A 71,625-nucleotide genomic window follows, 5' to 3' on the forward strand; every position below is an offset into this window, starting at 1 on the left:
AAGTGCATACCCTTCTGTGAAAGTTAAGCCCCACAAATGCAGTCTTCCAAATAAGGCACTTTCAACTATTCAACTCTTATGAAGTTAAGGAAGGGGGAAAACCCCATCAATAATGCACGTCTCTGGCACTAAATTCAGAAATATTGAGGACTGCTTCCATGCTTCCAAAGTAATAAAAATGCTAGTTAAAGGGAGAATTACCCAGTAATGGGTCTGAGTAATGGTTCTAAGTAATAGCTATGACATAAAAAGCCCCCCAAAATTAGGGAAAGGTGAGAAGAACAAAGGTCAACATTGTTTTATTGATAAATATCTTTTTTAATATTTTCACCCAAACATTCTAGCATTACAATGGTAAACAAAGTGCAAATTTTCAGAAAGTCAACAGATCCTAAACTTGTTAAACAAACTTTTTTCACAGAACACTTATTTTTCAGTTTTATCACCTTCATATGTTCAATGCCATGTAGTAGGTATATTTCTCTTCAAAGCCTGTTACTTATTTTATTGCTAAAGAATCTGAGCTGCTACATTTCAGAAGTGGCAACTAATCATCCTTTGAAAATTCCACAAGACTTTGAGACACAAAATCATGAATCCATATGTCAGTATCTGGAAGAGATGTGTCCACAAGGAAAGTCACTATTTTTCGATCCCAAGGGTTAGTGCTTTCATTAACTGCCTCTATCTGTGCCACCAAGGGTTTCTTCTCTACAAGATTCCGAAACACTATTGATGCCTCTTCTGACCACTGCTGGCTCTTCACTCCTAGGACAAATGTAAAGCAAAACAGAAGGTCATTTATAGACTAGACCAATCTGAATCATTACATTTATAAAGAACTGTGGGGAGTTTAAATACTTGAGAAAACAGATGTTCAAGTGCTACTGAATGCATCTTAACTCTAGGAAAGAAGCTCAAGCTCACTCATCTCCCACACAAACAAGCTTAATTATCACAGAGACTAGGACATTTACTTTTTACTGAAGTCTAAATATACAGATAAGTTTGCAGAAGTGAAAGGCAAATGCATGGACTGAGTAATTCAAAGTATATCAGCTGCCATGCATGATCAAGGCATGTTAGGAAACATGTCAAAAAGGAAACTAAAGACCTTTCAAATCAAACTATTTCTTTGTCTTCTGCCTGAGGTTGCTGAAATTATTTGTTCTGTTGGCCTTGCTTTAGATTAAGTTTTCTTCATTTCAAGCAGCATCAGCTACTAAAACATCTGCCAGATCTTCAAGTCCCAAACCAGATCTGCAGAGAGCAGAAGCAAAGAGAAATGCTGCCTGAATGCCTCACAACTGCTGCTACTTTTCTGAGAGCAGCATCCCACAAAGTCAAGTGTGCTCAGGGATGTGATGCTAGAACCCAAACAGGTTTTGAATACGGCTGTGTAATCCACCAAGAAAGAAGTGGCTCCTGCAGACTTGGAATTCAGTCTTCCCAGACCACCGCTGGTGTCCAGCATCTAGACTCAAGGGGCTCAAATATCGTGCATGAATACCCAAACAACTACTCATGGATAAAAGAAGCAAAACAGCAAAGTGACAACACTTTGCTTTTACTGTTAGCAGCAGCTTGCTACTGATAGGACAGGACAGCACAGGAACACAGTTCCTTGCAGGTTACAGAAGGAATGAGAAGTCAACAGTTCATCAACAGTTAAGAAAGGGTAATTAACGCTAGGAAAGGCTGGTGGGGAAGCAAATGGGATTTTACACAGAAATAGACCAGAGACTGAGAGGTAGCAGACATGAAAAAAAGAGAAAAAAGTGGAAAATAGCAAGACAATAGTTACCGGTCTTCCGGGCTCAGCTGGCCTGCTTTGACAACATGAAGCAGCTCAGAGGCCAACTTAACTAGCTACTTGGGATTCTGTGAAGCAGGAAAATTGGACGACTTGCAGACTTGCTCAGCTGGATCCTGTACTACCCCAGTAGACAGGCACAGCTAGAAATCAGCTTCATTTCAGCACTGCACTCCTAGGACCCCAGCCTGTCGGTAACAGATCCATCATCACTAGTTTAAAGCAACCCCCAAGGTCACACTGAGGCTATGCAGGAAAGCAGATCCACAGAAGGCAACCTAGGATCAGAGCACCAACTCCGCGGCCTGCCACTTCAGACAAGCGTATTCTGTAACTGAAGTCTAGACTAGTGCTGACCAGACAGTGGCAGAAAACAGCAACGGAGTAAGAGGAGATGCATACATCTGAAAGCAACGCAGAAATGAAAGAAAAATTTGGAAAAGGAAAGAAAAGACATCAAGGAGAGACCAAGTTTCATTTTTAAAATTCTATCAGATGTATGCAGGTTCTATGCCCCATAATCTCAAGGAAGTTAATCTTATTTAAATCTGTTGAAAGCCCCCACCCTCCTTGTGGAATGTTTTTGCTTGTTTGAGAACGCCAATATGTTTCAGGCAACTTTGGATTCTAAATATGCACTGGAAAATAGCAAATTCAGTAGGGGCAAGATATATATAAAAAAATTATCCAGAAACTCAGTATCCAGTTCCTAACTTTACGTAGATTAGCATACTCAGAACATAAGATCTTATCAACAGATACATCAAAACTTCCATACTTCGTAATGGGTTATGCTTAAGGATCCAAAAACCATTTAGTTGTGATTTTCCTGTGTCCTTTGCATATTAAACACCACATACATGAAATGATGAATATTTATGACAATGAAAAGCAGCTGCTGGGAAAGTTCAAGCAATCTTCGGTTTTATACATGGTAACTATAAGTGCTGCATTAAATTAAAAAAATACCAAAGAATAGAACAGAATCATCATCACCTATGTCAAGAAGAAAAGCAGAGCTACTTTGATGACATAAACGTGCATGCATTAAGCATGTTTTTTGCAAGCAGGTACATGCTTACTCTAGCAAAAAACCAGTTACATCACTAACCTTTGGCTTTGTCCACTTTGCAATTCTGTTCACTTGGTATCCCCACTGATGTAAGACTTTAACAAAAAAAAATTGTATTGCTTACTACCTACCTGCAAGCTGAGCTGTTACAGCTTGGAAAGGTAGTTTTCTAAATGCATCCATGAGCGGCTGTACTTTCTCTACGCTGACAAACTCATGTTTACCATAGTCCAGCTCATACACTGACAAAAACCCACTTCTAAGAATTCCTTTTATTATGACCCTGTACCACCTAAAAAGGGGGAGAACAAGAATAGATTATTTCAATTTGTATTCACACGCTGTGAAGGCACCAGAAAAATAAGATACGACTAAAAGGTCTTAACCAACATGTCTCAGGCTTCCCACATCTGGTGTTATCTGAATAGAAGTAAACTTTTCCAACTACAATCTGGAAACATGAAGAGACTGCAATGTCATTTAGTCCCTCAATCTCTCAGATATCATCGGACATCTGCCGCCTTGTTAACAATGCGGGCAAAGCAGAGCTAGGCTAGCCTTCAAAGATCTTTTTAAGTATCTACTTACTGATTTTCAATTTTAGCTGCATACAGCTTGTTTTTGTCAATGTTCACAGGTTTCTCTTCTGCCCTGCTGTAGTACAAAAGCATTTCTTCCATTAGGGCTTCCAGATTATGTAGCTCTTTCCAAGGCTGGACAATAAAGTGACCTGGATGGCAGGCCAATGAGACATAGACATCCATGAGCTCACCAGTCTTTGACAAGGGTAGAGGTGGAGGCATATCAGTGGTAGACACTGCACTGCTAGGTTCTCTGGCTGAATCAGAGAAATTCTTCTCTAGCCTTCCACCAGTTAACCGTAGAGCTGAAACAGCATCACTTGTCACTTTTGTGGAGCTTGTCCCACTGGGTGCAACACTCAAGAAAACATCTTTCTGATGCTTCCACAAGTCTGCATTTTTGATCTGTCGATTGACACTATGATCCATGTCTGGGAAAATCTCTGGAGCAAACAAGTAAACGTGCGCAATTCCCTTTGAACCATCCTGTTTAACCACCTTGGAAAACAAAATACAGTTTAACTTCCAGTTAATAACTATTAAATGCACATCTGATTTTGTACAGAAGACTAAAGCCTTTAACAGAAAAGCAGTAGCAGTGCATTCTATATGCACAGAAGTATCTTCCAGGTTCTCTCCAATATAATGAAGTTGCTGGATAGTAAGCAACTCACAGCAGCTAAAAGAACATTTGCAGCTATTTCACTGATGTAAAGCAAATACAAAGCTTCAACTGAGCTTTGTTCCACCCAACAGGTTCAACCTCAGTACTGTGTGTGCAATTCTAGTTTTCAGAAGAACAGTAGCCAGTGTCCATACAGACCTAAACAACTAAGTAATGCTATTAAATATTAACACTTAATCCTTCGGAATGCTCTTCCTGTCATTATGGGAGATGAAGCCTAGTAAATTAAGGATGGGAAAAAGATAAAGATGAAAAAAGCTTCCAGGTTTGTATCATGCATAATTTTCAAACACCAACAGATAAATATTTCCTATTTAATATCAGATATGCTAGGATTATTGATAGTGAAGCACTTAGATTTTTCACTTGACAAAGTATGTAACATTTCTTTACAGATTCTTCTGTTGATTTGCTTAGCCAGGAATAAAAACTTTCCACACTTAAAACCATACATCTGCCCTCTATTATTTAATCAAGCAAAAATTAGTACCAAACTCAAACTCTCTTAGAAGATACTTAGAAAAGCCAGATGCAACAGTCCCAAGTCCTAGACAAGAGGAGCTATGTTTTAACTATACTGTCTCCAGTGTTAAAGCAAGTAAAAAGGTAAAGGAAAACTACAAAACACTTTTCCAAGTGCTGTGACAGTATCCAGGATCAGACTTTTAAGAGGAAATTAGCTTTGTTTAGTCTGCAGCTAGTAATAGTAATAGATTTCCTTTAGAAGGGTGTTTTCAGTTAATTAAACTAGATAGGATACACTGCAAGCAGAAATAATTTTATCTCAAAGATAACAGAAGTTGTAAGTCTGCAATAGCGTATACTAAATCACACTGGATTAGAAAAAGTAAACAAAAAATAAGTCTGCTTTTCAAGATCAGGAGAAAAAGCTATGCTCACAAAAGGCATAAAAATAATTTAAGATTAGCTCAACATTTTTATCTTTTTATGTGGTGGAACATTAACAGCTCTGTTTCTTTCTTATCAGTTGGTAAAATAACTAGCTGCATATTTGGACTAGGACAGCAAAATGTGAAAGGCTAATGTGAAAGTTCTTAAATTCTTGTGGGGAAAACTTTCTAACAGGCTTAAGCAAATAAGTTTTATGCCAAATGTCCTCAGAAAAGGGCTCTGCATAGAATTTACGTCCAAGAGCTGGCTATAATCTTTTAAACTTCTATAACAAAAATCAGTTTGATGATTGGTTAAGCTCCTAGAGTTGTTCCTTCAATGCTCTTTCCACAGGCCTATGGATTTCAAGTAACAGACATTTTGACTATTTACCTTCATGCTAAATTCAGGACAATTCATTACAGTGTCTCTCAGCCACAGTACAGCATCTGGAGTCCACATGCCAGTGTTAGGAGGCAGATCTGCTAGGCAGCATTTTATAGCCTAAGAACAGAATTAAGAATACAAGGTATAATTTAGTAATATGTAAACCAGTCCACAAGTTGCTTTTCATGGAAACTTCATTAATGCTGACAGATTTAACAATGTATGACATACAAAGAGACAGAAGAACATGCAAAAGTACCATTACACATACACCACATCTTGTTGATACATAGGACTATGTTATGATTTATTTCAGGTGAAGATGCACAATGGAATATGCTCCAATGTCAAATGCTATTAAACAAAACAAAATTTCATTACATAAACCTTGAAGTAGCAGCACTGCAAACCTACCAAGAGATCTAGCATAAGTTAACCTTAACATGTCTTTGTACCTGAGGAGGTATTGCAATTACTTCTCTCAGGAATTGTGGTGGGATTTCTCTAAGCTCTGATACTTTTACAGTTGCAACTGTTCCAGTATCCATGAACTGCACATCAAGTGCCCTTCTAGTGTGAATAATTCTTATCTGAAAGAAGAAAGCAAGAACACCATTTTGAGGTTAAATACACAACAGCGACACATACACTGTAACAAATTTCTCAAAAACTAAGGCTTCAGACTTAGCTGAACAAAGAGACATTTCTATGTGGGAAAACTGCAGCTCTTCTTTGTATACTTCTTACCTCTACGCGTGCCCATTTTCCTTTGGAAGGAAACAAGCAGATTTTGCCACAGAAAGGTAGTGATACATTAAGCTCAGATGTCTGCTGCAAATATAAAGACAGAAGTTAAAATGCATGGAACTGTTACTATCTGGCACTCAACTAACCACTTCAAAAGGCATACGTGGAATAAATAGTTCTGAGAAGCAAAAACTCTGTTACAAATATATGCTCTCTCAAGCCTCAGAAGCATTTCTTATTGCATTGTTTTAAGCTTCCCCAATCAGTAAAGCTTTAATTCTAATATGGGTATCTTACAGGGAAACTGAGAGAAGAATACAAAGCACCAGGGAGAAAAAAGCCACATCTGGATGATAATTCACATAGAATATGAAATCACAAACCATTACTTCAGTGTTCTGAAAAGCAAGAGCATTTTAGAGCTATGACAGACAACTGAAGCTCCTACCTTATATTCTAGAGCACACCATTTGTTGAGATATTTTACAACCCAAATTTACTTCTGACTCAAATGAAAGCCTCATGGGCATGACATTCACCATGATGATCCTAAATAACATAACAAGGCAATGGCTTGTGCTGGTTTTGGCTGCAGAAGGGTTAATTCTCTTCGCTGTAGTGCCTGCAGTAGTCGGGGACCTTTCCAGCTTCCCATGATCTGGAACGTGGGCAGGAGGCCGGGAGGGGCGGGGCCACAGCCAAGGCAGCTGACCCCGACTGGCCAATGGGATGTTCCTCCCATGCCATGTGATGCCATGACCAGCGCATTAACTGGGGCAGTTGGTGCGTGGGGGCGGTTGCGGCTTGGGGGCTGGCGGTGTTGGGTTGGTGGGTGGTGAGAGGCTGTGTCATGTGTGGTTTGTTTTGGGTGTTCATTTCCCCTTCCCCTGCTGCCCTGGGTTTCTCCTCTCTCGATATTCTCCGTTTCATTGCATTACTATTATTGTTGTTATTATTGTTTTAAACTGTTCTTATCCCAACCCACGAGCATTACCCTTCTGATTCTCTCCCCCATCCTGCCGGCAGGGGAGTGAGCCAGCAGCTGTGTGGGGCTGAGTTGCCAGGTAAACCACAGCAGGCTACACTATAAAAAGCATGAAGAAACTCCATTTGAAGACCCATCAACACCTTAGTTTGTTTAAATTCTCAGGGAAAATACCCCCCCTCAAGACAAACAGCAAATATAAGAATGCTTCTTTTACCCCATATGCAGATCGATATTAAAAGATTCAGAAAGTCAATGTCTCTCTTTCGTAGCAACAAGAATGTAACATACGCTTTCTGCCCAGAAAACCCAAACTTTTGAAATACCTGTCTGGCTGCCTGCCTTTGTGTTGCTAAACATTTCAGTGTTCTATACACCTTCCTTCAGTGATTAGCTTGCTTGAAACTGAACCATGATAATTGAGACATGTTCAATATAAAGTATTTCCAGATGGTGTTCTATAACCGGTCTAAAGCTCAACTTCTACACCTAAAACCACTTTGAGAGAGTAGTTTCACAAGCAGCAGTTCTAACAGGACCTCCAAGGATCTGCACTTCATGGTTTGATTCTCTAAGGCTCAGATCAATGTTAAACAAATTAGATTCTCTTAAGATTTCTTCTTTTTTGTGTATGTTCTCTGCAGTTCTCTAAAGTCTAGTAAGGGTTGTTGCATGTGTCTGTAAATGGTTGGTGGAATGTCTGACTTCTCTGCTGCATGCCTATTTTAAAGCAATTTAAGACTTTTGAAAATACCTCCTATACATCAGTTCTAGTTGAAATTAGCCACAACATTCAAAAGCTAAGGGGTACAAGGACAAGAAATGCAGCAGATCAGATCAAAGCCACTGCATCTCCATGGAAGCCAGGCTAAGAACAACAGACCTTGGTTATACTGCTTTGCAGGGGGTGCTGTGGGCCAGGCTGTTTACACACCTCAACTCCATGACGTAAGTAAAACTTCCAGAAAAAAAAATATGGCAGTATCTCCACAGGCTTTATACCAATCTGATGCAGTTTCCATTGGAAGCTTCCCATAATGAGCCATACTGTTACTGTTCTAACTAATCAAGGAAAGTCATACATAGTTACAGAAGCCTTAGACAGCTTCTGAACAGAAAGCACCAAAAACACTTTTCATGCCCCAAAAATCTAGGAAGAGAATTTGTAGGCTTTTGAATAGGCCATGGCTACCTCAGAAACTTGAACTTATGTGCAAAGTAATTGGTGCATTCTGAAGAAAGGCTACATGACTTCACCACCTCTCTCACCGTAGAACCTACCTTGTAATGGAAGTAGTCTTCTAGTTTCTGCAAGACTTCAGAAAGTCTAGATAAGCCTTTAGATGGCACTTGGCAATACAGGCTTCCGTCAGAGAAGACACTGGTTACTCTGACATTTGTATATAGTGCATCTACCTGCAACAGTAAGATTTTGACAAGAAAGGCAGGAAAACCCCACATACACAAACTTAGCAAATTTCTGAGTACTGTTTTTGTCCATCCAAGACCTTAGCAGTCAAGGATTTTTAATGAATTAAGGAAACAGGAAAATGGTACCTGTAGGTGCAGTTCAAGGGACTTGTCATACAACGCCTTCAGACAAGTAGCATTGATGTTGATATCGTCTTCTCCAGAAGTGTCATAGAGAACAAGAAGAGGAATATCACTCTTTTCCAGTATTTCCACAGCAAATATCTTGGAGCATGTCTGTGATTCCACACTCTTTACAAGGACAGGATCATCACAGAAGAATTCAAGTCCTGTAAGATACGCCATACTGTTTATGTACCACTCTATTCAGAGGGAAAAATAATAACCAGGTCTGTGTTTGCAACAGGAATCTTTCCAAGACTCAGGATGTGGCAGGAAAGGTGTACTGCAACTCTACTTCCATTCTGCTTAATTTCCACCTTTTTAATATAGAAAGACAACTCTGGGGAATGTGAGAAAGGTCCTCTTCAGAAATAGTTGAGGCAAAAGCAGAGAAAAAAGGAATGCACCCAAGTATTAATAAAAATAAAAACAAAAAACCAACAAAACCAAACAAACTAAAAGCTCACTCATGCCAATTTTATATATTAAAAACTAAAAATATTTTTTAAAAGTTAGAAATGCCTACCAGTTTTAGGAAGCTAAATAATTTCCAGCAGACTCTATAAGGTCTGCAAGTATGCAAGTACTGAAAAGGAAAGGATCACTTTAAAATAACTAAATAGGAACATATTTAGGAATATTGCCCAACCTGGCCACAACAGATACACCTCATTTGTGGAAAAAGGACTTGTGCTACTACATTGCTTCACACAACAGAAAACATTTACTTATGTTTCTTTAGGCTTACATATATTAAAGGGACAAGGGCATCCAAGTTAAGTGCAGAAGTAGCTGAGCTTCATTAAAGAGATACTGGATATCAAGGTCTTCTAATATCAAGGTTTCTTTATAAAACTCTCCTTCACAACCTTCCTTCCATTTCCTTCTTTCCATGCCTACCTGTGTCTGCTCAGATTAGCTGTCTTGGACAAAATCTAACATACATAGAGTTATCCCAAACAAGGATCAAAACTCCCAGACTGAGATGCTTTGAGCCATAAATCGTGCAACAGCAAGCTGTATAGTCAACATTGGCTTTCTCTTACCTGCCAGTTTACATTTTGCAGCTTGAAATGGAAGTGAATTGAACTGTTTCTGTAGTTTGTACACACTGTTGCTTTCAACAAACTCACTGAAGCCATGATCCACATAGCTTACCTGATAATGGATAAGGGAATAAATGCATAAGATCATTGATATGATTGTAAGTAAGTTTTCCTGAGTCTAGGGAAAGTGTACTCAGTTACCACATTCTCTGTGCAGCCACAGACAGATCACTTTTCACTAATTTAGTACTACATAATGCCATTAATCGCATGTTTATTTCACTGCTTGAATGTTCAGTTTTCAGGGAAAGATTTCTTCTTAAGATCTCTGTAAAACCATCCTCTCCAACTATTCCACAGAATCCCAGCTCTTAATAGGAACAGTGCTGGAAGGACTTGGCACATATTACCTCAAACCACATGAAGAAAGGTAATAAAAGTGGCATTTTTTATTTGTCAAGTTTTGAAAGTGTTGAGAAGTCAAATACCACTTAAGTGCCATTCTATGTTTTGCCTTTTGTTTTTACAGCATTAAAAGAATAATTTTGATATATGCTTATAGTAACTTTGGTACAAATACCAGTCAAGGTAGGAAACCAGTGGGGAAACTGCTGATTGGCAGCAAATGATTGGCACTAAAGTGAGAGAAAGAAGGCTCTGACAGGGCTTTTTACAAGTTTTTTCTAAACTCTATCACGCAAAATGTCTGCATACCAAACATTGACAAGGGAGTCTGAACACTGTGTCAGAGGATAATCAGCGTATGCTGCAATAAAGCAGGTGGCTTTCCTTTGGCTGACTGCTCTAACTAGAGAGAAATTAGAGGCAAGCTTGCTACCAACGTCCTTGTAACTTCCCTAAACCCAGTAATCTTTCACAAAACAGAGTTCTGACACCCTGCTCCAAGTTCCAGCTGAAGGGTATCACACTAACTTTCAGAAAAACCTCAATTCTAATACATATGCCATTTAAGTAATTACGAAATGGATCAACTTTAGAAGTGTGTTAAGTACACCTGGGTAAAAAGTCAGTTAACTCGGGGGAACAAAGAATAAAAAGTTATCATTAGTGTTTGACTAGGCAAGAAATAATTGAGAAGTCTGAAACTTTTATTACATTTCTATCATATATTCTAGTTTCATTGCAGATGGCAAGAAGAGTCTGCTTGGCCCAGGAAAAGTTTAAGAAAGGAGTTAAATAATCTCAAAGGGGTTTAATTGAAATGCACACTGCGTATCTACACCTACTACATCTGGAACCCAGAGTACCAGATCTGCCTGGAAGGGAATACAAGCGTATCTTTCTCATTGCCTTGCTGTTTAGCGCATGTAATTTATACTACAATACAGGACTTCAAACAAGATCTACCAGCAATTCAATTTTGTTCCCTTCCTCTGTCCCATTCCAAATAGTGCTACTACACCCATTCCTCCCAAGACTATCAAAGGCACATTTTCAGTACAAAAGTGCTATAGGGCCCAGCCCCATATAAAACCCAAACCAAAACCCCAAAACTCAAAACTGGAAATGGATAAAGCCTGAAAGGCCATTTAATATGGCAATCACATAAATTCATAAAAGTCTTAATTTCTCATATAACTGAAAATAGAAGTACTTCAGGGCAAGAAAGGACAGAATGCTAGTTCAGCATATTTAGGTATTGACTATGTATGTAAAAAAACCCAAGATTGTTTGAAGTTTTTATTGAAGTGCCAAAAGAAGTAATTGCTTGCCTTTATTCTGTTGTCTTCTAGAGAAACTATCCGAGCACGCAACCAGGCATCTTCTTCAGCGTGTACTGCAACAAGCTGCCCAACTCTCAGAGACTGAGCTCGTGCCACTGTACTGTTCTGACTATAGTATGCTTTCATGTCGTCTTCCATTTGTTCCTGGGCAGAAGAATAATCTTTGCCTACATACCTACAGTATTTTACAAAAAAAACCCAAAACAAACAAAAAAAAAAAACCACAAACACAACACCATAAGAGTTAGGATGCAACTTCAAAAAGCTGAATAAAAACCTAAGAACATTTATATGCATATAAGAGTATAAGTAAATCATGGACATATACATTTTCTAAGTACGTCAGTATCCAAACTCTTTTCCCATTAACAGGGCTACAGAAAAGTAACTGACATAATATTTAGCACTTCTGTTGGCAGTAAATGTGGTCCAGCAGGGTATAATCTAACATGATCAACTAGATTTTTAGTCAGAGCAACTTGACCACAAGAGGAGAGTAGTATCCAAGACCAAGTATAAAAGAAAACTAACACATCATCTCTGAAGTTACTCTGTCATTAACAAACACCAGCTGAATCAGGTTCCACTGAGGTAGATCAAAACCAAAGTATCTAAAATAACTTCACAAATCAGCTGTCAAACCATGTGCTGTTTACTCTTGGCCTTCAGAACAATCCTGATATTAGGCCACTGACCTAACAGTTCATACTGAAGCAGTTTGTGCTGCATAGATCTTCTTTATTAAACTACATAAACTTACTGAAAACACCAAATGGGAAATCACTATTGTCTGGTAATAGGTAAGCATCATACTGAAGAAGTTTTTGGCTGCTCAAAGCCAATTGAAAAATTATTTTTCAGATTCTTTAGAAAAGAATCTTGGAGAGCTACCTCAGAAAAGTGTGTTAGAGATTTATCTACGTGCAGGTGGCCAGACACTGCAAATGTGCATTCGGTACCATTCTTAAATCTCAAGTGCAACCAATTCACGTCACATAAAGCTTGCTGCTTCTCTGTGAAAGGAACAGAGGCATATGCTTCCATCGTGAAACAAGCTTTAAAATTTTGTCTATTCAAAAACATAAAAGGAGAAAAAAAGTGTCTGAGCTGTAGCACAGAGACTCAAGGTAGTTGAAGTAAAAGGTGACAGTTAATTATTTCTTTTAAGAATTCAAATGTAGCACCTAGCGTATCATCTCTGCCTTCAATCATACTATTGCAGAGATATAGCAAATATCTAGGAGTGTTTCTGCCACCTCACTTTCATTCTGACTACATCAGAATTCCTACAGAATTGTACATAATTGTCTCAAACTTGAAATAGCACCAAACCTTCCATCTTTGTCTTAATTAGTACTGCATTTAAAAGGTTTCAGCCAAACACTTAGCTACATACCAGGAAAGTAAAGAGATACTGCGCCATTCCCCATACAGAAAGAGGAATCTTGATTTTATCAATCGTGCAAAAATCAACATCAACCAATAGCCACTACACAGTTCTTGTGTAGATCAGGAGAAAGTACATGCATGGGAAAGGTGAGTCCATGCATTGTTTCCTTCCTATACATCTACATGAACATTTTCTTGTCATGGCAAAAAACTATTCCCTTCAGGGCTAGTTTAATCTTGAAGACAAATGACCTTGCCCATGAAGTACATAGATAACCCTAAGTAGTCATTTCAGTATTTACGGCCAAGAAACCACTAACCACCACCACATACCTACACAGAGCTGACAAATTCAGAAACTTTAATATTGTCTAAGAACCATGGTCCAAAATTTGGGAACTGCTGCTTTAGAGAAATTTTAACATGGTCACTCTCAGCTCATCAGTGCCATGTGGTAGTTTAATCCATGGAACTCAAAGCATTCCCCCAAATAATTAGTAGAAACGTCCTTAAAATAACTTATAATTTCTTAGATTAGAAAGCTAAGATTTATTACTCCACATATACAGCAAGTTATCAATGCTGCCAGAATTAAAAGGTGTACCGTGAGAAGGAAAGTTTTGCAGAGTGAAGTCCCACCTGCATGGTAAGCTGGAAGTTAGAACCAGATAATTTGTTCCTGCTCTTCCCAATACAAAACATGGAATATCCATCATGTCTAACTGTTTCAGTGTCTCTATGTACAGATGATTACATGTCTTAAATTGGCTGTCTCTCCTGGCACTATTAATCTTCATAATCTTTCATGTCTTAGACTAAATTAAAACAGAGCTCTCACAGGAACAAGTTAAACCATAAAGCCTCTCCTTTCTTTGCTTCTTCCTCCTGTGATTTCTGTTTTTTATTATTAGGTTTACTCAAATTCCAGCTGTGTCTTCTTCGCTAAAATTATTGACTTGTCCAGCTGGAGACAACACAAATAGTAATGCTGAAGAACCTTAAATTATGCTTTGTGGTAATATCAGTATACAAAATAAATGCCTAAGCAATGTACAAAAAAAGCTTATCTGAGAAAAAGCACGATATAGGAATGGTGCTAGCAGCTAAAACAAAGATGGCAACATTCTCAAATGAGAATTTCTCTCATAACACCAAAGTATCAGCATTTTCACTACAGATTGTCAGCCATTAAGATTCCATAACTTCAGGAAGCTAAAATGGTGGACTGACACATTAAGGAAGTTCAAGGCTGAGTATTCCAGTACATCACTGATAGCTAGAGAGAAAAAGGATATCTAACTTTCAGCCTTAAGGCTAGTGTGTTGAATATTGCCAACCAGCAATGAGGAGCAGGTTATTTCGTTGTGAAAGGGTCTGTAGGTAAACTGCACACGTACTTATTTCAATCCTAATCAGGATATCTGAGAATGACTAAAACTGCCTAATGAAAGCTGAAACTGCCAAAACTAGTGGGAAAAACCAAAGTTGACAATATAGCACATGACCATGCAGTTGCTTGATTCATCCTTTGAAGTGACATATAAAACTCTTTAAGATTAGGCTTGATTTGAAATAATTTTCATAATGAAATATACTCTATAAAAAGTGTTTGGTTGTTTTTTTGGTTGGTTGGTTGGTTGTTAAGTTTTAAAGAACTGCTACGGTTTATGTATTTTAACTCAACAATGAAACATACAAAGCTTATAATGGTATTTCCTGAAACAGTACAATAACACAGAAGTAAGATAGCCATTACAATCCACTTCTTACACTGTCCTCTAAGGCTGGGCAGATTAGCAATCAAACAAAGAAGGACTAGTAGTTTATTGTTGGATGGAAGCTCATCTCTCCCCAAAAGTGAAAACTGCAGTGCAACCTGAACACACTCAAGTCACACCTAGTCAGTAGTAAGGCAGTTTTAGAAGTAAAACAAATTTTAATAAGTACTGCAGCAATATCTGAATACTACCATGCGTTACAGTAGGGTTATCTTAAAAAGTCTTCCAACAGCAAGTCAAATCTGCTTTGATTCTCAGACAAGCTAAAGATAAAACTGATGAGCTCAGCACAGAAAAAGTTTCAGAAAATTTCCATTTAAGCACACAAAAGGATCCTTAAGATTCATTACCAAAATAAGTAAATAAAGTCCTGCAACCTCCTGTTCATCTCTTCTCTTAATACAGATCTGCACAATACGAGTATGTGGATTTATAAATAAAGCAAAAAAGATAGATTCTGAAGTACAAACTTGCCTAATTAGGACCTCATTAGTGTTCTTCAGTTCTAACACCATGACAGACACAGATCCTTCAGATGGAATGATTAGAGGAGGAACAGTTATGTTCTCTGGATACTGGTCCTTGGATTCTTCATACTGTTGTTCAGCTGTGGCCTTCACACCATCATGCCTCTGGACTTTCTCAGTGACATTCAGATTTTCATCAATGAGTCTCTGCGGTTTAGCATAGAGGATGGCCTTTCTGGGAACTTCAGACACATAGTCCACTATACATACATCTGAGAGCAACTCTAGATTATTTAGAATGTCTTCTGGGAATTTTACTTGGTAAGTGTCTTGGTACAATTTGGGAAGTGCATTAGCCCAAAGACCACTGGAATACTTCAGCAAGATGTTAACAACTTTCTGCTTGAAGTCACTACTAAGTGGTGCAGGGGTAGTCTCCACATTTGGTTTTAACAAAGGGTCGGCTTTTGAAGAGGGAACATTCTGAGATGCCTTTTCTTGTTCCGTAACATTTTTTGCTGTTGGTGCTGTTTTCTTAGCAGGATAAAGAAGCCCATCCATCTGATCACCCCTGTGTACTTTCTCCACCTTGGAAAACAAGAAGTAGAGTCAAAAATCAGTTGCATCTCTAAGTATAAACCATTTTGCCAATTACATTTTTATAACATGCATTTTACACGGACTTTGAACTGGACCTCCACAGGGAACTAAGCTTAAGGCAGTTACTACAGGGTAGTATTTCTTGTATGCTTCCTCCTCCATTTTGAAGGATACCAAACACATATGACTACATCAGTACAGGGCAAATATCTAATCTATGCAATACAACTTGGACTTGCTTCCAAAGAATTACAGTCTCTCTTTTCTCCTAGAAGGACCAGAAGATGATGACACGCTCCACAATCTTAGGTCTTTTGCACATTAACTCCCCCCAGTCTTCTAACACAGATAAGCATGTCATAAACAAAAGTTTCTGTCTCAGTTTACTGAGGGAAAGGGGACTTGATTGTATACTTCAGAAACAAGAGGACACCTGTCCAACAGCATTGTAAAGGCTATCTGCTGTCACGCTCAAGGAATTATTTTTTCTTTAAAAAAGTTCTGAAATTAAGGAATAAATTTCTGGATCATAATACATTTCATAATAACTTTGATTAGGCCATTTTAAACCATGCCCACAGCCTCCCTTCAGATGCAGATGTTTTGCCGTCCGTACGTCTCTACCTTTTGCTAAGTTCAGTAATATGCATCTCTCATGGTATGAATTTACAATCTTGAAAGCATCATCCTAAGAACTGAAGAAATAAGCTTACAATAAAACTCCACTTCCTGAAGCTATGCAGTTTCAACCTAGATCAATCTAACCATAGCTTAGCAAGAATATCTATGCAGAATTGAGATAATGAAAGCTGTCAGTGTTTTCACACAGGTCCCAAAGCAAGAATAACTCCTGCAATAAAGTTATGAAAGTTTACATAGCTCCACCTTGGTGTTTTCTCTTTAGAGGAAACAACTTTCATCAGTTTCCTTGGTCCACATCCCACCGAAGTCCTTTTCAGAGCCAGATCAATGAACAAAACATTGCGTAGTTGAATCACTTGCTATCTCCCACAACCACTAGCACATGTGCTATCTAAAACCAACACAAAAGAAACAGTTTTCGTAGATATAAGGAAATATTAACCATGTTAGAGAATACTCATGCATTCATGGTGCCATGTCTGAATCCTTTATTAGTGAAAACCAGGGTGGTAACACTTTCTGCAAGAATAAGACAGAAGAAGGCAAACAAACCTATCTAACAACCTTCAGCTCCCCAAATTCATGCGAATGAGTCCATAGGCTTTAAGACTTGAGTCTTTCCAAGTAGGGTCACTAAACCAAGGAGACATTCCCTCTTAATGGGGGGAGGAGGGGGTAGTGTCCATTTACTAAAGAATATGTATCTACTATAGGATAAAATATAAACAAATAATATAAAGGCCTTTAATATACCAGTGGTACATTCACCAAGTTCTTAAGCATCTCTGCTAGTCAGCTTGGTATAAGAGGTGACAAAACATGTCTGGCCATGCAATCTAGAAGCACTAAAAATGTTCTCAGCGATTCGTGACAGGAAGAACCTACATTTGTACTCTCTGGTATCAGGAATCTTATTGTGCCTCTTGAACCATAGGTGAAGAAAGGAACTTGGTTAAAAAAAAAACCAAACCAAAAACTTACCAAAGCCTTGCAAGAGCTTTGATAGACAGTTAAGAGAACAAAGTATATCAAGTGGCCCAGAGAAAAAGAATCAGGGCACACCATCTTGGCAGGTAATGACATCCTAGAGACAGAGGAACTGATAAGTATGGCCCAAGTGGCCATGCACAAGATTGAGAAATTTGTTTAAATGACTAGCCGGGGAAACTTCTAGCTCCAGAAAATACTTGCCATTATCATGACAACAATCGGTTTGAGAAGGCTGTGTTGGAATGTATGGCAGTTCATCCTGAAAGAAGCTGGATGCAGAGGTCTACCTTTATTCACCCTTTCTCTTAACTAGCTCTTTTTAACTAGTGCTGCAACAGAGATGAATAAATTTTAGCTGACAGGACTATTAAATCTTACACAATAAAGAGTGGCATCAGACTAAAGAGAAGATCCTTAGAGACCTTTAAGCCTCTTAGCTCCAATAATATCTCTGAGGTTTTCTAGGCATTGAAGCTCTGTTTTGAAGAGATTGTAGATGCTGACTGAGCAAACCATTTAGAGACAGAAAAAAAATGCTATTTCTTTAAGTTGTTTCAGCTTACTTTAGTATAAATAAGCCCAGGTGGACATTATTAGGCGACTATTTCTTGCACAGAAGAAACACAACACTTCTTGCAAGAAGACACAGAACACTACAGAATCTTTTAATTGTAAGCAAACAGCTTCACTTGTGAGCACCACTTCGAAACAGCCACCCTACCTTTAGCACAAATATCTCAACTTTGCTCCCAGTTGAGTTTATAGATTTGCCTGCAAGGTAATTCCCATTAGTATGGCTGGCAGGCTTGCTTTGCAAGCACAACATGCCTGCCATCATCTCTGTTAAAGAGCACAAAGCAGAATCAACCATCGTCAGAATGTATTATCAGGCAACAGAGACTGAAGTCATCCTACACAGAAGAAAAACATGTTTGTCCTAAGCCTGAGCTCTTAAAAATTAAAATCTGGAGCCCAAAATAATAAAGCTTCAAATAAAAAAAAATCTCCCAATACTGTCACTGCAACTAAGTAAGTCAAGTAGAACACAAAAGAGCAAGTCCACTCCTTTTGACATACACCTATAGAGGGGATGAAGGCAGACATGCTCCTGTATGTGTTGCTAGGACAAAAGCTTTACATATGTGTGTTTGACAACGTGCAAGTAAACCACTACACTAAGATATATAAACAAAAGGAAGGATCCACTTTGCAATGCCAGAATGACCAAGATAACACCCACTCTTGTTCCACTGTGTGTACAGTGATAATCAAACAGCAGATACACCAGTAAACTGCTAGGGCATTAACACCTTCCAGGAAGAAAGTGAAGAAGACATCTCCTTGAAATGAGACTTTCTAGTCAGAGGAAGTGTCCTTCACTTTCAGGGTTGCATTCACAACTAGCATATGCAGCTACTTTCTGCCATTCTTCTGCAAGGTAGGGAAAGGAAACACACAGTGGAAGGTAGCATTTAATGTCAGTGACAGTCTCATCACATGGGGCAAACAGGAAAGGTCTGGCTGCATGACTCTAAACAGGTCCTCAAAAACTGCTCTAAAACATACTGATCAGAACTATAAGTTTGATTCAGTGAGAATAATTTATCAGAAGTGTGATATATGAATTCTTTCAGATCTGGTTTAAATACGCAACACAGAAGCTAGCTACCATGGCATATGTACCATAGACTGCATACAGACATATTTTGCTGACAGGCGCCTTACACAAATGCTTCAGTGTGAAGGCAGCTCTCATCTACCCGACTTTCCTCAATAGTACATGAAGTCCAATTCCCAGCAAGCTGGAGCTCAAAGCAGTGAGGAAGCTATTCCTGACCTTGACTAGCACTACCTTGCATCCATACGTTTGGCTGACAGTGTCTTTTCTCTGTCAGAGGTAGCCACTACAACTCCAGGTCCCACTGGTTTTGCCCAAGCATTCTACGGTACAGTTCTCCCCAGGCCATGGTGAGTTGCTGTTTCAACATGAATGCTCCACTCCTCCCTGCTCTTCTAAGTAGCTGTCTCTGAAAGCAACAGAATTTAAGCTACCAAGCCATGGAATGTGCATGCAAAGTAGCCAGTTCTGGGGAAAAAAAAAGAAGATTTGTGCAATGTTCTTGAAAGGCTGAAGATCCCCACTGCACAAGGTGGCATCAGACACAGTAAGCTTTTCCTTACAAAGCTGTGGAAGCCCCTTACATCACCTGGTTATAGTTTACCCTTGGGATCCACTCCAGCTTCTACAGCTTCTAGTCCAATATGTAATCAGTTGTCCTGGATACAGCCTGGGAAAACTGCTCATGGTGACCCTGCTTGAGCAAGGGGGTTGCATTAGATAATCTCAAGAGGTCACTTCCAACCTCTGTGATTCTGTGAAATGTTTATGCAATGTTAGAAGAACTGGCTCAGTTCTTCTGAATTTCAACTGAATTTCAGTTACCAGGATGTAAGAACTACCTTCAAAAATCACTGGCCTCTTACAATACTAAGGAAGGCAAAATAATTTAGAAAGGTTTTTGATTTAATAGCCTTTCAGTCACTAACCCTGACAGGTATGTGAGTTTCATAAAGAGGGCGCAGGAAAAATCAGTTATGATATTCAGACTGGCAATGACAACAATAAATTTTTGTTGGATTTTTCATCACAAATACAGAAGATACTTTCAGCCCTTCAACTGAAGCAAAAATTTTCAGATGCTGCAATGACTCTGAAACCTTTCTATTTCTGGTAGTCATTACTTCTGTGCTTAAACCTAAATGTTAAAATACAAGTCATACTGGACATATTTTTGTAGTTTCTTTTGTGGTTTAGACTAAAGGGTCCCTATTGCCAAGATATCCCTTGTTCAGGTTCAGCTAGTGGTCAGGTCTGGGGTGGTAAGCTCTGCAAAGTTCAGATGTGTCTTTAGGTTGCCCCCTTCTGTCCATCCTCCTTGCACTCCCACTTCATTACGCTGCACATCACAGTGAAGACAATCATTGTCCACAGTTCCTCACGCTTTTGAGACTCTGACTTCTGAAAACATAGTTACAAGTGAAACTCTGATGCAATAAGCCAGCTGAGCCAATCTAACAACTCCAGACTGTTGAGGGCTGCCCTTATTCCTCAGAACCTTATGCCAGCACTGAGGATCAGCAGACACCTTTGTCAGAAGTTCATTTGGCTGCACTAATTTTCAGCTCATAATGTAGTGAAGTCTTCCTAAGGGGTCAGAGAAGTGCAAGATTTAGCACACGAGGAGTTGCAAGGGTATGCGAGGCAGAAACAAAGCAAGATGCTGTCAAATGGAGTCTGACTTCATTTGGTTGCTCATCATGTTGCCTAACCACTCATCAGTAAGACTGAGCTTTAGGAACATTGAGCTACAGCCTGTTCTAGCACTGTTTTTGGACAGCAAAGTTATTCTGGATCTTTTGTCCTCAACTGGCTCATTTCCACGCATACTATAACACCATCTTCTCAGTGAGGCCGATACCAACTGTATTTTGCCCTGTGCTGTACTATATACAACATATCTAGTTAAATTTTAGGCAGAACGTGTCTTCTGTTCACTGAACTCCATTCTAAATGGCTAGTGGCTCTGAGTCTGGTACTGAGATACCCACTATAGAGAACTGTCAGACCAAACAGGATTTCTTCAACAAGCATGGCAAAAGAAAGCTATCACAATGCTACAGCTCATCTGCAAGAGACAGTTTGCAGGGCTTGTGTTAAACTGTGTAAGCTTTCATTCATACTACCAGCCATGATAACGCACTCCATCATCTCCTCCATGTGCAAAGTAAATTCCAGCTCATAATAACATACTATCTATTACTTTATAATTAGAGCTGAATTTTTTATTGTCTCAAGTTCATTTCTCATTTTGGAATTATGGCTTTTGCTTCACACAGCTTAATCATGGTACAGAAATTCCTTCCTTGAGAGTAAAAACCTGACAGAACTACTTGCTCAAGGAATACAACTGGTTACTGGAGCAATCCTCCTCTTCCCTGAGCAGACCTGTTTAATTCACTCTGAACGCTACAGTAAAAACTCAGCTGCTAGATGTAGCAGAATGCAGTACCCCATTTGTTAAGAGAGGGGATACCACCCAGGAAGTTAGATCCCTCCCTGGGGCCCAAATTAGAGGTGTCACCAGATGACTGAATAGCTTAGTACAGCTTTCGGACTATTATCCGCTCCTGCTCTTTCATGTGGGTATTACATGATGTTGCAACAAAAAGTCTAAGGTCAAACAAAAGAGATTTCAGGGCCCTGGGAAGAATGCTAAGAACTTCAGGAGCACAGGTAGTATTTTCCTTAATCCTCTAAATATTGGGAAGAGACTTTGGAAGAAACTGATGACCCCAAGATACAAATGCCTGGCTCTAGGACTGGTGCCTCCACCAAAACCTTGGGGTTTACAATTGCGGAAGAACCTCTGAGGTGCAAGGTATGTTGGGGCCTGATGGGATCAATCTGTCCCCACGTGGAAAAGGCATATTTGGTCATAACCTGGCAGGACTAACTGAGAGGGTTTTAAACTAGAATCACTGGGAGAAGGGGATACTAACAGAAGAGCTCAAGGTAAGCCAAGGGGTGGCATGGCATCACCGGAGGGTGGCAATGCTAGCAGCAACATTTATGCTGCTTCTGGGAGCACAGAGGGCTCAGGAGCATATCTGAAATGCTTGTACACCAATGCATGCAGTATGAAAATGAAACTGGATCATCTGGAAGCATTGGTCACTTCCCAGAGCTATGATATCACTGGCATTATAGTGAGACTTGGTGGAATGAGTCCCATGACTGGAGTGCTGGCATGGAGAGTTACAGGAAGGATCGGGGGGCAGGTGAGGTGAAGGAGTTGCACTGTATGTAAGGGAGAGGTTTGATTGTACAGCTCTTACAGTTAGCAATGATGTGGCTGAGAGCCTCTGGCTGAAGATTGGGGGATGGAAAACAAAGGAGATGTCGCACTGGGTGTCTACTACTGACCGCCCAGCCACGATGACAGCACTGATGAGTTATTCTACAGGCAATTAGGAAAAATCTCTGGATTGGTAGCCCTTGCCCTTACAGGAGATATCAACTTCCCAGACATCAACTGAGAATACTATATTGCTGTGACAAGCATTCTGGGAAATTCTTACAAGTTTGTGGAAGGTAACTTCTTGTCACAAGTACTAAGTGAGCCAACTAGGAAAGATGACCTCCTAGATTTGTTATTTGTGAATAAAGAGGGACTGTGCCAGGGGAGGTTTAGACTGGACATTAGGAAGCATTTCTTTACCAAGAGGGTGGTCAAACACTGGAACAGGCTTCCTAGAAAGGTGGTCAATGCCCCCTGCCTGTCAGTGTTTAGAAGGCATTTGGACAATGCCCTTAATAACATGCTTTAACTTTTGGTCAGCCCTACAGTGGTCAGGCAGTTGGACTGGGTGATTGCTGATAGGTCCCTTCCAACTGAAAAATTGTTTTCTATTCTATTCCTTTTCAAGCACTTCTCATCACTTGCATTTTTTCCTACTGAGCCAACATTTTCATGAAGTTATTATAAATGCCAAGATCTCTTGTCCCAAGCTTAACAGTCCACACAGAAAAAACTTTTTTTTTAAAACGTAATGACATTCCTTCCTGTCTATTGCTGTAGTTAAGTCTTAGTTGCAGTTTTACGGCCAGCAACCTGGTATTAGGAAGTTCCGTACTTCTTCAGAGAACCCTGGCCTTTATAACCCTGAACAACCCTGTATTATTAGCCAGCTCAACTTGCATTTGCACCCTTTACCAACTCACTTATTACAATCCTGACCAGCATGTGTCTAAGTGTCCCTGCTGTGGAATCCCACGATGACTTCCTGCCTTTCTGAAGATCAACCATTTCAGGCTCGCTACATTTCCAATCTTTTAACCAATTATACATCCAAGCAAGGACCTTCCCTAATGTCCTACTGCTGCCTAATTGACTAAAAGCTTTTGGAAGGTAACTCTGGAAATTCAAGTAAACATTCTGAGAAAATATGTAGGAATTTAGTCTTCTCCTGAATTGCCATATCTGAATTGCCGTCGCCTGAATCACAGAGTGCAAGTAATTGAGGAGCGCTGAGCATGTGCAAGGAAAAAGTCTTTTAAACATACATACCACTTAGTAAGGGGGTTTATAATTAGACTGCAAAGGGAATCACTAGACACATTGCCAGTACCAAAAATAAATTTGTTATTACCTTTGGGTTATTTGTGACTTCAAAAACAAAAAACAAACAAACAAAAACCCAACCCAAAACCAAACCCCACTTGTTTGTTTACAAGTCTGCATCCCTCTCACACTTCATACCTCCACTGTAATGTTCTCTCCCCCCTCAGGGGTTCAGTTGCCTGGAGTGCAACGATTCAAAGCTGAGCTCAAACACAGCAGAGCTACATAACTTTGGCTCAGAATTATTAAAAAAAAATTGCTAAGTTGTAAGAAAGACTTGTGAGAAAAATCTGCAGAAAGGTAAGAAATAAGACAGGTACAGTGGCTAAAACGGGGATCACTAACTGCCCAAAGATGCATGACAAAGTAATTGAGCTAACAGAAAGGCATAAGATGATGACAGAAAAAAATGAAGGTGAAAGGGTCACCACCAGTCATCGCTTTTCTCAGAGCACTAGTCTTGCTGGAGGCAAAAGCACACAATTCAGCAACATTGCAGACCTGGCCAAGAGAACTGCTGAAGCAGACAACTCTTCTCCTGACTGAAGCCTGCCTGGATAGCAAGACTTTTGGGGTATTATATAAGGGCAGTGAGCATATTTATTCTCAGTCCAATTGCTCATTAAGGCTTGGCTATAATATGTGAGTGCTAGACACTACGTAATCACTTCATATTTTGCATTTAGCTGTGCAAAATACATTGCTATAAACAAGAGGCTTAAGCAGGCTAACCTAAAGGAAGGGAGGTAACAGACTGATGGAGAACACGGTCAGCCTCATTCTTTAAAGTAGGTCCTCTTGCCTGAAAGGTGAAGACTGAAAACAAGATCATCAGCCTACAGCTTATAGTGATTTTTGGAGACTTCAACTCACTAGACAGGAAAAGTTTCCATTACTGGTGGGTGTAATCTAAACACAGAAACAATCATTTCCCAGAAGTCAAAAATTAAATTACTTCCTTTCAAAGAAGAGTTTAGGGATGTGAGCTATTCAGAAGTGACACTGTCCACAGCATAGTCCTCAGATGAGGAACTTGGAGATGCTGAAAGCGTATTACAATGTTTATTGCCTGCTGGTTTGCAACTAAGCTACTACTAATCAGTATGCATTAAATAAGAGGTCATGCTGTCTCTTTAAGAAGGTACTGAGGGAAACATCGGGCTTTTTTTTTGTTGTTGTTCTTCCAAGGTTTCCAGACAATCCCAGTGTAACTACCCAACAAGGCAGAAATAATTCAGAAATCAATCATGGAAGCATCTTTACTGATATTGAAGAGTACAATCTGACTTCTGGCATTTAAAGGATCTACAGAGCTGTACACCTGCAGACAACTTTTTTGAATCAGGAATAAACATTGCTTATATCTAAGAGATGTATGGTAGCCTTCATAAGAGAAGGCCTGGGTCCCAGTTCAAACTTCTCCATGCCAGAGCCATGATGATGGTCTACATACATCACTAAATTGAGACAGGCTTTACAGGCTCATTAACAGTTCTCTGAAATAAGACCGACTGTGCCAAGACAACCTGATAGTTCTGATTGCTCTTGTACTGTGCCTGCTGTATCACAATGTTCCACAGATTTAATGACTGTTTACTTACACCAAAATGACTTTATTTGCTTGCTAGGAAGAAGAGGTAGACCCAAAAGTTAACAAACAAATGGACAATGAACACAGAACAAAGATCCTAAATGAACAGTAACATTCGTCTGGAACATTAGCTAAGAAAAAGACTAAAATTTGCTGCATGAATTAAGTAACTCAAAATGTAACAGCGTGCTCTACGGATAACACAGGAACCAATCATCAGCCAAATTGTTGGCAGCTGCATACGTTACTGATGTCCGCAGCAAGATGTCACAAATGCATCTTATATATGTGTTAGAATACGATACACACATGCAAATGATGTATTCCTCTGGTACCACAGTTTGACAGATGCTGATGAAGTTGAAAGTGGTCATTGATATGACTGGCTTGTTAAAATAAAGCTAAACAAAGCCTAGATGCAAAGTTGCGTTATACCCTAAATGAACCACGAGTGCAGAAGAAGAGATAAAAGCACCGCAGCTTAAGCCCCTTAACCCACTGGTGATGGCAACTCATGTAACAGGCCTCTAACACGAAAAAGATGGCCCTGGTGATCAGAAGGTAACAGATGTCGGGGAGGGCAGGGTGGAGGGGGCAGGCTGGGAACTGCTTGAGCTGTAATGTCTCTAGCCAATATTATCACACTTCATTTTCATCTAGTATTGTATCATAAGCCTAACTTACACAGCAAAATTCTGTAACCTTGACTTAAGATGTGGGAAAGACCTGTGGAAAACGCTACAGAAAGAGAATAACTACAGACAGACATAAGACTGTTCACACAGGACTTGCTGGTAGCTTACACATTTAAGAGGAGATAAACCCACCAACAAGCAAAAGCATAAAATGCAACGGGGGGGAAAAAAACCCAAAACCAAACCATGGCATGGACAGCAAGTGTCATCAACTGGGTTGTCAGTGTTGGGGTCAGTTAGAGGTGGCAACTCAGCAACCCAGAGCACTTGCTCCAGGAGGTCACAGAGGCTGACCTTTCTTCTCAAAAAGAGTGCTAGTCCATCCAATGGTGATTTTTTGGGTGTTGTTTTGAAGGCATTGTTACAATTTGGGGAGGAGATGTTCTTTTTTCTTTTTTGTTCCTTCACTGCTACATATGGTGAAAGGAAATGCAGGACTTCATAAAATAACATTTGGCAAATGAACACTCAGAAATATGTAGGATACTGGCATCTTCCACAAAAAATACATTGAATACTTACTGTGCACACATGAGGCCAGTTCTCAAGCTGACGAAGCACCGCTGTGCTAAGCTCCTCCCAGTACATTTCCCGGTAGATCTGTGGCATCTTTGACACCCAGACACCACTGCTGCACTGGCTCAGAATCTCCTTAATGCGACTTTGAACTTCATTGACAGGCGCGGTGGAAGGGCCAGAGGCACCAGTATGTGTCTCTGCAATGGATGTATTCAAGTTATCTGTTAAACAAAAATACAACCTTGAATCAAACATGGCCTTATCAGCAGGAGGCAAGACAGATGATTACCTACCTACTTAAAAATTAAGCATGGTAGCTGCCAGCCTAACACCAACTCTAAAATGTGGCTCTCCTGCCCAACTTGGTTGTTTCAGTCACCTTCTATTGGAAAGAGCCGTGGAAATCTCAGACATTTAGTAACTGACCTGAAGCTGAATTTTCAATCACTGTAGTTATTTTCATAAGACGTTTCTGAAGAGATCCTGGAAGAGGTTACAGAACCCTCAGCCATGCTGTTGCTGAGAGGCTGCACTGAGGCGGTGTCCCAAGAGGGACACAAGATAATTTCATTACAAGTACAAACAGAACATCAAAGATACAGCAAAACACTCAAGGATGTTCTTCTAAATTCAGACAGATGTACAAAACAGACCAGTGATTTGCCTTCCATTCTAAGGTATGTCCTGTGGAAAAGTCTGAACCAGCACTCAGCCTTTCTGTGATACTGCACCTAGGGAAGCCCTCCAGCAGAGCAGGTAAAGAGACAGCAACTGTCCAGCTGCTTTGGGCAGTTTCATACATCGTGTGTAGGAGCAAGGCAGTCATTATCCCAGCTGGAGGTTCACATCACTAGCTTGCCTGCTCCCTCACCTCTGGTCCTCTACTCCTTTGGAGGGGTGTATTTGCTACCACACCTGAAGCTTCACAAATCCGCTTCACTGGTCTCAAAGAAAGCAACAATCATTTGACAAGCCCATCAACTGCACAACTGCTGGGGGCAAGCACACAGGAGGGTATTTTCTGGACAGCTAGGTTAGTGTGCTGCTTACTCCTGAAAGCCAGGATTTCACTCTCTTATACCAGATCCCTGACCAGGCAGTGAAGTTAAGCATACTCCTGTTTCCAAGCTACTCACACTAGTTTTGTGATTTACTTTGCTGCACAATCCTGGAAGACAGAGAGGCAGACAAGTAAACATGCACATTGCCCTAGCACCATGAAATCAGAGTGAGAAGGTTCCCTCAAAGAACTTGGTTTCTCACCCAAACCTATCTTCATTCAAAACAAGTACTAAGACGGATTTTTCTTAAGATAATATCCAATCTAATGAGAACAGTCAACAAAAATTTCATTAATGGGCAAACATACCATTTGAATCAACGGAAGAGCTTCTGGACAGATGAACTTGCAACTCCTTTTGAAACCGTGGTGGGACAGTTAGTCTCTTCTCAGACCTAAAATTCAAAGGAAAATTGCTTGAAATAATTCTCCTGGCTGTGAATAGCATTCCGTTTGCTTACAAGACCTATACATAAAATGTAATATATTTCACATGCTCCTAGCAGCCCCCTGCACAAGATCAGTATTCACAATGTCCTGACTTGGAAGAGAGCCTGATGAGCAGTAAGAAGACAATCAACAGGTGGTTTCTAGGTTTTCTTATTATCCCAACTATTGTCAGAAGCAAAACATCATGGTTCAGCCCCAGTTGGCAACTACCTCTAGGGTTGAGGTAGGTGGTAGGTTTTCCATCCCACTTCCTCATGTTTTCTCCATGGTCACGCAGGTAGAACCATAGGGTGCCCCATGGTGTGTATCGTCTCTCTTGAGCAAAGGGACCCTTACTCCTAATGGCTGAGATACTGGTCCATACTGGTGGGGAGTAGAACATATCCTCTTCGAGCTGCTGAACCCACTTCTGGGACAGTTTCTCCAGAGACAAGACAAGAGAGGAAGAGATATTTGCTTCATAATCCCACCGTCTATCAATCACCTCCACCACTGTTGGTGCCTCGTCATCTTTTCAGGACATTATCGCCAATATGTTCACATGCATCAATGGTGCGCTCCCTACAAACTTTCCCGACGTGGGTTGTGTGCACTGGGCTTCATCTGGGTCTCTGGATGACTGTTGATCATCTAAGTCATTATATATCACCTCAAGCACAGCTAATTCCCTTAGATACTGGATACCTTTCTCCACAGTCATCCATTTTCCTAGGTCATATACAATATCTTCCTTGAAGGGTACCTTTCTCTCACACCGGACAGGAGTCACCTCCAGAGGCTGAGGGCTTGTTTCCCTTTTCCAAATGCTTTGTCAATGCCCCCTTCCCTAGAAAGGGATCCCAGTTGTTTGGCTTCCTTCCCCTCTTATTTCAGGCTGCTGGCCCCGTTACCCCAGCATTGGAGCAGCCAGGTGACAATGTGCTCACATGAATGACGGCCGAAATCTTTTCACACATCTCACAGCTCATTCAAGGATAGGGGTTGGGTAGTTTCCATTTCTTGTACGAGTTCGTCGTCTTCCTTCTCCTCTCCTCGTGATGGCCCTGCTATTTCATCCTCTCTTTCTAAAGGAGTTGACTTCCTCTTCCAGGATTTCTTCTTGTGTATGGGGGCAACTGATACTGGCATTGGTGGATCCTCTGATTCAGCTGCAACGCTTGACACCGGGGTTGGGGCAGCTGCAGCGTCTATCCAGGGGGTTTGACTGGCCACAGTGCTTGTCACCGGGGTTGGAGTAGCCGCAGCATCTGTCGTGGGGGTTTGAGTGGCTGCAGTGCTTGTCGCTTTCCTTGTCTTTGTCTCTTTAGATCCAGAGGCCTTCTCTTTCCCTTGGGGGTTCTGAATTGTGTTAAACAGGGCTCGATAGCCATGGGCCAGGCCCCAGCACATTGCAGTGATTTGTATCTCTCTGGGATTGCCAGCCTGACAACATACTTCCTCCAAATATTCTACTAATCCTTCAGGATTCTGCACTTGTTCAAGAGTGAAGTCCCACAACACTGGTCGTGCCCACCGTCTTAGGCACTTGCCCATACTACCCCACATACCCTGGCACCCGTAGCCATTGAGCCTTGGGGCAGATCTCTGGATGATATTCTTAAATTGCTTATTAACCTTAGATAGAGCTGGAACAGTCTGCCAAAGCAATATCAACTGATACATCTTAACTACCCAAGGATGTTCAAGATACTGAAAAGTTGTTGTAATGAAGGAGCAGGCATTATAGAAGATCGTAGCTAAGGTGCCATTCTGTATTTCCTCCATAAAAAAAACAACTCTCAGAGGAGGAGGCATAATTGCTAATTGTATCCATGAGGTGGTATCCGACACAGAGTAACAGCTTCAATATAAATTCAAATACCAAATAAAACTCAAGGCCAATGTTTTTAAAAACAACTCTCCCAAGCAAAACATCACTAATGACAGCAGAGCACAGCAGACCACAAAAACCAACACCAATCTTTAACAGACACACCAAATACAAGAGCATGGTGCCAATCGGATAAACTAATAAACTAATATTGAGAACAGAGTCTATGCTGTGACTGGCAACTGTTATTATCTCAAGCCTTTGGGCCCCAGGTTGGGCGCCAAAAAGGATTGTTGTGGTTCAGCCCCAGTCGAACAACTGAACTCCCCCCACCTCTGTGGGATGGGGGAGAGAACCAGAAGAGCAAAAGCAAAAAACTTGTGGGTTGAGATAAGAACAATTTAATAATTAAGATAAAATAATAATAATAATAATGATAAAAAGAGAAAAAGGGAAGAAAGCCAAAACAGAAATGATACAACCGCTCACCACCCGCCGACCGATGCTGCCAGTCCCCAGGCCGCGATTGCTGCTTCCCTCTCCTGGCCAGCTCTTCCCAGTTAACGTACCGGGCATGACAGTACATGATATGGAATATCCCCTTTGGCCAGTCTGAATCTGCTCTCTTGGCTGTGTCCCCTCCCCTCCCGCCTTCTTGCGCGCCCGGCAAAGCATGGGAAGCTGGAAGAGTCCTTGACTAGTACAGCACTGCCCAGCAACAACTAAAACATGTGTGCGTTATCAACGTTAGTTTTCATACTAAGTCCAAAGCACAGCACCGTGCCAGTGAAGAAAATTAACTCTACCCCAGCTAAAACCATGACAGCATTAAAATGACATTGGCAAAAGGAAAGCATCTGGGCTTAATAACACAGTTGATCGTCTTCTATTTGATACGTTCAGCCTCACTATTTGGTCTTTTATCTGGATGGTGTCTCAGTCTTGCTGTTGAAGATGATTATGCTCACCTTCTTGGTGGCCACGTCAAAGTCTACTGAAAATATTTGGCTTCTGAAGCCAGGGGAACACATAAAACTACACAGGAACTCAAGGTCTTTTTTGTGGACACTGTTGCTACACTGTTAAAGACATTCCTCTCTGAGGTGCTGTCCCACAGAAAGGACACAAATGTCATGATTTCAGGTGTTCTTCTGAGGTCCCTCAGAGAGCAGCAGCTTATACTTGGAGCACATGCAGCACAATGAGCTCCTGACAATGAAGAGGTCATGGCAGTGTGTAGCTCACTAGGACAGTTTTGGAAACAATCAGCTGTGGAATAATTACATACACTGTAAGCAAAAGGGGACAAGGGTTGGAGAAAAAGAGTTCAAAGACCAGGACCAAGCACCTCCCAAAGACACATACCCAAGGAAGAACTGCAGTGGAGAAGTCAGTGTGGCAAATGCACCAAAACAGCTCTCCATAGAACTATGGCAGCTTGCTGTGAACACCAGGCACCTCCAGACCACAGCAGCCACTACGCATGCACCAAGAAGGCTCCGCAGGTGGTCTCTGCCTAAGGGGCCAGTAGGGAGACCAGCCGTCTCTGGAGTTTGGGGACATCTCTGGAGGAAACCACAAACTTTACCAGTTGCAGAAACATCAGGGGTGATCTTCGCAGCTTCACCTGGGCTCTCAGAAGGTAGGAGAGGGGTCAAGTATGATGCTGAGGCTAGTAGCAACAGGACATCAAGACTAGCAGAGTATTAAGGTAGCCCTATGTGCCTTCGCATGGATCTTTAATCAGAGCAGATCCACAAATCAAAGAGGCCTCCCACAACCCTGACAGGGTTGTCAGGCCCCTGTGCTGGGAGATGGAGATAGTATGCAGAATGAAGTCCCAGTTGTTGAAGAGGTGGCAGTCACCAACCTGCTCCTTCACCTGGATGTTCACAAGTCCATGGGGCCGGATCGGATCCACCCAAGGATACTGAGGGAGCTGGCAGAGGAGCTCACCAAGCCACTCTCCATCATTTATCAGCAGTCCTGGTCAACCAGGGAGGTCCCAGATGACTGGAAACTAGCAAATGTGATGCCCCTCTACAAGAAGGGTCGGAAGGCCTGTCAGCCTGACCTCAGTGCCGGGAAAGGTCATGGAGCAGATCATCCTGAATGCCATTACGCAGCACATGCGGGACACCCAGGGGATCGGGCTCAGCCAGCATGGGTTGATGAAAGGGAGGTCCTGCCTCACTAACCTGGTCTCCTTCTATGATAAGGTGACCTGCTTAGTGGATGAGGGGAAGGCTGTGGACATTGTCTACTTGGACTTCAGTAAGGCCTTTGACACTGTCTCCCACAGCATTCTCCTGGAGAAGCTGGCTGCTCATGGCTTGGACACGTGCACTCTGCGCTGGGTTAAAAACTGGCTGGGTGGCTGAGCCCAGAGAGTGGTGGTGAACGGAGTCAAATCCAGCTGGTGGCCGGTCACGAGTGGTGTTCCCCAGGGCTCAGTGTTGGGGCCGGTCCTGTTCAATATCTTCATTGATGATCCGGATGAGGGGATTGAGTGCACCCTCAGTAAGTTTGCAGATGACACCATGTTGGGTGGAAGTGTTGATCTGCTGGAGGGCAGGAAGGCTCTGCAGAGGGACCTGGACAGGATGGATTGTTGGGCCGGAGCCAACAGTATGAGATTCAACAAGGCCAAGTGCCGGGTCCTGCACTTGGGTCACAACAACCCCAGGCAACGCTACAGGCTTGGGGAAGAGTGGCTGGAGAGCTGCCCAGCAGAGAAGGACCTGGGGCTGTTGGTTGACAGGCAGCTGAACGCAAGCCAGCAGTGTGCTCAGGCGGCCAAGAAGGCCAATGGCATCCTGGCTTGTATCAGGAATAGTGTGGCCAGCAGGAGCAGGGAGGTGATCGTGCCCCTGTAATTGGCACTAGTAAGGCCACACCTTGGATGCTGTGTTCAGTTTTGGGCCCCTCACTACAAGAAGGACATCGAGGTGCTGGAGCGTGTCCAGAGAAGGGCAATGAAGCTGGTGAAGGGTCTAGAGAGCCAATCTTAGGAGGAGCGGCTGAGGTAATTGGGGTTTTTTTAGCCTGGAGAAGAGGAGGCTGAGGGGAGACCTTATCACTTTCTACAACTACCTGAAAGGAGGTTGTAGTGAGGTGGGGGTCAGTCTCTTCTCCCTAGTAACAAGTGATAGGACGAGAGGAAACGGCCTCAAGCAGTGCCAGGGGAAGTTTAGGTTGGATATTAGGAAAAACTTCTTCACTGAAAGGGTTGTCAAGCACTGGAACAGGCTGCCCAGGGAGGTGGCGGAGTCTCCATCCCTGGAGGTATTTAAAAGAAGGGCGCTTGAGGATATGGTTTAGTGGTGGACTTGGCAGTGATACTTTAGCGGTTGGACTTGATGATCTTAAGGGTCTTTTCCAACCTTAACGATTCTATGATTCTATGACTCACATCTCTTCTAAGCAGCGTCTTACAAGATTTAACATGAACTTGTCTCCCTCTCTGTTTTACTGACCCCGTAAGATGAAACTTCTGCTCCTCCATCAGCTATGGGGTATCATTACACCAAAAATAATATTTCTGTTCTGGGTCACGTCCCACAGCATTAGCAATGAGAACAGCAACTGCCCAGCACAGCAGTTTCCAAAGCAGGAGAGGCGTGCCCAGAAGTGCTGAGCAGCAGATCAACTACAAGCACATTTCTGAAACACAAGTGGGACAACACTGAAAAAGTACAAAGGCAGTGTCACCCACACGAAACCCCAACACACATTCACACCTTGCACTTGTTGGGTATCTGAAAAAGATTCTTCTAGCACTCCATCTGCATCACAGCTCTACCTTCTGGGCACAGCTCAGATACCCGCACAAAGCAGCAGCACAGTCTCTTCTTACAAGGTGTGCTGTGACTGGTCATGCAGATCCTACAAGAAACCCAGGATCCACCTCTCTATACATATATTTATCAGCATGGACAACTCCAAGCTGGACAGATACCCAAGGAAAAAAGTCCCCTTAAGGGAAGAAGACTCAGAAGAGACTACTGTCATTGCTAGGCAGCAAGCAAAACAATCCCCTGAGCTAGCCACACGGGTAATGGAGGCTGTTCTGCTACTGCTACCTCCCAGTAGGAATCTGTAGCTGTATTCTAGTCCTCACAGTGCCACATACCACTTCTATCACCTTAATCACACAGAAGGTGACATGGCTGACAGGAGTGCATGGTAAACCAGCAGAAACTGCAGCAAGCTTTCAGCAAGTAAGAAGGCAGATGTTCCTCTCTCAAGCCATGCCATCTGGAACACCTTGAAAAGGAACCTTAAGCAGAGAACTGATGATTCCCTTATGTTGCATGTGAAAGCAAATGGGATTTGGGATTTCTCAGTATTAAGAGACTTCATGTGGTATCTTCCTGGGCTTTCTGCTGTGGTTCAACAGCTTCCCAGGGAACAAAGTGGTGCTAACATCAACTGTGAGCCCTGTTATCATCAGTTGCAAGCCCTGCAATCAGACAAGGATCCTGTGATGCGCTGCTTGCTCACACAGACCACGGTGGTCTTATATCACCAAAGACAGGATGGAACGCCGCCAGACAGCGGCAAGGCCCATACACTTCTCCCCAGCATGTAGGTATGAACAACTCAGATGCCTACAAGGCCTCATGCTCCACAGCTGCTAGAAACAGCTCCCTGCAAGAGGCCTCTAGCCACACCGGCAGTAAGAGGACACATCAGCTGTCCAGCTCTTCATAAATGCCTGACCAGTCATGCAGACATGCCAAGCCCTCATGCGTAGCTCTAACCAAGCAGCCAGTCACGTTTCATTCCCACAGACAACTGTCTCAGAGTGAACGGAAGGCATGCCCTTCCCTGCCTATTGCAAGGTAAGGCCCATGCCATCCAGCTCTGCTGTTTGGCCCTTGGACAGTGCTATCTCAGCAGCAGGGCCAGGTGGCAGCCAGCAGCAAATGCTGCCAGCTGGTCCAAGCAAGGGATCACGAAGCGTCTCAGCCAGTTCTCACCCGTGCCACTGCCTTCCAGACAGCCTCGGGACTCTGCAGTTAGTCTTACAAGCAAGTCTCTCCCACCTTCTGTGGTTGTGCAGGTCCACAGCAACATGCTCATGACATGAACTTACCGAGTGATTGCTGCGACAAAGACAGCCTGTCAGACCCTGCAGCAGTGTCTGCAAGAAGGCCTGGGAGAGCAGCAGAAAACAGCCTGGCACAACTGCAGCTACCTTCAGCATCTCCCCCTTGTCATCTGGGTGTGACAGAAGGGGGAGGAGAAACAGCCTGTTCTCTTTCCACCCAGCACTACACAGTGGCAAGCCCCAGAAGCTGTGGACACGGAAATCTCTCAGCAAAACACCATGGGGAACTAGAGAGGCAGGACACAGACTCTGGCAGCCACAGGGGAACTGCCATGTGCAACCTCACTGTGGGGCTTCACTACACGATGCTGGGTGCAGCACCAAGACCAGCCAGCACCCAGACAAAGCCTGGGAGCACATCCCGCCCGGGCAAGTAGCACAGGTCTGCCATAGCAGGACAGATGCTCAACAGAGAAGGAGAAACTGAAGACACGTAAGTGTAACTGTGAGAGAACAGATGTGCTTTGCTATGACTTTGGGAAATGGAGAGGCAGGGCAGGTGTCAGAAAACAAACCCAGAGAAACTGCACAAAGACAGCACCTCAACCCAGACTGGGAAATGGGGCAGAGACTAGCTCTGTTGCCTTCATGACATCTCTCAGCCAGTCTGTGCTGAGAATGCTCAGCCACTCTCACAGGCAAGTGCTGGCACCGCTGCTGTAACAGTGCTCCCGAGTCTGTGCCGGACACCTACGGGGCTGGTGTGAGCCCAGGATTTCTGGGGATGCTGCTCACACCTCCACTCATTCACGCACTGGTTGGAGGTCAGGACATCCTGGCTCAAAGCAGCCTTCACTCCCGCATTCCCAAAGCACAAGCAACCACAGCAGCTCTGGGGCACAAAACATCCCCAGCAGCAAGGACATCAGACATGGATCTTGCCAGTCCTGCTTCAAACCGGCCAAGCTGAAACAAACTAATCCAGTCACGTGAGCCATTACACAACCTTGCATTAAAACAGATTATGTGCCTCTTCTCCATGAACCCTCCCTCTAGTATGTCCCCAAGCTAACAGGACAGCATATGGACCCTTTGCAACAGCAAAAGATGTCTTCTCCTCCAGAACTACCTAGGCCAAAGCACCTTCACTTGTAGCTTCTCCTCCCGAGTAGGGCAGAAACAGACACCAGAACAAAAGCAGGAGAACAGTGTTACCTGAAAGGAGCTCAGGGGAACCTGCCAGAGAAGAACAAAGATGGCAACACAAGATGGAGCACGCTCCATTAGAAGAGCCGGAATAGGGCTGACATCCACTTAATTTTCCTTCAAGCATTACAAAGATTCAAGTACTACAAAACACCTTCTGGCCTTCCAGTAACTAACCTGGAGAGAACTGTAAGTGCTCTCTCTGCTCTGCCAGTCCAAGGACAAAGGATCTCTGCCTTTTAGGGAAGTGCCACTTCAAAAAACCCAGCTCATCTAGACACACAGAAGAAGGAAGGCCGATGCACAACTGCTCCAGCACCTCTCCTGCACAGCTGGTTGGCTTGGCCCTTCTCTCCCTTGTGCAGCAGCCGCCTCAAAAAAACAGAGCACATAGCTGGTGACATGTTTCTCCACCCAGCTCCCCGCTCAGGAGGAGAACAACAGGGCTCAGTTCAGGCCATGCTCATGTCGTTCGCAGCTGTGGTGCACAGAGGCCCATCTCAGGCCTCCTCGCCCCTGCTGGGGCCCGGCCTCACTCCCCTCACCTGCAGCACACAGCACGTCTCTGCCCTGGCCTCCACCTCCAAACCCTCCACTCCATACACTGCCGCTGCCACCTCCTCCGGTTTCCTTGCTCCTGCCACTGTTCTCCTCTTGCCCACCCCACCTTCACTGCCTCTGGCCCCTGCCGCCATCACACCCGCCTCTGCACTGATCCAAACTTCTGCCCGGCCATGTCCCAACAGCTGCTGCTACAGCCACAGCCCAGCTGCCCAGGGACATAAGGACGGTCTCCCACCCTCCAGAGGATCCCTGCCCCAGACCAAAGCCCCTTAGACCCATCTGGCAGCCCCAGGGCTGCCTTCCCCCTCCCTGAGGCACCTGCCCACTCCAACAGCGCTAGCACCATGGGCAACTTCCCAAAAAGCATGACAGCAGAGCACTGCCATAGCAAAGGGCCCTCTGTGGAGCAGCAGGAAGGTTATGAGGCAGTGCTGTCAGCCATCAGTAAAACGCTACACTCTCAGGCACAAAAGCTGAAGTAGCTCCTGCCCTCATGAGTGCTCTGGGCACATCCTCACCTCCCCTCTGGCACCCACACCCCTGACGCACACGGGGCTCACGCCAGCAACTGGGGCAGGGTGCGCTGGCTTTCTGTGGGTCTTCCAGAAAGAGCAGGCACCACGGCAGGATTAAGCTGTCACTCTGCTCCGTGCCACTTCACAGCTATGCCGCCGTGGAAGCGGCACACCGCTGCCATTTCCATTCAATGAAGGCTGTCTTCTAACCCATCCTGGTGACCCGCAGAGGATTACCACCACAATCAGAGCTCCAGCCGACTTAGCGCAGCCACAATGAGGGAACAGCAAACGCTTTCTCGCCACCGTCAGCTGATGGCCCAGGGTGGCCGAAAACAACACAGAAAGAGAAATGATGGGGCAGCACTTGGCTAAGCCACCTGGATTAGCCAGGCTCAAAGGGGGCTGAAAACCAGCATGTACTGCTAACCCAGCAAAACTGCAGCTCCAGCCCTCATCTCACTTCACCCAAACACCGTCAGGCAGCTGCTGGGCCCGAGCACACCAGGAGCGGCCACAAACACTAACGCTGCAACGGACGAGTCAGGCAAGAGGAAAAAGAGCAGCCACCTGCAGACAGCCATGACTCTGAACATGCAGCTTCACCTGTCACCTACACACAAACCTCCTCCTGCTGTCTACTGCACTGGCCACAACAGCTCCCTCCTGGGCCTGGGGAACAGCGACATCTCCATGCGCCCTTGGTGTGACACCTTCAGCCACATTTCTCCCCAGAAGACAGGGGACCAGGCCGGAGCACAGGGGAGCTGCGGCAGCATCCAAAAAGGCCTTTGCCTTCACCCGCCTCCCTCTGAGGTACCAGCCCGCATTCAACCTTCACCTTTGGCAAGGGCGGGGACCTGGGCTCCCGTGTCCCAAAACGCACTGCTGGCATGACAGCATCCAAGTGTCCGCCGCACTTCATTTCACCTCGCACGCGCGCACGCGCACACACACACGTGCACACACTGACCTGTTTACCACTGTGACGTGCCTCTGCATGGGTGTTTCTTTAGATGATCCACTCCCAGCAGCTGGAGGCAAGGCAGACCGGGTACTCTCCATAGTGGGTTTCACCACTCCACACGCCACTCCCCTGCCTCGTGGCGGGCGAGGAACAGGCCTCTTGCTGCCTTCTTCGGGCACGCTCAAAGGCCTGGGCTGCCGCAAAGTTCCTTTGGGCTTTCCTAAAGAGTTTGCAGACATAGCTGTGAGTAGCGCCCTCCTCCACCCAACCCAAACACACTGCGAGCACAGCGCCTAACTCCCTCCAGGGAGTCCACGCTTTTCCAAACAACAGAGAAGAAGCACGCCCTCAGCCACACTCACAGGTCTCTTTGCTACACCATCGTGGCTCGCACCCAAGGACTCACAAACCACAATCTCCACCGCTACGCTGCAGCAGGGAAGGAGACAGAAGACCCATCTCTCCTTATGCTCTCGGAAAAGCCGTGCACCTCTGAGGTGCCACAGCAGGCCGTGCCTCAGGTGGAACCCATGGTCAGGCTGCCCTTTACCACCCAAGGGCAGCAGCAGCTCCCAGAGCTGCAGCACATGCAGCCTAACTTCACCTCCTTGGCCACCTCCTGCACCGCTACCCAAAGGGCTTCTTCTTCCCTGCCCTGGCTTGCAAGCACCTCCTCCCAAACTCCCACCACCCAGCGGAGGTTACCAAATGACACCTGCAGAGCAACATGCCACACTGGCCTCCAGGCCACGCTGCGATAAACCGGCTCTCGCCCGCTTCGCTCTTTACTTGCTGGCTGTACCACAACAATTTTGGTAGGCTCTAACACTTCCGAGGGGTAGTGCTGAGCATGACAACGAACCAACGTGGGTGTACCATCATTGTCCTTTAACTGTGCTACGAGTCACCCGTTCAGCTTCCCAACTAGAGGGTAGCCTGATGGTGTGGGTGCAGGAGAGCAAGAAGACCCTTCGCTCCAGGCAAGGACAGGGGAATACGAACAAACTGCGAGACCCACTGCTGCTCCAAGCTGCCAACCCACAAGCACGTGGGCTTTGCCTGGGCCTGATCCCGCTATACCGCATGACAGAAACATAACAACGGCACAGCAGTGAAGGAAAGCTGACCCACAGGCTCTGGGAACACTGCTGCAGCAGCTTATGAAAAGGCACAGAGAGATATAATGAGCAGCCCCTGGGCATCAGCAATGTCGTGGCACCAGGACAGTTGCAGCAGCAATCGGAGCTGCTGAAACAGCCATGGAGGATACTGCAGGGACTCCTCACTGCGAGGGCATGGCTCATTCCTGCCATTCTACAATGGGCTGAGCACGGCCTCAAAGAATGAGCAGGCTCATTGCCATACTCCTTGCCTGCATCTCAAAGCTGTTCCTCACAGAAGCACAGGCACATGGAAGTAAAGCCAAGCGTTCTCCAAGAACTGTTTTTGAAGATCATTCACATCTCACGTATGTGCTCGAGAAAGGCTTCCTCTCCGACCATGGCTTGCAAGGACAAGCACTCTTGTCAACAACACTCCCCGCTCCCAGGAACACTTCACTGGGACCATGCAACTCGCGGCCATTAGTGACATACTCTCGCAGCCAAGGCTTTTGCTCCAGCAGCCGCACAGCTCTTTCACAAAGGCAGGCCCTCCACAGCTGCCTGGGGCTTACCTGCTAACGTGACTGGAGATGTGTTCTTCAGCCTCATCTGGCAGTTCACTTGTCGTCCCGTTTTCCTCTTGGAACTCCTCTGCCGGGCCACCAGTTGAGCAATTGGCACAGTCTCGCTGCAGGCAACAGCATGGCAAATGACCTTGTTGGAGTAGGAAGGGGACAGGGGAAAACAGTCAGTGAGGCCCAAGCTCATCCACAGCCCACAGAAGGACTTGCAACTATTTCCATGCCTGTAGCTGTTGGATCGTGCGGGCCTGCAGGCAGCTCAGCACAGGCTTCAGCAGCAGACACAGACCTTGGAGACCTCCCTCTCCTTTTGCAGCACACCTTAGAAATCAGCAGAGCAGACGGCCAGAGCCCCTTCATCCTCTTCCTACATTAGGTTGGGCTCCACTGGGGAACAGCCTGGTTTCTCACTCCCGTCCTACAGGCCCACCATCTCGCTTTACAACACTGGGAAGCCACAGGCTTCCAGCCTGCCCTTGCTCCCCCTGCCAAGGGTCCCCAGGGGCTCTGGGATCACTCTGGCCCTTCAGAGATGGGCTGCCTTTGGCTTGCTTATCAAAGAAACAGCACGGCCATCCTGGCTGCACAGGTCGCCCTGCAGGCACCGGGGGCTGGCCCCCAACAACATCCCAGCCTTGGGCAAGCCCATGGCCACCTCCCCGGCCTCCTTAACAGCCTCTTGCCTCGACCTCCCATGCCATGTCTCAGCAATGCTGGCACAGGCCATCCCTTGAATGGATGCAGGAACCCTGCTCCAGTAAGTCCCCAAACTACAGGTCTAGCCATGCACTTTGCCTGACAGAGTAGGTGCAAGCCCAAACTTTTGGGCCATTCAACTGCTAACAGCCTGCAAGAGCAGCTGGATGAGTACTCCTCCAGGGCTCCACAAGGACACAGGCAGCCACCCAAAAACCCCCAAATGAAAAAAAAGGAGTCTGTGGTCTCAGGGGCCCTCTCCATGGGACTTACCTATTAGGCTCAATGGCGGCGGTGGTGTACAGGCTGCAAAAGAGGCCCTCATGCCCAGCACTGCTACCCTCATAACCATGGCCCCCGACAAGCACGGGGATTGACAATTTAACACAGGAGCGGGGCAGGAGAAACTCGGGGACTTGGCCAGCACCTCTGAAATTTAGCAAACAGCAACTCCAGAAAGGAACTTTTCTCACAAGCGAGGCAGGGCAACCAAAGCAGAAAAACCAAATGCCAAGAGACAAATGGAAGCCATTGCTAAGCAAAACCAGCTTGCTCAAGGGCTCTCCTCAGTCCCCCAAACCGCCCAGGGAAACATGGGCAAGGGATGACAACGGTAGGAACAAGGCAATGCTCTTGACCTCCAGCAGTGCACTCCAGCTCGTCCTTCCCCTCCTCTTCCTCCTCCACTGCACACCCAGCACCTGCACCAGGCTGGCTCAACACATAGCCATTGGAGGGAGGCCCTCTCCTTCTGAGGGACAGCTCTCCCGTTCGAGGAGCTCCTGCTTAGAAATCAGACAGCATACGTGCTGTGCAGTCAGCACCTATGCAAAAAGCATAGCAGCAGCCTCCCCACTGCAGTGGTTAAATACAAGGAATCATAGAAGAACTGAGGCTGGAAGGCATCTCTATAGACCATCTCATACAGCGTCTCTGCTCAGAGCAGCATCAGCTAGACCTAGTTGCTCAGGATATTCTCTCCAGGTGCAGGACGTGGCATTCCCCTGCATTAAACTTCCTAGGGTTCCTGTTGTTCCATTGCTCCAGCTTGTTGAGGTCCCTCTGAATGGCAGCACACCCATCTGCTCTCGCAGTCCCTCCTGTCATCTACAGACTTGCTAAGGATCATCTCTACCCCATCACCCACGTTATCCATGAACGTGTTAGACACCATTTCCCCAGCATCGACCTCTGGGGCGCACCACTGGTGACTAGCCTCCTGAGGGGTTTTGTGCCACTGTTATGGGAGAGACTGTCAAAAGCCTCACTACACTTCAGATAAGCTACATCCAGTGCTCTCCCCTCATCCACCCAACCAGTCAGCTCAGTTTGGAAGGGTATCGCTTTGGTCACATGTGATTCTCATTTCCTAAGACCCTACTTGCTCCTACTTGCCTTCTTGTGTTTCCCATGTCTGGAACAGCTTTCCAGGATTAGTTGCTCAATCACCTTCCTGGTGATCAAGGTCAGGCTGATCAGCCTGCGGTTCCTCAGATCCTCGCATCTCAGATCCCAGCCTTCCTGAAGGTACGGGTGATGCTTGCTTTCTTCCCGTCCTCGGGAACCTCCCATGAACCACCATGACCCTTCAGAGATAACTGAGAGTGGTCTTGCAACAACATCATCCAGCTCACTCAGCACCCGTGGCTGCATTGCAACAGACCCAGGGACTTGTGCACGTCCAGCTGGTTTAAACGTTCCCTAGCCTAATCCTCCACCACAGAGGGTAAGTATTCCTTGCCCTGCACTTTCCCACCGGCCTCGGATGCTCATGGCTGGTCTTACCAGCAAAGACCAAGGCAAAGGCGGCAGTCAGTGCCTCAGCCTCCTCCATGTCCTGTGAGACCAGGTCCCCATTGCCATTCTTCTGCAGGACCACATTTTCCCTAGTCATCCTTTTGCTCATGACGTACTTGTAGAAACCTTTCTTGCTGCCCTTCATGTGTCCCTTGCTGGACTCGGGTTCACATGGGCTTCAGCTTACCTGAGCCTGTCCCTGCATGTTTCGACTGTGCCTCTATATTCCTTCCACCTCCCCCGATTCTGCTCCTGCCTCTTGTGCACATGCTTTTAATGGTAAAGTTAAGTCAGGGGCTCCTTGTTCACCCATGCGTGCCTCCTGCCACATTGCTCTTAAAATAGCTGCTTAAAGAAGAGATAAACTTTGTCATACTGTGGTCTGTACCTGACGGAGTCTTAACTCATCTTTGTGAAAGGTGAACCTGGAATCCTTAACTCTTCACCCATGCCAAGATGTCTGTGCAAGAACCTGTGCAACATGTTCTTTAAGGACTTTCTTCGGAAGGATGCTCTCAGAACCAGCAGTGCTTTGGGAACTGATCTGAAGGTGATGGCTTCAAGTTGAAGGTGATGGCTGTCTTGGTTTTCACGTTGTTGAACTCACCAGCAATAAAGGCAGTCTTTCTCACGCCCGTGTGCGTGTGTTTGCCAGCATCTCTATATTCCTCCCAGGTCACTTCTTCCTGCTCCCACCTCACGCACACTTCCTTTTCATTCTTGAGTTTGTCAGGAGCTCCTTGTTCATCCATGCAGTGCTCCTGCCACCTTTTTCCCCTGCTTGTTGGTGGGACACACAATTCTTGAAACTGGGGCAGGCAATCCTTGAAAATTCACTATCTCTCCTGGACAACTCTTTTCTGCACGACTCTGTCCCATGCCAATCTTCCAAGCAGATCCCTGAACAGGCCAAAGTCTGCCCTCCTGAAGGCTTGTTGATACTACTGTTTGCTTTACTTCCTTCCTTTCAGGCTCCCAAACACCACTAGTCACCGCAGCCAGGGCTGTCCCCAGCCTTTACATCCCCAACCAGTTCTTCCCTCTACATAAGAGCCAGGTCCAGCAAAGTGTCTCCTCTCAGCAGCCCATCACTTGCGTCAGCAAGTTGTGACCAGCACACCCCAGAAACGTCCTGGATTGCTTGTGCTTGGCTGTCCGTCCCTCCAGCAGGTATGGCAGTGGCTCAAGCCCTTTGTTGAGGATCAGAGTCTGCAGATGTGAGGCTTCTTGCGGTTGTTGGAAGAAGGCATCACCTGCTTCATCTACTACTTCTTCTCAACCAGGGTATTTGTAACAGTCACCACAATGTCGCTCATACACTGGTCTGTCCTCTACCCATCAGCCATAAGCTCTTGCTGTCTCATCATCCATCCCAAGGCAGAGCTCCAAGCATCCCCACTGCTCTCACACTGGAGGGGCTCACAGAAGCTCTCCCTCCTCACCATTCCAGCCTGTCATTCCTCAACAGCCTGTGTCCAGCCACAGCAGCACGCCAGTTGTGTCTGCTGTCACAACAGCTCTCCATGACCCCAGTGAGACTGCAGCTCAGAACGGCATGCAGACCTCCAGTTTCTCATGGTTGTGCCCCATTGTGCTGGCTTTGGCTGGGATAGAGTTAATTTTCTTCATCGTAGCCGGTATGGGGCTGTTGTTTGGATTAGTGCTGGAAACAGTCCTCATAACGCAGGGATGTTTTAGTTACTGCTGAACAGGGCTTACACAGGGTCGAGGCCTTTTCTGCTCCTCACCCCACCCCACCAGTGAGTGGGCTGGGGGTGCACAAGAAATAGGGAGGGGACACGGATGGGACAGCTGACCCCAACTGGCCACACGGATATCCCACACCATACAATGTCATACCCAGCATATAAATCTGGGGGGAGAAGAGGGAAGGGGGGGGACATTTGGAGTGACGGTGTTTGTCTTCCCAAGTCACCCTTACGCGTGATGGAGCCCTGCTTTCCTGGAGATGCTGAACACCTGCCTGCCCATGGGAAGCTGTGAATGAATTCCTTGTTTTGCTTTGCTTGTGCACGCGACCTTTGCTTTACCTCTTAAACTGTCCTTGTCTCAACCCACAAGTTTTCTCACTTTTACCCTTCTGATTCTCTCCCCCCTCCCACCGAGGGGAGTGAGCAAGCAGCTGGGTGGGGCTTAGTTGCCAGCTGGGGTTAAACCACGAGAGCCATGCTGTGGGCAGTCATGTACAGGCACTTGAGAGACGTGCCCATTTCCAGAGAAGGGCACGACAGCTTTCCTCATACTCCTGGCTAACAGCCCTTTCCCTGTTTTTGGGGGTGCATGCGGGATGCACCACCATCAGCCCTGCTCTGTTCTCAAGGACTCAACATAAAAGATTTTTTGTTCACACACAGTTTATCATGGTTTCATAAATGCACGTTTTCACACCTATGGTACATTTCAGGTTTTTCCTGTCACTAACGTCAGAAGTTATTTGCAACATTTTCTTCCCTTGTGTTCACAACACTGTTGTCGTTCAGCCTCAGTCGGCAGCTGCTCGCTCACTCCCTCCACCCCTCTGCGATAGGGGAGGACGCTGCCGGTCCCCAGGCCGCGATTGCTGCTTCCCTCTCCCGGCCGGCCCTTCCCAGTTAACGTACCGGGCATGACAGTACACGATATGGAATATCCCCTTTGGCCAGTCTGAATCCGCTCTCTTAGCTGTGCCCCCTCCCCTCCCGCCTTCTTGCGCGCCCGGCAGAGCATGGGAAGCTGGAAGAGTCCTTGGCTAGTACAAGCACTGCCCAGCAACACCTAAAACATTTGTGTGTTATCAACATTGTTTTCATACTAAGTCCAAAGCACAGCACTGTGCCAGTGAAGAAAATTAACTCTACCCCAGCTAAAACCATGACAATCACAGCGACTAAGTTTAGCATAAATGACGGTTTGAGTTAGAATAAATGTAGATGTAAGAAGAGATGGGGTGGATGAATTCACTCGCAGGAGAGCAAAGCAGCCTTGAAATTCCTCTTGTTGGAGTGGGCCAGTTATTCAAGCAGAAGCCAAAGTTTCCTTAGAGGAAGGTGCAACCCTGCGCTCCTTGTGGCTGAAGTGAAGCAAAGCAGGGTGCCTTGAAATGACACAACCACCTGTTGCACATGCACAGCCATTTCAGTTTGAGTCCCCTTGCAGTGTCTTCTGTATACTGGATTTAATCCTCATCCTGTGTGGAAACTGGAGAACATACCTATCGCGTGAAAGAGTAATTGTCACCATTCTTCTTTCCTATATTCAGGAAGGCTAAATTAGTGATCGGTAGTAGGAAGAGGAACAGGGGAAAATTTATAAGATTGCCTTTTCAACACAACCAGTCCATTCAGCATCAGTTACACAGGCAATATTCATCTCACACAAATCCTTTGATTTAAGGAGCGTGTAACACGTAGCACTCTGAGATCAATTTGTGTTATTTACTGCCCACTTCATAGGATTGCTTGTTGAATGCGTTTCTTGTGGTATGCCTTCGACAGCTGCCCTAGCTGTAAGCAAAGTCCTTCTAGGACTACCTGGCCTGCAGTCAGGATCATCAGCTGCTAGCAGATCTCTGCACGTGCGAGTGCGTCTTGCTTTCCTGACCCTCTATTCCCAAAGGGATTAAAGGAAGAGGTAAGGGTCTCGGCAGCCTTTTTGGAGGTCAAAGTACTCCCAGAGCCAGGAAGAGAGACTGGCTGACTGCAGGCTCTTGCAGCAGGCTTATGCGGGCTCTGACCTACAGTCTCAACTTATAATGGAGCTCAAATATTCTGGAGAGATGTGAACAAAGAGCAAAGCATTAGACTGAAGTACTGCCCAGGTCTTCTATCCGGAAAGCATGTGGGAGCAGGCCCAGGTAGTTACCAGCCCACATCAGTGCGTAACCACGCTTGCCACCCTCTGCTCAGTGTCTGCCCTCGGAACACTCTGGACAGCAGCAACAGGAGGGCTGTGAAACAGCAATGTGGGCTCAGTCTTTGTGTCTCTCCTGCTCCCCAGGCGTTCTCAGGGTGCTTCCTCTCAGTTGCTTCAGTCATGCAGAGCATATTCAGCCCTCCTAAACCAAAGCTAGTCTTGATGAACTACCTCAAGACTCCTGTTCAGTAGCTTTCTCCTTTTCCACCTCCTAAAGCAACATTTCGGTCTCTCCTTACAGCTGTCACAGAGAAGGCACCGCCTCTAGTGCCACCCAAGAGTCCACGAGGCTCTCAGCACACATTGTATTAAGAGGATAAGCAAGGCTCTCAAGGGAATGGGAGGATACCAGATTACACCCTGCAAGGCCCTAGTTAGAAACAAATGGCTATCTGCCAGAGCCACCATGAGGAAGCATTAAAGGCATAAAAGCATCACAGATGTTCCCAGAGGTACCTGCATTTACGTTACTGATGTAGCTGCAGCTGATGCAGGCTTGGGCCAAGTGAAAAAGAGCCCCAAACTTGGACACCTGCTGCAAAAGGGCAAATTCTGACAGTTGTAAAAATGCACCAAGGGAAAATCTTGCTTAAAAGCAGCCACATTTCCAGGCACCGGCACAAAACTCAGAACACCCCTCTCCCACATTCTCCATAGACTTCAGGAACCCAGACATGGCTCTAGCGAGGGAGAGGCTTCAAGCTCTCCACTCAAACAGATCATCTGCAAGTCATGCAGCTAAGCCACCCATCAAGAGAATGCCTTCTAACTCAAAACCAGGAACTCCACACTATTGGACAAGGAGACTTGTGGTCCTGGCAAGCTGTTTCCAAGCTAGCAGCCACTAGGAGACACAGGCTAGCGCAGCAAGGCCAAGGAATAAGAGAAAACCCTCCCACCACACTAATATCCTCTGCTGAGCTCTGCTAGACCTTCCTCTTGTCCTCTGCGCTGACTCCTTGTCCCTTGCACACTTGCGAAGCTGAGGTGTTGCAACTTTCATACCAAGGCACCTCACATGCATGAGCTGCTCCCCACCTTGGCAAGCATTCACTGTCCTGTGGCACTGCAACTCATAACAAACAAGAGTGCTAAGCCTAAGACAAGCGCTGTCAGGGTTATAAGTAATAGCACCCACAACAGTTTCGCTGTAGAAAAAAGATGATGCTAAACCCCACCCTGAAGAATTGATCAAGACACACACACGAGTTAACCTTCTTTAAGGTTCCAGGATAAGCCACCAACATCCCTCTCAGAGATAGACATGCGAAACAGGGACCAGAGCTCTACAGTCACACAAACTGCCTTTCCAGTTGAACTGCTGTTTCCAGGAAAATGCCCTGCAACCTTCCACCTTCTGCAAACACAACTTCCCGGTTTGCATGCAGAGGCTGAAAAACAAGAGGCACTTGGTCTATGCCACAGCTCCGCTGCTCCCAGCATTAGTGCACCACATGCATACTACAATACTTTTCTCAGAAATCCATGGCACGTGCAGAGGTAAAGTTATGAACGATACACACTTTACAAACACAAAAGCCATTTCTGAACTGTAACTGATTCTTACCTCTCCCATTTTGTTCCCTTCCATTCTGACCACTCCTGGGATGCTCTCCAAGTAGCCTTCCAGTGTGCCATGACCTAGGTGACGGAAGGGAATCCACTCGCCGGTCAGGGATTTGTATTCAGCCTGAAGCTCTGACAAAGGTATGCCATTTTTAAATGGATGAAGAACAGCTCGCAGTGTTTTTGCAATAAGTTCAGGCTCCTGCATCTTCACCTATACCTTCCACCCGAAAAGAAAAAAGAAAGGGGCATTTTTACATTCATGGGCTAAAAATAGCAGTTTTTACTATTCAACCTCTCCAAACAGCAAGGATTGAGCAGCTCAGTGGCTCTTCTTTGGAAACCTTGATACTTCTGGGTACACCTGTACAGGGCTGGTACTGCCAGCCAAGTAGAGTGTGGTATGAAATACACGGGGCACGACATCATCAATAAAAGCAAGCTGAAGGAGCACAGCAGCCACAGTACACGGGCTGGCCCTGCCGGCCAATCAGCAAATCAGCACAGACCACGTGGCCAGAAGAGGGGCATGGCTGCCAGGCCACGGCCCACAGAACAGCCTGCAGGGCCCGACTGCCACCGGCAGCAGGGCAGGGACCTTGGTGCCCACCACCTGACGCCCACTGCTCCCTCCTTCCTGCACCATGGTGATACAGGGAGCTCATGGCCACTCCTCCCTCGCACAAACCCGCATCCCTGCACTGCAGGCGCCTGTCAGCTCCGCCAAGGAAACCACAGGCACTTGGGCCATGCCACTCTTACCCACAGGTGCACAATGCCTAGATTCCACAGACACCTCTTCAGAAAGAAAACCCAACAGAAGGGAAACTACTCCCTGTGAGCCAGGGGCTGCACAGCAGGATGCCACAGAGGCAGTGCCAACACCACCCAGTTGGAGAAACACGTGCCTGCCACTGTGGGCAAAGAAACTCACCAGAGAAACCTCCCCGCCACAATCGTGGACCAAAGCCGGACAGAGCTCTTGCGCAACCCAGGACCAGCCCCGCTCTCCAAGCCCATGCTGCACACGTGGCTGAGTCCAAACACTGAGCATGCTCATGTGCTTGAAACACCTCATCTTCACCCCACAGCAGCTAACGTGCAACATGAGCAGAGGCAGCAGTTCAGAGAAGGCAACTTCACTCTCCTCAAGCCTCTCTAGCTCAGCTCACGACAGGAGAGTCCCTCGCCCCCAAGCACACCAAGGCGAGCAAATGCCGCTTGCCTCCCTGCCCTGGGCTCTCTCCAAATGGCCGCAGCACCAGGCAGCTGTCTGCAACGGCACTACGGCTGTGCAGGACGTCACCTAAAGTTAGTTTCTGCTGCTCTTTACAGAAGCTGCCCCTCTCCACTCACTGTTTCCCTTTTTTAGGGGAAATCACCCTGGGCGACACACCAAGTCTAAAAGGAAGAGAAATCCCAACCCTCAGCGCATTTCAGACGCTGTGCCACACGTTTCACTCCACGCAGAGACACTAACACTCTGTCTACTGTCCTGCACCCGATTTCACAATGGCCCAACTCAGGGGCTGGGCAAGGAAGCACGCATTAAGTCCTACCCTTCACCACTCCTTGAACTGTTTTACTTGATGCATGCACAGTGCTTTATCAACCTGACTGCCTCTCTGTGCATGTACACATACATTTACACACAGGGACACCCACATACTTACACCTACACAGACACCACGAATAGGTCTGTATAGGTGTGTGTGTTTGTTTACACACCTACGGCTCAACAAGCTGTACACACAAGCACTTTGGCAGGAACAATGGAAGAAATTTTAGCATAACTAGTTCTACAACAAATCCCTGTCCATGTCTGGGTGGGGGGTGGTGGGGGGGGTGGTGCAGCAGGCAGGCTGCCACTGAAATCAGCTCAGCCACCTGCTCTCTGACAGGCTGGATACCCCCACAGCACCCAGCGAAGATGGTGCCTCTGCACAGCCCAGCTCACAGGCACAAAGGTGCTCCAGCTCCTTTACCCAACAATTTCTGCCCTTGCCGGTTCAGTGGGTTTCACTGGCTGCTCCTGCAACCACCTCTACCGCAGCTACCTCACAGCAGCCCCGGCTCAGCTGTGGCCCACAGTGTTACTGTGCCCAGGAGGAGGAGCACATGTTGAACACATGCACTTGCACATCTCCAGATGGCAACAGGCAGCAGCCACAATGGGCATTTAGAGCCTTCTCACATCCTTCCAGAGACTTAGCAGCTGGTGAACAGGGCTTTAAAGAGGGAGAGGAGATGGGGGTCACCTGCCAGAAGGAAAAGACCCAGGAAGTCCATATCTCCTTTGGATCCACTTGAGGGGACGTCAAGTGTTGGGCAAATTCATAAATCTCCAATTTATATTATGCTTCAATCATATAGAAAACCAAACTCCCAACACTGAGAAATGCACATAAAATGCAGTTGGTCTGCAGTTGTGTTCCAAGTCACATAAACACAAGAGGTATGGAAAAGTCAATGAGGGCATTTTTGGGGCCTTTTTCTCTACTCTTTCTTTTAAAGAATATACCAAAATTCTTACTTAATTCATATGGTTCTTGAAGTTCTCCTACCTGAACTACCAGAATTTAACTTACCGATCAGGAAAAATTAACACAATATCCATTGTGGCTGGGCAGACTGACAAGGAAGAAAATTTACAATAACCTGGGAAGGCAGTTTCAAAGGTTGATTTAAAAGAGGAAACTTCAATTAAAAAATGAAAGGGGAGGGGGGTGGGGGTGGTGTCATCAAGCCACCATCAGATAGCTCTGTAGTACACCAATACTAAAGAATTGAGTTAGGTCAGTACTAGGAAACAGGATACCATAAAATACATCCTCCTAAATTATACTATGAGGAGCACTCATGAGGACAATTCCCTTAGTTAAACAAAAGGGCAGATACTAAGGTTACTGCCCTTAATCAGGGCAGTACAAAGGTTAAACTGAATGTAGTCTTCAACTTACACCTTAATGACGTTCCCATTCCTGCAGCTACCAATAATGCAGAAGACTTGCAACACAGTAGTGGTGACAATAAGCAACAGACCGATACATCAGCAGAAAGCTCAGAGCTGTTTCTGAAGCTTTTTTAAAATTCTTTTTGTGGTTAGCTGCTATAAGGTCAAGTCACTGAACAGTTAGGCATTCACCCAGCAGCTCACCATCCACACAGGACACTTCACTGGGCACACAGCCCGAGCAGCCACTATCAGTGAGTTAGGGCACATCATTCAAATCAGCCTTTTCCGGCACCTGAACAGAAACTTTTTCTCATATGCTTAAAACCGATTACCAGCCTCCAGTTGCAAAACGGTCTCCATGCTGCAGATTATTACGCAGGCTAACAAGAAGCGAGGGTAGCTTCCTGCGTAGAAGGACGGACCCCCCATTCTTTTAAAACACGGCAAACACAACCCTGCGGAACACAAGTCGCTCCGAAGGCACAAAGTAGTCACTAACCCGCTACAGTCGGGACAGTTTCTCTGTCACAGCGGAGCCGCTACGGCGCGGCAGCCTCTCGCTGGCCGGCAGCACCTGGCCCTCCGCACTGCCTCTCCCCCGAGCCCGGAAGGGCTCAACGCCCGATGGGGCTCCGCTGCTTCCTTACCACTGCCTCACCCCGATGCTTTCGGGCACCAGGCAAAGCCTCTTCCCCTGTCACCGCCGCGGGGCCGGGGCCGGGGCCGGGGCCGGGCCGGACGGAGTGCCACCGCCTCCCTGTGAGGGACGGGACGGGACAGGATGGGATGGGATGGGGCGGGGCGGAGCTGAGCGGCAGCGCTGCTCGCGCGCCTAGGCAGCGGCCCCACGGCTCCAACCAGCGCCGCCCGCTCGCGCCCAACCGCCGCCGGCTGCGCCGCGCCCCGCCCCTTGCCTCTCGCCCGTCCCGCCGGCATCGCCACGCCCTTGCCACGCCCCTGCCAGCATGCGGCGCATGCGCGCTCATCCACGTCCTCCCGCCCTCCGGGATGGGGCACGTCGGGGCAGGCGCCATCTTGAGGGTGGGCTCCGGTCAGGGGGCTCTCTGCCCATCGGAACCCCTCACCAGGCACCCTGCGTCAGCGAGCTCTGCCGTCCTGCAGTTCCTCTGCAACGGCGTTCCCTTCTCTGCAGGTGTTGTCCGCTTCCGAGGGCTGGGCTGGAGGTGGTGTCAGGTCCAGCTGCGTGATGGTGGAGCAGCGGAGGGCTGCTGAAGCCAGGCATGCCCCGCGGAGGGAGACTGTTGGGGCACATGCCGGGGTCGAGGTGGAGGTGCTGAACCTCTCCTGAGGTGTGCCTGCAAAATGCCCGCAGTGGTGACTGCCAAGACTTGGTGACAGCTGCCTTCTGCCACAAGCGCGACAGCCTCCTGAGGCGGCTTCACATCGGTGTCCAGTAGTCTCTGACCAGGCTTTATTAGATACTCCACACATGGAGGGTCCAAACAAAGTTTGAGGCTATTTGCATTTAAAAGGTTTTTCTATTTAGTAGGGTGGTATGGCAATCACAGTACAAGTACGCATTATATTTTGCAGACTGTTGCATTTCCAGTACTGTAGAATCACAATATAGTTATGCATCTCATTACTGGTCTCCAGAATATGCTTATTGTCAGAATGCTGGCTATCCCTAATTGCCTGGAAGGGATATGTGGGTTGCAGCCAGCTCAAGCTTGCAGCTCTCTCATTAGAGGTCATTCCTTCATTGTTTTTGGCATTTTTGTACTTGTCGGGAGGAGCCAGATACACACACCATATGCTGGTCTGCTTGAGTTCATTGCCACGGAGGCTGAAACATGAAGTCTGTGTCCCGTCTCTTCCCACTTCATGCCTGCTCTCCTCTATGCTTCTTGCTGTAACTTCTCAAGGCCTTCAGTATCACGCCAAGCCTGTATTTGTCTCACTACATCATTGTGCTAGTGCTGCGAATATCTCATTCGACACAGAACAAGTGCTTCTAACTCTGTACAAAAGTATGGTAACACTGGACAAAGGTAAGGAAAACAAACAGCTATAGTTGCAGGCAGGCCAAGAAAAGTTCATGCAGAGCAAGCTTCGCATCCCTCAGACTGAGGCCTTGTAAACTCAGTATAGAGTTGAGCTATTACTTGTCTTGTGAAGCGCTTAGCATGTCTCATATAAAACAAAACTATTATACTTGCTAAATTACTATGATAAGGTGTAGATCCAAGCTGAGAACTCATGCAGCTGAAGAGACTTGTCCAACAGGCATTGTGGTGGGGAGCATATTTCTCCTCTCCTCACACCTCCTGGGTCTGGTGGAGTGAGCTATATGTATGTGGAACTGATAGGTACAACCACTGTGGAGTGAGGTTCTTCTGGCAGGACATGTAAATTCAGCTCCTCAGGCTTGCCTCAGAATTTGTGGTGTTGGCACTCCTCCAGCTCTTTGTTGTAGGTGGAATCACAGCAGGCTAAGTCCGGTTCTGAGAGAATGACAGGGCTCTACAGAAAAGCGTAAAACAGTAAGCTCAATACCTATTATAGTTACCTGTGTTTAAAAAAAAAAAAGAATCATTGGAGTCATAGGGTCATAGCATTAAAGAGATACAAAACATACACAAGCCGTGTTATTTTAACACTAAGTACACCCCTAAAACTAATTAGGGGTATACTGTTCTGCTTAAAGTCTGTATTTCTTTAAGTCAGGGACAGACAGTTACACAACTGTTCTTTATGCTTAGCTGATTCAGACAGTCTGTCTGAAACAAAGGCATCCTCTGGTTCCCTCTGGTATGGAAATGAGCTTGGCTTCTTTTGCAACAGTTATCAGTCACTCTGTTATTGTCCCTAAGCCTCGAGGGCATGGAGCCTCTCCTTAACTCCTCAGAGAGTTCCTCCCCTGCATGTGTGTTGTGGGGGGCAAAGGGGTCCTTGAACTGGTCACAGCCCCATGACTGCAGTGGGAACTGACAGCCTTTTTGGAGCCCACCAGATACTAGCAACTGTCCTGAAGCTCACTGTACTGATGAACATGAGGAGATACAACCTGGACAGGCAGGCCACTGCTGGGGACATACAGCTGCTCCTATATGAGTTGCACCAAGCAGCTTCTCCGTGAGCTTATCAGCTTTGCCCATTGTCCTGGTCTTAGCTGGGATAGAGTTAAATTTCTTCGTAGTAGCTAGTATGGGGCTGTGTTTCGGATTTGTGCTGGGAACAGTGGTGATAATCCAGAGATGTTTTAGTTGTTGCTAAGTAGCACTTAGACTGGTCAAGGACTTTTTCAGCTCCCCTTGGTCTGCTGGGTGCACGAGGAGCTCGGAGGGGACACAGCCAGGACAGCTGACCCCAACTAACCAATGGGATATTCCATACCATATGATGTCATGCTCAGTATATAAAGCTGGGGGAAGAAGGAGGAAGGGGGGGATGTTCAGAGTTACGGCATTTGTCTTCCCAAGTAACTGTTATGTGTGATGGAGCCCTGCCTTCCTGGAGATGGCTGAACACCTGCCTGCCCATGGGAAGCTGTGAATTAATTCCTTGTTTTGCTTTGCTTGTGCATGTGACCTTTGCTTTACCTCTTAAACTGTCTTTATCTCAACCCACAAATTTCCTCACTTTTACCGTTCCAAGTCTCTCCCCCATCCCACCAGGGGAGAGGAAGCGAGTGCCTGCGTGGTGCTTGGTTGCTGACTGGGGCTCAACCACAACACCCAGTTGTCATGCAGCATGGATGCCTACAATCACATGCAGCTGCCATGCTCTCGGCAAGCATGAAGGAAGCCTCTTGGCCTCACTGAGCCTGGCAGCTGCCACAGTAGTGGCCACACCTCCAGCACCAGCTCCAAGTCCATCCTGGAGCAGTAGCCCTCAGGTGCTTGGGACAAGGAGCTTCCCAGCATTTCATACACCATCACCCATGAGGTCAATGCAGCATCATGATCTCCCTAGCAGCTGTGGGGAGGCTCTGATGATGAAGTGTGTCCAGCATGCCCATGTGTCCAGCTGGAGCCCTAGCAAAGCCATTAGGGTCTCCTCCCCACATTTCTCCTGATGGAGGAGACCATCCAGAGCTGCCCTAGCTGGTCCCCTGCTGCCCCCGGGAGGAGACGGAGCCGTGGGGGAGGACATGGCTGGTTACTGTGGCAGATGCTACTGCCCAACCTGCTCTGCTCCCAACGGGAGCGGGCAGTGCTTGCCTGGAGTCCCAGCTGTCCAGGAGTTCGAGGGCAAGCAGCTCCAAGAGTTGTGAGAGAGGTCAGCAAGTCCCAATGCTGCAGAAGGACTACAGCAAGGGCACCTGAAAGAACAAAGAAACTACTAATCTGGAAGAAACAGTGCCCAAGGCAAGGCCAGAAGGTGGGAGTGAGGGAACACACTGATGGTTATTGGACACTCAGGGCACAAGGCAGAGACCCATGTGCAGGAAAGAGTAAAGGAGCACCCATTGCCTTGTTTCCCCAGACAAGGAGAGGTCTGTGTCTTGCAGTGCAAAAAACTTCTTTCTCATGTGCTCCTCAAAATGTCTGTGGATATAAATTGGCTTGAACTAGCTGTCTGCAGGGTACAGCTCAACTCTACCCCTATCTCTCCAGTCAGGACTTTCTCTCTCTCTATATATATATATTTAATGCAACTTGGTCCTAAAGTCCAAACAAAATCTTAGGGAAAGGTAGGAAAGAGTTATGTTTCTTAAATGTGAAATTGTTTTCTATTTCTTCTGGGCATGTCTACACAGTTATAGTAGTGAAGCCTACTACCATTTGGTTACTCAGTGTGTTTCTTAACCCTGTGCAGGCAGCTGAAGAACAACGGAAACTTCGGGGAGAGGTCATCATGTTGGGTAATATCAAGCACTTATTACACAGGTAGCTTTGTTTTTGCCTACAACTTTAAAAGGCATGCACATTCTCAGTAAACACACACAAAAATCAATAAACGCATAAAGGTTAAGGTAGGGTTTGGTTTGCAAACGCTGCTGCTGGCCCTCTGCCAGCCTGAGCAGGTGAATGGACATGGTCACCCAAGGCGCAGTCTCTTGCAGGCTTGCATACCCAGGACTGTGAGACAAAAACCCGGAACAAATGAGTTTCAGAACACTGACCTTATGTACCTTGGCAATCAGGCACACGACTAGTACCAAGTCTGATAGGAAGTTTCTGCCTTGGGAAAGGCGCTCAATAGAGCTGTGGGAGCAGCTTCTTCTCCCAGCCCCTGAAGCCCACCGTGACTGTGGTTCATTGGAGTGCAGAGGACTAAAACCCACACCTACAGCACACAGGTATCCAAAGCAACTGTCAGCAACAGTGAAACGCTAGTTGCCTCATTTAGCTTTCCGATGCAGTATTCATGAGATCCCATGACTATTGCAGAATAGGGCATTGGGCTGGCAGACACAGGAGAAGACGTCTTTGAATGCTTTTACCACTAAAGCCCTTGCTCAGCAGAGAATATTAGTGAGGTGGGAGGGTTTTCTCTTATTCCTTGGCCTTGCTGCGCTAGCCTGTGTCTCCTAGTGGCTGCTAGCTTGGAAACAGCTTGCCAGGACCACAAGTCTCCTTGTCCAATAGTGTGGAGTTCCTGGTTTTGAGTTAGAAGGCATTCTCTTGATGGGTGGCTTAGCTGCATGACTTGCAGATGATCTGTTTGAGTGGAGAGCTTGAAGCCTCTCCCTCGCTAGAGCCATGTCTGGGTTCCTGAAGTCTATGGAGAATGTGGGAGAGGAGAAAGCTGGTGGATGTTTGGCACAATGTATGGCTGTCACGGTAGGTCTGGAGAGACAACCCTTAAGGCTGAGCCCCCTAGTTGGTTCAGCTGGGTTGGGGTAGCATCTGGGAGCTTGGAACTAGGTCTTCCTGGTTAGTTGTGGAGAGTGTGACGAGGGGTGTTCTGAGTTTTGTGCCGGTGCCTGGAAATGTGGCTGCTTTTAAGCAAGATTTTCCCTTGGTGCATTTTTACAACTGTCAGAATTTGCCCTTTTGCAGCAGGTGTCCAAGTTTGGGGCTCTTTTTCACTTGGCCCAAGCCTGCATCAGCTGCAGCTACATCAGTAACGTAAATGCAGGTACCTCTGGGAACATCTGTGATGCTTTTATGCCTTTAATGCTTCCTCATGGTGGCTCTGGCAGATAGCCATTTGTTTCTAACTAGGGCCTTGCAGGGTGTAATCTGGTATCCTCCCATTCCCTTGAGAGCCTTGCTTATCCTCTTAATACAATGTGTGCTGAGAGCCTCGTGGACTCTTGGGTGGCACTAGAGGCGGTGCCTTCTCTGTGACAGCTGTAAGGAGAGACCGAAATGTTGCTTTAGGAGGTGGAAAAGGAGAAAGCTACTGAACAGGAGTCTTGAGGTAGTTCATCAAGACTAGCTTTGGTTTAGGAGGGCTGAATATGCTCTGCATGACTGAAGCAACTGAGAGGAAGCACCCTGAGAACGCCTGGGGAGCAGGAGAGACACAAAGACTGAGCCCACATTGCTGTTTCACAGCCCTCCTGTTGCTGCTGTCCAGAGTGTTCCGAGGGCAGACACTGAGCAGAGGGTGGCAAGCGTGGTTACGCACTGATGTGGGCTGGTAACTACCTGGGCCTGCTCCCACATGCTTTCCGGATAGAAGACCTGGGCAGTACTTCAGTCTAATGCTTTGCTCTTTGTTCACATCTCTCCAGAATATTTGAGCTCCATTATAAGTTGAGACTGTAGGTCAGAGCCCGCATAAGCCTGCTGCAAGAGCCTGCAGTCAGCCAGTCTCTCTTCCTGGCTCTGGGAGTACTTTGACCTCCAAAAAGGCTGCCGAGACCCTTACCTCTTCCTTTAATCCCTTTGGGAATAGAGGGTCAGGAAAGCAAGACGCACTCGCACGTGCAGAGATCTGCTAGCAGCTGATGATCCTGACTGCAGGCCAGGTAGTCCTAGAAGGACTTTGCTTACAGCTAGGGCAGCTGTCGAAGGCATACCACAAGAAACGCATTCAACAAGCAATCCTATGAAGTGGGCAGTAAATAACACAAATTGATCTCAGAGTGCTACGTGTTACACGCTCCTTAAATCAAAGGATTTGTGTGAGATGAATATTGCCTGTGTAACTGATGCTGAATGGACTGGTTGTGTTGAAAAGGCAATCTTATAAATTTTCCCCTGTTCCTCTTCCTACTACCGATCACTAATTTAGCCTTCCTGAATATAGGAAAGAAGAATGGTGACAATTACTCTTTCACGCGATAGGTATGTTCTCCAGTTTCCACACAGGATGAGGATTAAATCCAGTATACAGAAGACACTGCAAGGGGACTCAAACTGAAATGGCTGTGCATGTGCAACAGGTGGTTGTGTCATTTCAAGGCACCCTGCTTTGCTTCACTTCAGCCACAAGGAGCGCAGGGTTGCACTTTCCTCTAAGGAAACTTTGGCTTCTGCTTGAATAACTGGCCCACTCCAACAAGAGGAATTTCAAGGCTGCTTTGCTCTCCTGCGAGTGAATTCATCCACCCCATCTCTTCTTACATCTACATTTATTCTAACTCAAACCGTCATTTATGCTAAACTTAGTCGCTGTGATTGTCATGGTTTTAGCTGGGGTAGAGTTAATTTTCTTCACTGGCACAGTGCTGTGCTTTGGACTTAGTATGAAAACAATGTTGATAACACACAAATGTTTTAGGTGTTGCTGGGCAGTGCTTGTACTAGCCAAGGACTCTTCCAGCTTCCCATGCTCTGCCGGGCGCGCAAGAAGGCGGGAGGGGAGGGGGCACAGCTAAGAGAGCGGATTCAGACTGGCCAAAGGGGATATTCCATATCGTGTACTGTCATGCCCGGTACGTTAACTGGGAAGGGCCGGCCGGGAGAGGGAAGCAGCAATCGCGGCCTGGGGACCGGCAGCGTCCTCCCCTATCGCAGAGGGGTGGAGGGAGTGAGCGAGCAGCTGCCGACTGAGGCTGAACGACAACAGTGTTGTGAACACAAGGGAAGAAAATGTTGCAAATAACTTCTGACGTTAGTGACAGGAAAAACCTGAAATGTACCATAGGTGTGAAAACGTGCATTTATGAAACCATGATAAACTGTGTGTGAACAAAAAATCTTTTATGTTGAGTCCTTGAGAACAGAGCAGGGCTGATGGTGGTGCATCCCGCATGCACCCCCAAAAACAGGGAAAGGGCTGTTAGCCAGGAGTATGAGGAAAGCTGTCGTGCCCTTCTCTGGAAATGGGCACGTCTCTCAAGTGCCTGTACATGACTGCCCACAGCATGGCTCTCGTGGTTTAACCCCAGCTGGCAACTAAGCCCCACCCAGCTGCTTGCTCACTCCCCTCGGTGGGAGGGGGGAGAGAATCAGAAGGGTAAAAGTGAGAAAACTTGTGGGTTGAGACAAGGACAGTTTAAGAGGTAAAGCAAAGGTCGCGTGCACAAGCAAAGCAAAACAAGGAATTCATTCACAGCTTCCCATGGGCAGGCAGGTGTTCAGCATCTCCAGGAAAGCAGGGCTCCATCACGCGTAAGGGTGACTTGGGAAGACAAACACCGTCACTCCAAATGTCCCCCCCCTTCCCTCTTCTCCCCCCGGATTTATATGCTGGGTATGACATTGTATGGTGTGGGATATCCGTGTGGCCAGTTGGGGTCAGCTGTCCCATCCGTGTCCCCTCCCTATTTCTTGTGCACCCCCAGCCCACTCACTGGTGGGGTGGGGTGAGGAGCAGAAAAGGCCTCGACCCTGTGTAAGCCCTGTTCAGCAGTAACTAAAACATCCCTGCGTTATGAGGACTGTTTCCAGCACTAATCCAAACAACAGCCCCATACCGGCTACGATGAAGAAAATTAACTCTATCCCAGCCAAAGCCAGCACAATGGGGCACAACCATGAGAAACTGGAGGTCTGCATGCCGTTCTGAGCTGCAGTCTCACTGGGGTCATGGAGAGCTGTTGTGACAGCAGACACAACTGGCGTGCTGCTGTGGCTGGACACAGGCTGTTGAGGAATGACAGGCTGGAATGGTGAGGAGGGAGAGCTTCTGTGAGCCCCTCCAGTGTGAGAGCAGTGGGGATGCTTGGAGCTCTGCCTTGGGATGGATGATGAGACAGCAAGAGCTTATGGCTGATGGGTAGAGGACAGACCAGTGTATGAGCGACATTGTGGTGACTGTTACAAATACCCTGGTTGAGAAGAAGTAGTAGATGAAGCAGGTGATGCCTTCTTCCAACAACCGCAAGAAGCCTCACATCTGCAGACTCTGATCCTCAACAAAGGGCTTGAGCCACTGCCATACCTGCTGGAGGGACGGACAGCCAAGCACAAGCAATCCAGGACGTTTCTGGGGTGTGCTGGTCACAACTTGCTGACACAAGTGATGGGCTGCTGAGAGGAGACACTTTGCTGGACCTGGCTCTTATGTAGAGGGAAGAACTGGTTGGGGATGTAAAGGCTGGGGACAGCCCTGGCTGCGGTGACTAGTGGTGTTTGGGAGCCTGAAAGGAAGGAAGTAAAGCAAACAGTAGTATCAACAAGCCTTCAGGAGGGCAGACTTTGGCCTGTTCAGGGATCTGCTTGGAAGATTGGCATGGGACAGAGTCGTGCAGAAAAGAGTTGTCCAGTAGAGATAGTGAATTTTCAAGGATTGCCTGCCCCAGTTTCAAGAATTGTGTGTCCCACCAACAAGCAGGGGAAAAAGGTGGCAGGAGCACTGCATGGATGAACAAGGAGCTCCTGACAAACTCAAGAATGAAAAGGAAGTGTGCGTGAGGTGGGAGCAGGAAGAAGTGACCTGGGAGGAATATAGAGATGCTGGCAAACACACGCACACGGGCGTGAGAAAGACTGCCTTTATTGCTGGTGAGTTCAACAACGTGAAAACCAAGACAGCCATCACCTTCAACTTGAAGCCATCACCTTCAGATCAGTTCCCAAAGCACTGCTGGTTCTGAGAGCATCCTTCCGAAGAAAGTCCTTAAAGAACATGTTGCACAGGTTCTTGCACAGACATCTTGGCATGGGTGAAGAGTTAAGGATTCCAGGTTCACCTTTCACAAAGATGAGTTAAGACTCCGTCAGGTACAGACCACAGTATGACAAAGTTTATCTCTTCTTTAAGCAGCTATTTTAAGAGCAATGTGGCAGGAGGCACGCATGGGTGAACAAGGAGCCCCTGACTTAACTTTACCATTAAAAGCATGTGCACAAGAGGCAGGAGCAGAATCGGGGGAGGTGGAAGGAATATAGAGGCACAGTCGAAACATGCAGGGACAGGCTCAGGTAAGCTGAAGCCCATGTGAACCCGAGTCCAGCAAGGGACACATGAAGGGCAGCAAGAAAGGTTTCTACAAGTACGTCATGAGCAAAAGGATGACTAGGGAAAATGTGGTCCTGCAGAAGAATGGCAATGGGGACCTGGTCTCACAGGACATGGAGGAGGCTGAGGCACTGACTGCCGCCTTTGCCTTGGTCTTTGCTGGTAAGACCAGCCATGAGCATCCGAGGCCGGTGGGAAAGTGCAGGGCAAGGAATACTTACCCTCTGTGGTGGAGGATTAGGCTAGGGAACGTTTAAACCAGCTGGACGTGCACAAGTCCCTGGGACTGTTGCAATGCAGCCACGGGTGCTGAGTGAGCTGGATGATGTTGTTGCAAGACCACTCTCAGTTATCTCTGAAGGGTCATGGTGGTTCATGGGAGGTTCCCGAGGACGGGAAGAAAGCAAGCATCACCCGTACCTTCAGGAAGGCTGGGATCTGAGATACGAGGATCTGAGGAACCGCAGGCTGATCAGCCTGACCTTGATCACCAGGAAGGTGATTGAGCAACTAATCCTGGAAAGCTGTTCCAGACATGGGAAACACAAGAAGGCAAGTAGGAGCAAGTAGGGTCTTAGGAAATGAGAATCACATGTGACCAAAGCGATACCCTTCCAAACTGAGCTGACTGGTTGGGTGGATGAGGGGAGAGCACTGGATGTAGCTTATCTGAAGTGTAGTGAGGCTTTTGACAGTCTCTCCCATAACAGTGGCACAAAACCCCTCAGGAGGCTAGTCACCAGTGGTGCGCCCCAGAGGTCGATGCTGGGGAAATGGTGTCTAACACGTTCATGGATAACGTGGGTGATGGGGTAGAGATGATCCTTAGCAAGTCTGTAGATGACAGGAGGGACTGCGAGAGCAGATGGGTGTGCTGCCATTCAGAGGGACCTCAACAAGCTGGAGCAATGGAACAACAGGAACCCTAGGAAGTTTAATGCAGGGGAATGCCACGTCCTGCACCTGGAGAGAATATCCTGAGCAACTAGGTCTAGCTGATGCTGCTCTGAGCAGAGACGCTGTATGAGATGGTCTATAGAGATGCCTTCCAGCCTCAGTTCTTCTATGATTCCTTGTATTTAACCACTGCAGTGGGGAGGCTGCTGCTATGCTTTTTGCATAGGTGCTGACTGCACAGCACGTATGCTGTCTGATTTCTAAGCAGGAGCTCCTCGAACGGGAGAGCTGTCCCTCAGAAGGAGAGGGCCTCCCTCCAATGGCTATGTGTTGAGCCAGCCTGGTGCAGGTGCTGGGTGTGCAGTGGAGGAGGAAGAGGAGGGGAAGGACGAGCTGGAGTGCACTGCTGGAGGTCAAGAGCATTGCCTTGTTCCTACCGTTGTCATCCCTTGCCCATGTTTCCCTGGGCGGTTTGGGGGACTGAGGAGAGCCCTTGAGCAAGCTGGTTTTGCTTAGCAATGGCTTCCATTTGTCTCTTGGCATTTGGTTTTTCTGCTTTGGTTGCCCTGCCTCGCTTGTGAGAAAAGTTCCTTTCTGGAGCTGCTGTTTGCTAAATTTCAGAGGTGCTGGCCAAGTCCCCGAGTTTCTCCTGCCCCGCTCCTGTGTTAAATTGTCAATCCCCGTGCTTGTCGGGGGCCATGGTTATGAGGGTAGCAGTGCTGGGCATGAGGGCCTCTTTTGCAGCCTGTACACCACCGCCGCCATTGAGCCTAATAGGTAAGTCCCATGGAGAGGGCCCCTGAGACCACAGACTCCTTTTTTTTCATTTGGGGGTTTTTGGGTGGCTGCCTGTGTCCTTGTGGAGCCCTGGAGGAGTACTCATCCAGCTGCTCTTGCAGGCTGTTAGCAGTTGAATGGCCCAAAAGTTTGGGCTTGCACCTACTCTGTCAGGCAAAGTGCATGGCTAGACCTGTAGTTTGGGGACTTACTGGAGCAGGGTTCCTGCATCCATTCAAGGGATGGCCTGTGCCAGCATTGCTGAGACATGGCATGGGAGGTCGAGGCAAGAGGCTGTTAAGGAGGCCGGGGAGGTGGCCATGGGCTTGCCCAAGGCTGGGATGTTGTTGGGGGCCAGCCCCCGGTGCCTGCAGGGCGACCTGTGCAGCCAGGATGGCCGTGCTGTTTCTTTGATAAGCAAGCCAAAGGCAGCCCATCTCTGAAGGGCCAGAGTGATCCCAGAGCCCCTGGGGACCCTTGGCAGGGGGAGCAAGGGCAGGCTGGAAGCCTGTGGCTTCCCAGTGTTGTAAAGCGAGATGGTGGGCCTGTAGGACGGGAGTGAGAAACCAGGCTGTTCCCCAGTGGAGCCCAACCTAATGTAGGAAGAGGATGAAGGGGCTCTGGCCGTCTGCTCTGCTGATTTCTAAGGTGTGCTGCAAAAGGAGAGGGAGGTCTCCAAGGTCTGTGTCTGCTGCTGAAGCCTGTGCTGAGCTGCCTGCAGGCCCGCACGATCCAACAGCTACAGGCATGGAAATAGTTGCAAGTCCTTCTGTGGGCTGTGGATGAGCTTGGGCCTCACTGACTGTTTTCCCCTGTCCCCTTCCTACTCCAACAAGGTCATTTGCCATGCTGTTGCCTGCAGTGAGACTGTGCCAATTGCTCAACTGGTGGCCCAGCAGAGGAGTTCCAAGAGGAAAACGGGACGACAAGTGAACTGCCAGATGAGGCTGAAGAACACATCTCCAGTCACGTTAGCAGGTAAGCCCCAGGCAGCTGTGGAGGGCCTGCCTTTGTGAAAGAGCTGTGCGGCTGCTGGAGCAAAAGCCTTGGCTGCGAGAGTATGTCACTAATGGCCGCGAGTTGCATGGTCCCAGTGAAGTGTTCCTGGGAGCGGGGAGTGTTGTTGACAAGAGTGCTTGTCCTTGCAAGCCATGGTCGGAGAGGAAGCCTTTCTCGAGCACATACGTGAGATGTGAATGATCTTCAAAAACAGTTCTTGGAGAACGCTTGGCTTTACTTCCATGTGCCTGTGCTTCTGTGAGGAACAGCTTTGAGATGCAGGCAAGGAGTATGGCAATGAGCCTGCTCATTCTTTGAGGCCGTGCTCAGCCCATTGTAGAATGGCAGGAATGAGCCATGCCCTCGCAGTGAGGAGTCCCTGCAGTATCCTCCATGGCTGTTTCAGCAGCTCCGATTGCTGCTGCAACTGTCCTGGTGCCACGACATTGCTGATGCCCAGGGGCTGCTCATTATATCTCTCTGTGCCTTTTCATAAGCTGCTGCAGCAGTGTTCCCAGAGCCTGTGGGTCAGCTTTCCTTCACTGCTGTGCCGTTGTTATGTTTCTGTCATGCGGTATAGCGGGATCAGGCCCAGGCAAAGCCCACGTGCTTGTGGGTTGGCAGCTTGGAGCAGCAGTGGGTCTCGCAGTTTGTTCGTATTCCCCTGTCCTTGCCTGGAGCGAAGGGTCTTCTTGCTCTCCTGCACCCACACCATCAGGCTACCCTCTAGTTGGGAAGCTGAACGGGTGACTCGTAGCACAGTTAAAGGACAATGATGGTACACCCACGTTGGTTCGTTGTCATGCTCAGCACTACCCCTCGGAAGTGTTAGAGCCTACCAAAATTGTTGTGGTACAGCCAGCAAGTAAAGAGCGAAGCGGGCGAGAGCCGGTTTATCGCAGCGTGGCCTGGAGGCCAGTGTGGCATGTTGCTCTGCAGGTGTCATTTGGTAACCTCCGCTGGGTGGTGGGAGTTTGGGAGGAGGTGCTTGCAAGCCAGGGCAGGGAAGAAGAAGCCCTTTGGGTAGCGGTGCAGGAGGTGGCCAAGGAGGTGAAGTTAGGCTGCATGTGCTGCAGCTCTGGGAGCTGCTGCTGCCCTTGGGTGGTAAAGGGCAGCCTGACCATGGGTTCCACCTGAGGCACGGCCTGCTGTGGCACCTCAGAGGTGCACGGCTTTTCCGAGAGCATAAGGAGAGATGGGTCTTCTGTCTCCTTCCCTGCTGCAGCGTAGCGGTGGAGATTGTGGTTTGTGAGTCCTTGGGTGCGAGCCACGATGGTGTAGCAAAGAGACCTGTGAGTGTGGCTGAGGGCGTGCTTCTTCTCTGTTGTTTGGAAAAGCGTGGACTCCCTGGAGGGAGTTAGGCGCTGTGCTCGCAGTGTGTTTGGGTTGGGTGGAGGAGGGCGCTACTCACAGCTATGTCTGCAAACTCTTTAGGAAAGCCCAAAGGAACTTTGCGGCAGCCCAGGCCTTTGAGCGTGCCCGAAGAAGGCAGCAAGAGGCCTGTTCCTCGCCCGCCACGAGGCAGGGGAGTGGCGTGTGGAGTGGTGAAACCCACTATGGAGAGTACCCGGTCTGCCTTGCCTCCAGCTGCTGGGAGTGGATCATCTAAAGAAACACCCATGCAGAGGCACGTCACAGTGGTAAACAGGTCAGTGTGTGCACGTGTGTGTGTGCGCGTGCGCGCGTGCGAGGTGAAATGAAGTGCGGCGGACACTTGGATGCTGTCATGCCAGCAGTGCGTTTTGGGACACGGGAGCCCAGGTCCCCGCCCTTGCCAAAGGTGAAGGTTGAATGCGGGCCGGTACCTCAGAGGGAGGCGGGTGAAGGCAAAGGCCTTTTTGGATGCTGCCGCAGCTCCCCTGTGCTCCGGCCTGGTCCCCTGTCTTCTGGGGAGAAATGTGGCTGAAGGTGTCACACCAAGGGCGCATGGAGATGTCGCTGTTCCCCAGGCCCAGGAGGGAGCTGTTGTGGCCAGTGCAGTAGACAGCAGGAGGAGGTTTGTGTGTAGGTGACAGGTGAAGCTGCATGTTCAGAGTCATGGCTGTCTGCAGGTGGCTGCTCTTTTTCCTCTTGCCTGACTCGTCCGTTGCAGCGTTAGTGTTTGTGGCCGCTCCTGGTGTGCTCGGGCCCAGCAGCTGCCTGACGGTGTTTGGGTGAAGTGAGATGAGGGCTGGAGCTGCAGTTTTGCTGGGTTAGCAGTACATGCTGGTTTTCAGCCCCCTTTGAGCCTGGCTAATCCAGGTGGCTTAGCCAAGTGCTGCCCCATCATTTCTCTTTCTGTGTTGTTTTCGGCCACCCTGGGCCATCAGCTGACGGTGGCGAGAAAGCGTTTGCTGTTCCCTCATTGTGGCTGCGCTAAGTCGGCTGGAGCTCTGATTGTGGTGGTAATCCTCTGCGGGTCACCAGGATGGGTTAGAAGACAGCCTTCATTGAATGGAAATGGCAGCGGTGTGCCGCTTCCACGGCGGCATAGCTGTGAAGTGGCACGGAGCAGAGTGACAGCTTAATCCTGCCGTGGTGCCTGCTCTTTCTGGAAGACCCACAGAAAGCCAGCGCACCCTGCCCCAGTTGCTGGCGTGAGCCCTGTGTGCGTCAGGGGTGTGGGTACCAGAGGGGAGGTGAGGATGTGCCCAGAGCACTCATGAGGGCAGGAGCTACTTCAGCTTTTGTGCCTGAGAGTGTAGCGTTTTACTGATGGCTGACAGCACTGCCTCATAACCTTCCTGCTGCTCCACAGAGGGCCCTTTGCTATGGCAGTGCTCTGCTGTCATGCTTTTTGGGAAGTTGCCCATGGTGCTAGCGCTGTTGGAGTGGGCAGGTGCCTCAGGGAGGGGGAAGGCAGCCCTGGGGCTGCCAGATGGGTCTAAGGGGCTTTGGTCTGGGGCAGGGATCCTCTGGAGGGTGGGAGACCGTCCTTATGTCCCTGGGCAGCTGGGCTGTGGCTGTAGCAGCAGCTGTTGGGACATGGCCAGGCAGAAGTTTGGATCAGTGCAGAGGCGGGTGTGATGGCGGCAGGGGCCAGAGGCAGTGAAGGTGGGGTGGGCAAGAGGAGAACAGTGGCAGGAGCAAGGAAACCGGAGGAGGTGGCAGCGGCAGTGTATGGAGTGGAGGGTTTGGAGGTGGAGGCCAGGGCAGAGACGTGCTGTGTGCTGCAGGTGAGGGGAGTGAGGCCGGGCCCCAGCAGGGGCGAGGAGGCCTGAGATGGGCCTCTGTGCACCACAGCTGCGAACGACATGAGCATGGCCTGAACTGAGCCCTGTTGTTCTCCTCCTGAGCGGGGAGCTGGGTGGAGAAACATGTCACCAGCTATGTGCTCTGTTTTTTTGAGGCGGCTGCTGCACAAGGGAGAGAAGGGCCAAGCCAACCAGCTGTGCAGGAGAGGTGCTGGAGCAGTTGTGCATCGGCCTTCCTTCTTCTGTGTGTCTAGATGAGCTGGGTTTTTTGAAGTGGCACTTCCCTAAAAGGCAGAGATCCTTTGTCCTTGGACTGGCAGAGCAGAGAGAGCACTTACAGTTCTCTCCAGGTTAGTTACTGGAAGGCCAGAAGGTGTTTTGTAGTACTTGAATCTTTGTAATGCTTGAAGGAAAATTAAGTGGATGTCAGCCCTATTCCGGCTCTTCTAATGGAGCGTGCTCCATCTTGTGTTGCCATCTTTGTTCTTCTCTGGCAGGTTCCCCTGAGCTCCTTTCAGGTAACACTGTTCTCCTGCTTTTGTTCTGGTGTCTGTTTCTGCCCTACTCGGGAGGAGAAGCTACAAGTGAAGGTGCTTTGGCCTAGGTAGTTCTGGAGGAGAAGACATCTTTTGCTGTTGCAAAGGGTCCATATGCTGTCCTGTTAGCTTGGGGACATACTAGAGGGAGGGTTCATGGAGAAGAGGCACATAATCTGTTTTAATGCAAGGTTGTGTAATGGCTCACGTGACTGGATTAGTTTGTTTCAGCTTGGCCGGTTTGAAGCAGGACTGGCAAGATCCATGTCTGATGTCCTTGCTGCTGGGGATGTTTTGTGCCCCAGAGCTGCTGTGGTTGCTTGTGCTTTGGGAATGCGGGAGTGAAGGCTGCTTTGAGCCAGGATGTCCTGACCTCCAACCAGTGTGTGAATGAGTGGAGGTGTGAGCAGCATCCCCAGAAATCCTGGGCTCACACCAGCCCCGTAGGTGTCCGGCACAGACTCGGGAGCACTGTTACAGCAGCGGTGCCAGCACTTGCCTGTGAGAGTGGCTGAGCATTCTCAGCACAGACTGGCTGAGAGATGTCATGAAGGTGACAGAGCTAGTCTCTGCCCCATTTCCCAGTCTGGGTTGAGGTGCTGTCTTTGTGCAGTTTCTCTGGGTTTGTTTTCTGACACCTGCCCTGCCTCTCCATTTCCCAAAGTCATAGCAAAGCACATCTGTTCTCTCACAGTTACACTTACGTGTCTTCAGTTTCTCCTTCTCTGTTGAGCATCTGTCCTGCTATGGCAGACCTGTGCTACTTGCCCGGGCGGGATGTGCTCCCAGGCTTTGTCTGGGTGCTGGCTGGTCTTGGTGCTGCACCCAGCATCGTGTAGTGAAGCCCCACAGTGAGGTTGCACATGGCAGTTCCCCTGTGGCTGCCAGAGTCTGTGTCCTGCCTCTCTAGTTCCCCATGGTGTTTTGCTGAGAGATTTCCGTGTCCACAGCTTCTGGGGCTTGCCACTGTGTAGTGCTGGGTGGAAAGAGAACAGGCTGTTTCTCCTCCCCCTTCTGTCACACCCAGATGACAAGGGGGAGATGCTGAAGGTAGCTGCAGTTGTGCCAGGCTGTTTTCTGCTGCTCTCCCAGGCCTTCTTGCAGACACTGCTGCAGGGTCTGACAGGCTGTCTTTGTCGCAGCAATCACTCGGTAAGTTCATGTCATGAGCATGTTGCTGTGGACCTGCACAACCACAGAAGGTGGGAGAGACTTGCTTGTAAGACTAACTGCAGAGTCCCGAGGCTGTCTGGAAGGCAGTGGCACGGGTGAGAACTGGCTGAGACGCTTCGTGATCCCTTGCTTGGACCAGCTGGCAGCATTTGCTGCTGGCTGCCACCTGGCCCTGCTGCTGAGATAGCACTGTCCAAGGGCCAAACAGCAGAGCTGGATGGCATGGGCCTTACCTTGCAATAGGCAGGGAAGGGCATGCCTTCCGTTCACTCTGAGACAGTTGTCTGTGGGAATGAAACGTGACTGGCTGCTTGGTTAGAGCTACGCATGAGGGCTTGGCATGTCTGCATGACTGGTCAGGCATTTATGAAGAGCTGGACAGCTGATGTGTCCTCTTACTGCCGGTGTGGCTAGAGGCCTCTTGCAGGGAGCTGTTTCTAGCAGCTGTGGAGCATGAGGCCTTGTAGGCATCTGAGTTGTTCATACCTACATGCTGGGGAGAAGTGTATGGGCCTTGCCGCTGTCTGGCGGCGTTCCATCCTGTCTTTGGTGATATAAGACCACCGTGGTCTGTGTGAGCAAGCAGCGCATCACAGGATCCTTGTCTGATTGCAGGGCTTGCAACTGATGATAACAGGGCTCACAGTTGATGTTAGCACCACTTTGTTCCCTGGGAAGCTGTTGAACCACAGCAGAAAGCCCAGGAAGATACCACATGAAGTCTCTTAATACTGAGAAATCCCAAATCCCATTTGCTTTCACATGCAACATAAGGGAATCATCAGTTCTCTGCTCTCTTTGTTCTGCAGGTTCTTCCACCTCAGGTCCCTCTTGAGCCAAGCACTGTCGGACCAAGCCCACAGACCATGCATACCTTTCCCTGGCCACTTTCCCATTCCTGTTTGCGAGGGTGATGGCCCTCGGGGTGTCGAGGACTTTGCTTGCTGCCTCCCTCCAGCCAAGGCGCATGGTGTCTGGCTTGGGGTTGTGCCATCACTGTCTGCCACCATGCCCCTGTACAGAGTGCCATGGGACCTGGTCTTTAGCCATGATGGCCTGTGAATTTCAGGCTCCTACCTTTATAGGAGAACTATGAGTCCTACTCTTGAAGGCAGGCAGCCCTTCTCCACCAAGACTGCCCCTACTTTCAGCACCCTGGGACCCGGCCTTGGAGCAGTGCTGGGCTTTGTTCCTCACCACTGAATGCTGGGGCTTTGCCCTCATCCCGTCAACCACCATGACCTCCCTGTGCTGAGTGCTGCAGGGCCTGGCCCCCACTGGCGGTGCGAGACATCGTTCCCACAGCTCACCCCAAGGGCAGCACCATGGGCCTGGCTGCTGAACCATGCCTTCTCTGCCCTGCGTCTCTTTGCAGGCAGGTTTCTGAGAGCCAAATCCCCATGCCACATTTTTCCCAGAGGGGACTAGGTCCCTTGTATCCTTCCTCTGTGGGTCCGCTGGGGACAGGTGGGCTACCCCTAGGGCACAGCTTGCCAATGCTTCCCCAGCATGCATGCCCCTCATCCAGAGGGGAATGGCACCTGCAGAGCAGTGCCCCACACCATGCTGCCACTCCTCCAGCAGTGCTGCATTCTGCTCTGGGGTTGGACCACCTTGCTGCCCAACGGGACCCAGCAAGACCCGCCGGTGATGCGCTCCTCCTCAGCAATTTACAGTCCTTGGCAGGGGCAGGACAAAGCTTCTGGGGACACTACTGGGGGAAAAGGCTCAGCTTTCTGTCTCCACCAAGGTGCAGCCCTAGCACCTGCTTTCTTCTTGGCGCGGGATCAGAAGAAGCTGGCCAGCCCATGCTCTCTACACAGCAGCATGGCATGGCATGGCACCACCACTGCTCCCAGCACAGGACGGGGGTGTCTGGGTTCAATCACATGTCCTGGTGTAGGGAAGCACCACATGGCAGAGATGGAGACAGGTGCAATGGAGAAGAAAGCATGACGGACTATCAAAGAAAGCTCTGGAGACACTGTGCGAGTAGCCTCAGAAACCTGTGCCCTTGGCACTCCACCTTAGGCCTTTTTTGCCCTCCCCAAACTGATGATCGTTTTGGAGGAGGATGACTTTAAAGAAAACAGATCAAGGTTTTTTTTTTAATCCATGAACCAAACAGTTATAGCATAAGCATCTTTGCATAACTGCAGTGCTCACTTTCTCTTACAATAATTTTTAACCTGCAGCAATAGCACAGCCGGTGGCTGGGCAGAGGTTCCCAAAAGCCTTTCCTAGTTCAGTGGAGGGTTTTGCTATCCTCAGTCAGAAAGCAAGAGGGCAGCAACCTCCAGTTTAACAGTGAGTACAGTTAACTAGACAGCAAAATCATAAAGCTGTGCCCAGCAGCAAATGGCCTGGTTTGTATATAAAAAAAGAATTGCCAGAACTAAGGCCCCTGTTTTAATTGTGTGGTACTTTAATGACACTGCTTTGCTTTGTGCCAACACTCAGCATAAAACTTGATGGACACATGGGAGGATACTTCAATAGAAACTGAAGCAGCTCCCTCTAGCAGGTAGATATAACTGAGACTTTGGTCAGGTTTTACCAGCTGTGGTTTAAAGTTTATGACCAGAGCTGCTGTCACACTAGAGGTACAAATTTAAAGAGATTGAAAAACAATATTCCCCACAATATTCACTTATAACCCAGAGCAGCCTGAAAAAAATGTTAAATGTTTCTAGAGGAGAGCAAATATGTCTAGCCATTGTACAGAGCAGTGACAGGAGTGATGACCAGCTATGGGAAGGGGATGGCTGATGAGGCATTAGGAGGAACGGGCAGGAGTCAAGGGTTGGGAAGCTGAGGTGGGAGAGTGCAGAAGAAAAAAGTGTCTCCCAGTTGACTGAAGCAGTCTCCTCTCCTGTAACAGGGCTGATGGAGGTTCTTCAGTTCAGGCTCCTAGGTGAGGTCTGTTTCCACACCTTTGCTGCAGATGTGCTGAGACTCTGTGACGCAGCCCCCTCAGCATCCAGGAGTTTTGTCTGGACAGGAGATGTCAGGGTGCAGCTGAGAGGACTTGTGGTGTATAAGACTGACAGTTGTAGGAGACTGCTGCTACCAGGTCTGCTCCATGTTTTGTTGAGGAGGCTGCTGCAGCAGAGGAGAGGACACCAAGCCATCCTTTTGTGTCAGAGAGATGTGGAAGCAAGACCCTCAAT

The 71,625-nt window shown here is 47.4% G+C and overlaps 1 protein-coding gene across 5 annotated transcripts; it reads right to left on the reverse strand.

The window, feature by feature from the left end:
- Positions 1-283: 283 nt before the first annotated feature.
- On the reverse strand, positions 284-51,396 carry TDRD7 (tudor domain containing 7). Of its 5 annotated transcripts, none has more exons than XM_075078344.1 (17): positions 51,134-51,396; positions 47,680-47,898; positions 39,699-39,840; positions 38,030-38,243; positions 27,768-27,853; positions 26,402-26,619; positions 15,187-15,767; positions 11,534-11,720; positions 9,801-9,912; positions 8,719-8,921; positions 8,443-8,577; positions 6,177-6,260; positions 5,885-6,019; positions 5,436-5,546; positions 3,474-3,964; positions 3,017-3,177; positions 284-768 (listed from the first exon to the last, which is right to left on the reverse strand). In XM_075078344.1, exons 2-17 carry the CDS (start codon positions 47,884-47,886, stop codon positions 548-550), a joined length of 3,288 nt encoding a protein of 1,095 aa, XP_074934445.1. In that variant the 5' UTR covers positions 47,887-47,898; positions 51,134-51,396; the 3' UTR covers positions 284-547. The 5 variants fall into 5 exon arrangements, with proteins under 5 accessions (XP_074934445.1, XP_074934448.1, XP_074934447.1 ...); XM_075078347.1 differs by having other exon boundaries at positions 51,282-51,395; XM_075078346.1 differs by having other exon boundaries at positions 47,680-47,892; positions 51,282-51,341.
- Between the last annotated feature and the right edge of the window lie 20,229 nt (positions 51,397-71,625).

The sequence above is a fragment of the Phalacrocorax aristotelis genome, chromosome Z (assembly GCF_949628215.1).
Source record: "Phalacrocorax aristotelis chromosome Z, bGulAri2.1, whole genome shotgun sequence".
Classification (NCBI taxonomy): Eukaryota; Metazoa; Chordata; class Aves; order Suliformes; family Phalacrocoracidae; genus Phalacrocorax; species Phalacrocorax aristotelis.

Coding starts and splice junctions, on each gene's coding strand:
- TDRD7 (XM_075078344.1), bottom strand. CDS start 47,886: ATGCAGGAGCCTGAACTTATTGCAAAAACACTGCGAGCTGTTCTTCAT. Junction 8,578..8,718: donor CCCTTGAACTGCACCTACAG/GTACCATTTTCC, acceptor TTACTGTTGCAG/GTAGATGCACTATATACAAA. Junction 6,261..8,442: donor AAGACTACTTCCATTACAAG/GTAGGTTCTACG, acceptor TTATATTTGCAG/CAGACATCTGAGCTTAATGT.